The following is a 72,089-nucleotide window of genomic DNA, read 5'->3' as shown; positions in this document are numbered from 1 at the left end:
TGTACGATATGAGTATCAAATGAAAGGTGCTAATGAGTATTTTAAAAGGGAGTGGGGCTTAGATCTATAGGTGGATGCCCTTTCGAGATATCGCCATAAAGGTGGGCTAGGGGTGACTCTAGAATTTTTGTGTACGATATGGGTATCAAATGAAAGGTGTTAATGAGTATTTTAAAAGGGTGTGGGCCTTAGTTCTATAGGTGGACGCCTTTTCGAGATATTGCCATAAAGGTGGACCAGGGGTGACTCTAGAATTTGTTTGTACGATATGAGTATCAAATGAAAGGTGTTAATGAGTATTTTAAAAGGGCGTGGGCCTTAGTTCTATAGGTGGACGCCTTTTCGATATATCGACATAAAGGTGGACCAGGGGTGACTCTAGAATTTGTTTGTACGATATGGGTATCAAATGAAAGGTGTTAATGAGTATTTTAAAAGGGAGTGGGCCTTAGTTCTATAGGTGGACGCCTTTTCGAGATATCGCCATAAAGGTGGGCCAGGGGTGACTCTAGAATGTTTTTGTACGATATGGGTATCAAATGAAAGGTGTTAATGAGTATTTTAAAAAGGCGTGGGCCTTAGTTCTATAGGTGGACGCCTTTTCGAGATATCGATATGAATGTGGACCAGGGGTGACTCTAGAATTTGTTTGTACGATATGGGTATCAAATGAAAGGTGTTAATGAGTATTTTAAAAAGGAGTGGGCCTTAGTTCTATATGTGGACGCCTTTTCGAGATATCGCCATAAACGTGGACCAGGGGTGAATCTAGAATGTGTTTGTACGATATGGGTATCAAATTAAAGGTATTAATGAGGGTTTTAAAAGGGAGTGGCCCTTAGTTGTATATGTGAAGGCGTTTTCGAGATATCTACCTAAATGTGGACCAGGGTGATCCAGAATATCATCTGTCGGGTACCGCTAATTTATTTATATATGTAATACCACGTACAGTATTCCTTCCAAGATTCCAAGGGCTTTTGATTTCGCCCTGCAAAACTTTTTCATTTTCTTCTACTTTACATGGTAGGTGTCACACCCATTTTACCAAGTTTTTTTCTAAAGTTATATTTTGCGTCAATAGACCAATAAAATTAACATGTTTCATTGCTTTTTTATACTCAGTTGAGCAGAGCTCACAGAGTATATTAAGTTTGATTGGATAACGGTTGGTTGTACATATATAAAGGAATCGAGATAGATATAGACTTCCATATATCAAAATAATCAGGATCCAAAAAAAATTTGATTGAGCCATGTCCGTCCGTCCGTCCGTCCGTCCGTCCGTTAACACGATAACTTGAGTAAATTTTGAGGTATCTTGATGAAATTTGGTATGTAGGTTCCTGAGCACTCATCTCAGATCGCTATTTAAAATGAACGATATCGGACTATAACCACGCCCACTTTTTCGATATCGAAAATTTCGAAAAACCGAAAAAATGCGATAATTCATTGCCAAATGCGGTTAAAGCGATGAAACTTGGTAGATGGGTTGACGTTATGACGCAGAATAGAAAATTAGTAAGATTTTGGACAATGGGCGTGGCACCGCCCACTTTTACAAGAAGGTAATTTAAAAGTTTTGCAAGCTGTAATTTGGCAGTCGTTTAAGATATCATAATGAAATTTGGCAGGAACGTTACTACTATTACTATATATGTGCTAAATAAAAATTAGCAAAATTGGATGAAGAACACGCCCACTTTTTAAAAACAAATTTTTTTTAAATTCAAATTTTAACAAAAAATTTAATATCTTTACTGTATATAAGTAAATTAAGTCAAAATTCAACTCCAGTAATGATATGATGCAACAAAATACAAAAATAAAAGAAAATTTCAAAATGGGCGTGGCTCCGCCCATTTTCATTTAGTGTGTCTAGAATTTTTTAATGCCATAAGTCGAACAAAAATTTACCAATCCTTTTGAAATTTGGTAGGAGCATAGATTCTATGACGTTAACTGTTCTCTGTGAAAATGGTCGAAATCGGTGGAAGCCACGCCCAGTTTTTATACACAGTCCACCGTCTGTCCTTCCGCTCGGCCGTTAACACAATAACTTGAGCAAAAACCGATATATCTTTACTAAACTTAGCCCACGTACTTATCTGAACTCACTTTATCTTGGTATAAAAAATGGCCGAAATCCGACCATAACCACGCCCACTTTATCGATATCGAAAATTACGAAAAATTAAAAAAATGCCATAATTCTATACCAAATACGAAAAAAGGGATGAAACATGGTAACTGGATTGGTTTATTGACGCAAAATATAACTTTGGAAAAAACTTTGTAAAATGGGTGTGACACCTACCATATTAAGTAGAAGAAAATGAAAAAGTTCTACAAGGCGAAATCAACAGGCCTTGGAATCTTGGCAGTAATACTGTTAGTGTTATTGAATATATAAATAAATTAGCAGTACCCGACAGATGATTTTCTGGATCACCTGATCCACATTTGGTCGATATCGCGAGAACGCCTTCACATATACACCTAAGGGCCACTCGCTTTTAAAACCCTCATTAATACCTTTAATTTGATATCCATATCGTACAAACACATTCTAGAGTCAACCCTGGCCCACCCTAATGGCGATATCTCGAAAAGGCGTGCACCTATAGACCTAATGCCCACTCCCTCTTAAAATGCTCAGTAACACCTTTCGTTTGATACCCATATCGTAAAAACATTCTAGAGTCACCCCTGGCCCACCCTAATGGCGATATCTCGAAAAGGCGTCCACCTATAGACCTAATGTCCACTCCCTCTTAAAATGCTCAGTAACACCTTTCCTTTGATACCCATATCGTACAAACATTCTAGAGTCACCCCTGGCCCACCCTAATGGCGATATCTCGAAAAGGCGTCCACCTATAGACCTAATGCCCACTCCCTCTTAAAATGCTCAGTAACACCTTTCGTTTGATACCCATATCGTACAAACATTCTAGAGTCACCCCTGGCCCACCCTAATGGCGATATATCGAAAAGGCGTCCACCTATAGACCTAATGCCCATTCCCTCTTAAAATGCTCAGTAACACCTTTCGTTTGATACCCATATCGTACAAACATTCTAGAGTCACCCTTGGTCAACCTTTATGGCGATATCTCGAAAAGGCGTCCACCTATAGAACTGAGGATTACTCCCTTTTAAAATACTCATTACCACCTTTCATTTGATACCCATATCGTACAAACACATTCTAGAGTCACCCTGGCCCACCCTAATGGCGATATCTCGAAAAGGCGCCCACCTATAGACCTAGTGCCCACTCCCTCTTAAAATGCTCAGTAACACCTTTCGTTTGATACCCATATCGTACAAACATTCTAGAGTCACCCTTGGTCCACCTTTATGGCGATATCTCGAAAAGGCGTCCACCTATAGAACTAAGGATTACTCCCTTTTAAAATACTCATTACCACCTTTCATTTGATACCCATATCGTACAAACACATTCCAGAGTCACCCCTGGCCCACCCTAATGGCGATATCTCGAAAAGGCGTCCACCTATGGACCTATTGCCCACTCCCTCTTAAAATGCTCAGTAACACCTTTCGTTTGATACCCATATCGTACAAACACATTCTAGAGTCACCCCTGGCCCACCGTAATGGCGACATTTCGAAAAGGCGTCCACCTATAGACCTAATGCCCACTCCCTCTTAAAACGCTCAGTAACACCTTTCATTTGATTCCCATATCGTACAACTAGAGACACCCCTGGTGCACCTTTATGGCGATATCTCGAAACGGCGTCCACCTAGGGAACTAAGGATCACTCCTTTTCAAAATACTCATTAACAGCTTTCATTTGATACCCATATCGTACAAACATATTCTAGAGTCACCCCTGGTCCACCTTTATGGGGATTTCTCGAAAAGGCGTTCACCTATAGAACTAAAGCCCATTCCCTTTTAAAATACTCATTATCACCTTTTCATTTGATACCCATATCGTACAAACACATTCTAGAGTCAGCCCTGGTCCACCTTTATGGCGATATCCCTAAATGGCGTCCATCCATAGAACTATGGCCTACTCTCTCTCTTAAAATACTCTTTAATACCTTCCATTTGATACACATGTCATACAACCCACATTCCAGGGTTACCCTAGGTTCATTTTCCTACATGGTGATTTTCCGTATTTTGTCTCCATAGCTCTCAACTGAGTATGTAATGTTCGGTTACACCCGAACTTAGCCTTCCTTACTTGTTTTATTTGGTATATAATTATGGCATTTTTTTCATTTTTCGTAATTTTCGATATCGAAAAAGTGGGCGTGGTCATAGTTGGATTTCGGCCATTTTTTACACGAATACAAAGGTGAGTTCAGATAAGTACGTGAACTGAGTTTAGTAAAGATATATCGATTTTTGCTCAAGTTATCGTGTTAACGGCCGAGCGGAAGGACAGACGATCGGCTGTGTATAAAAAACTGGGTGTGGCTTCAACCGATTTCGCCCTTTTTTCACAGAAAACAGTTAAGGTCCTAGGAGCTAAGCCTCTACCAAATTTCACAAGGATTGGTTAATTTTTGTTCGACTTATGGCATTAAAAGCATCCTAGACAAATTAAATGAAAAAGGGCGGAGCCACGCCCATTTTGAAATTTTCTTTTATTTTTGTAATTTTGTTGCAGCACATCATTACTGGAGTTGAATGTTGGCATAATTTACTTATATGCTGTAAAGATATTAACTCTTCTTTTAAAATTTGAATTTAAAAAAAAAAATTTTTTAAAAAGTGGGCGTGGTCGTTCTTCGATTTTGCTAATTTTTATTAAGCAGACATAAAGTAATAAGAGTAACGTTCCTGCAAAATTTCATTATGATATCTTCAACGACTGCCAAATTACAGCTTGAAAATACTTCTAAATTACCTTCATTTAAAAGTGGGCGGTGCCACGCCCATTGTCCAAAGTTTTACTAGTTTTATATTCTGCGTTATAAGCTCAACTCACCTACCAAGTTTCATCGCTTAATGCGTATTTGGTAATGAATTATCGCATTTTTTCGATATCGAAAATTTCGAAAAATCGATTTTTCGAAATTTTCGATATCGAAAAAGTGGGCGTGGTTATTGTCCGATATCGTCCATTTTAAATAGCGATCTGAGATGAGTACCCAGGAACCTACATACCAAATTTCATCAAGATACCTCAAAATTTACTCAAGTTATCGTGTTAACGGACAGACGGACGGACGGACATGGCTCAATCGAATTTTTTTTCGATACTGATGATTTTGATATATGGAAGTCTATATCTATCTCGATTCCTTTATACCTGTACAACCAACCGTTATGCAATCAAAGTTAATATACTCTGTGAGCTCTGCTCAACTGAGTATAAAAAGTTAGGACGGACGGATGGAAAGGCGGACCTCTTACCTTTCGTGAATGGAGCTGAACAATAATTTGATGAATATGAATATATGCTTTATACATATATAAGTATTTTGTGAAATTTCCAGCTGCGAGTAGTAAAAAATGAGGAACAAAAACCTCTCATCTGAACAAACAGCTGTATGGGAGATAGGTAAAGTGGTCCGATTCAGTCGGTTCCGACAACTAATCAGTCGAGCACCCAAATTAACCCGCTCATCGAATTCCATAAAGATATTTCACAAATGGAGGGTTAAGGACCTACAGTTTACGAAATTCAGACCAAATTTAAAATTTAATTTCATTTTCATCAAAGGTATAAAAAACAATTTATCAAAAGTAAAAGTTCTGTTATCCCTGGTCCGATATGAAAAAAAAAAACTACCTCAAAGCTGAGTTGAATTTCAAGAAGTTAAAATCGGGAAAAAATAAAAATTACTTTCTGCGTGAAATAAAATTCTCGAAAAACAAGTCATATCTTCTGTGAATAACAAAATAATCTGAAAAAAATAATTATTATTTTCTAACCAAAATATAAAACTTGAAAAATTAAATAAAAATCTCATAAACACTCGTTTTTGGAAGGCGAAATTAATATCCCGGAAAGTAACAGTTATGTATTTTCTAAGCGAAATAAAAAATTCGAAGATAATTGTTATTTTCTGACCGTTTTGAAAAACTTAAAAAAAACACTGTTATTTCTGTGTGAAAAATTAAAGTCAACAAATAACTATTAAAAATTGCGTTCAACGTTAATGATTACCCCGCAAGCAAAAATAGCGCTTAACGGTAAAAACTACACCGACACACAAAAAAAATTTGTTGGATCTGATAATGCGACACCAGTATTCCGATACGTCTTAATGCGTTTAATCCGAATACGCTATTAGAATTTGCCTATCGATCCCGGTTCAATCCTAGGCCCAAAACAACTAATGTGCATTTTTTTTTGAAAAAAATTAAAAACTCATTTTTCAATTAACATTACTTAGTGGTTTACAAAAGTAAACCATCCAGTAGTAGTTGAAAAATACAAAATTAAATCTCTATTAATTAAATCTCTATTTTTAACAATATCTTGCGTGTTTTTCTCAAAACATCAAATATACACATTCGTGACTTTGGCATTGGACCGACGATATAGCACCGAAAAATCGCTATAAGCCATTAATACTGCAATAAATTGCTGGTTGAACCAAGAATCTCACCATAGAAGAGAAATCGTAGCGCTAGACCTGATCAAAGCTTTTGAAACTGTCAATAACATAGAAGGAGCTATCCCTTACCCTAGTCTCAAAATGTGGACGACAAGTTACAATGTCATCATTCCAGCTAAAGTCGAACAGCTAAAATGGCAGCCCCCGTCAAAGAAAGAGTTTGACACAATTGCCATATGCGTAAATGTTTTGTTTTTTGTGTGATGGGGTTTCTCTCTGATGGAGTTGTTCTCTTCTACAACTTTGTTATTTTCGTTGCCACTTTTTGTCACACTTACGTAAGTGACGCCCTGTTACCAAATTTCAAAGATCTTTCAAATTTCACCAGCGGCAGATTTACATAAGGGCACTTGGGGCACGTGCCCAGGGGCTCCCACAATGTAGGGGCCCGACAGAACAGTGGCGGATTAAAACTGCGTGAGGTCCGAGACTGAAATTCAGAAGGGGCCCTGCCGGGATCAGACAGGCGGGGGAGAAATACTAATAAATTATAATAAATAAATCCTTACTTTTAACCCTTAAACCTGTAACAGGCGCGGAGAAATTTGAAATACTATTAAATTATAATAAAAAAACAATACTTCAACAAATAAAAGATGGAGAAATATTTTAAAATTATTAAAACCAAAACATAGTATTTCTCTCTCACTCTTTCGTGGTTTAACAAATTATTTTTTTATAATTGTATAGTATTTCTTCGCCGCCTGTTCGTTATTTAACAAAGTATAATTTAGAGAGTGCCAGGTCACAGGAGGCCCCCTGCAGACGGTGGGCCTCGAACCTATACCACCATCATGTAGCGCCCTCATAATATGCCACTGCCAGTATAAAATCATAAATCAAGGTGCTTTTATCCATCCTATGAATCGTAATTAAATTAAATATGTCATACATAATTAAATATTTCAAAAACTTAATTATTAGAGAGTGCTTAAAAGTTACTTAGTATTTACAAGAATGGTCTTCACTCTAATTTAGAAATGTAATTTCTTTTATTCCAAAAATTTTGTTCTGAATTGCTTGAATTCGAACCTGAAGCTGGGTTCAGCATAGAACAAGCGATGTACTCCTTGATAATTGAAAAAGGAGTCCGAGAAACTTTCCCGAATACTGAAATGGTTTTGAGAATTTATTTAACTTTATTGGTAAGTAACTGTACTGGAGAGAGGTCTTTTTCCAAATTAAATCTAGTCAATGATTCCTTGAGAGTATCGATGACTCCAAAAATATTGAATCATTTAACTATTATAAGCATTGAGCGTGACATTGCACGGGATATTAACATTGACGATATAATAAAATGTTTCGCTGAAAAAAGGCACGGAAACGCTTCCTATGATTACAGGTAATGAGCCGTTTATTTTGAAAGTGGCATCAGTAATTTCCAACTCATGGTCTTAAATGCATTGTTATTTTTGAACAAATGCATATATAGATGGTTCTACAATTATAAAATAATAATAAGAATTGCATCTTTTGGATATTGGACTCTAACAAACTGGAGGCGAGGAGAGATACAAACAAACTATCACTGAACCTAAACGACATGAAATGACTTATGCCACTTTCAAAATAAACGGCTCAAATAATACTAGTATCGCCGGTGGTCGAAATTCGACCAACTCTTATTTTTTTCAACTCAGTCTATGCATCCAGTGTTGGGGTAGTGAAATAATGCGTTAATAGTTAAGCAGTGAGCGGAAATATAGCAAACTGGTCTAACTTACTTAAATTTTTCATTAAAACATTGTAATTTTTATTGTATTTTCTTAAATTTTCTACAAAATTTTTAAATGTAATTATAACCTTTTGGTATGGAGCTCCTTAAACAAAAATATAAAAAATATGTAAAATCAAAAGAAATTGACATAGAATTAAGGTGAAATTACTTGACATTAAATTGAAAAATAGGTTTTTCCACACCACCCGGGAGGTCCCCGTTGGGGCGCTACCGAAGTTAGTTTTGTGTGCTCGGTTCCCCAGTAGGCCTATATCTTCCATATACATATATCGCCCATTTACTTCAATAGTGTCATAATTCAAAAACACGAACTTTTAGTTAAAAACGAAGAAATGTGCTTAAGGAATTTAGCTTATTTCACGCCACCCGTTAGGTATGCAATTGGCGCTTTACCGAGTTTAATTTTGTATAAATACATACATATGTAGTATGTACATAAGTGTGGCACAAAATGAAAATTTCGAATAGAATAGAGGATACCTTCACAAAAAATAAAAATATAAAAAATTATGTAATGAGAAGGCAGAGTTTATTAAAAAAATTTAAATGAAAAAAAAATAAATAAATAAAGTACTTAAAGTGCGAAAAAATTAAGTGATGTGAATAAACAGTTCCATACGCAATAAGTGCACTTGGACCTTTTTCCGGGTTTTAATGTTATCATTGTGGAAATATGAAGATTCTAATATTCGGATATTTAATGTTGGGATTCCCATTGAGATCTATGTACGTAATTAATTTGTATTACATTTGTAAACATGCATATTCATGAAATGGAGCTGAATATATATGACCATATCTACCATAAAATATCGTCTGTGAACCATATAATACTAAGATATAGCAAAGCAGAATAAATTAGAAAAAAAAAGAAACAAAAACATTGAAATTATTCACGCAAACATAATTACTAAAATAAAATTAATTTCATAATTTTAAGCGACATAAACAAATTAGGATTATGGGATCTAAGTATCCGATTAATGGGCATATAATCAAACAAAGTTAGCCTAATAATAAATATAGTGGGTAATATACTGCCCATACAATATTTCGACCTAAAATCGAACACTTTTTTGGGTCGTTTTTTTTTCGTTTAATATACAACGTGAAATTTTCCGATTCAATCAAGTTGCATTTAAATAATAATAAACTAAGTTGAAAAAAAAGATAATATAATAAAATAAAATAAGAAATATCAAAATAAATTAGCATAAAAAACAATATACAAATTTTAATGTAATATCTTTGTAGCAAATTTATTTATTTTTTGTTCACTATAAGACGTGCTATATCTAAAATGAGCATAAAATCTGGAAATGCAAAAAACATTTGGGTCAAATTTGCGATTAATTGTTATAAATAAATAAATTTAGTGAGTTTGAACAAAAGTTGACTCATTATTTCTGATTTCATTTTTTTTAAAGCACCTAAAATGAAAAACAAAGAATCTGTTAAATAAAGACCTATGCTTTTACGTGTAAGTAAAATTTGTCCAAAAAATAGGCCGGTTAAGTTAATACTTCTCTTTAAAAATTTTTTTGTGCGCTAACAATTATTTTAGAACAATTTTTTAAGGGTTTTGGTACAAACCAATATAGGTAATTGGAAACAATGGGAAACAATATTTTATTTCAACAGAAAATGAGCGAAGCAGTACTTCTCTCTTTGCCGTGTAGAAATATATACATATGTAGAGATGAAACATGTGAGCAACGCAACAATTGAGAATTTGGAGCTATTTACTCAGATGGGTTTGTGAACATAATGCGTCCTACAGATGGCAATTTCGATAGTTGCACAGATTTTCGAATTTACAATAAACTTTTTCTATTAATTATGAACAAATAGAGTAATATTTGTTAACAAAAATAGGTATATGCATTGCGGCTGATCAATACGAATCGATTCATATAACTTTTATATGATTTTACGTATGCTAAGTACGCGAAACAGCCTGTCAATTGATTGTATGGAAATTTTGTTAACGTATTAATATATAGATAATAAACCTAACTACCTACACGTCTTTTTTATTTATTTCTCTTTTAAATCTCTTACAAGGGGGCCTCCACATCATTGGTGCCCAGGGGCCCCACTAAACTTAAATCCGCCGCTGAATTTCACTATCAATCTATATCAATATCGAATTGACGTCTAAAAAGTTAACTTTAATAACACTTCCTGGAATATTTCATAATGCGGCCTACCTTGCCAGTGTGAGCAAAATCAAAATAAAATTATTTTTTAAATATATGATCATGTCATATGTTTCCTCAACGAGAGGAAGTAGTTACTTTTGGTGAACTGGTGTAGCTTGAAAAAAAAGCAGCGGCTGGAACATATAATCCAAATTAGAAGAAAATTTACATAGCAATCCTTTTATACATCCTATAAATATAGCGATGAATTATGCTAATTTTTCAGGTGGAAATATAACAGCTGCCACGAAATTTCCTCTCTTTTATTAAAATTACCCTTTCAACGAGTGTAATGTGATAACGAAATAAGAAAGCTACACTTTTACTTACAACATCCTTAATTTCATTTAATAAATCTAAATATTCATGCCCATGAACGCAGGTGTACCATGATTATATAATCTAAATCAATATTTTTCTTATTTTTCACATTCTTTTATCTACCATTCAATTTGGTATCCATTTAATTGCTTTAAAGATACTCACACATGTAAACGAATATAATATATAATTTTCGAAAATACTTGGGACAATTAACACTTTTCATTCCTTTTTTTTAACTTCAGCAGCAGCGCCAGCTTGAAAAAGAACAACAAAAGTTCCCACGCAAAAGAAGAAATAAATTTTGTAAACTTGAAATATATTTATTCTTCCTTATATATCGGATACGCATCGTATAAGAATGTATCTAACTATTCATATATGTAATCGCCTCATTCAATATCCACAAATTATACAGAAGCGCTAGTTTCTCATTCGAACGGCGCGATCTTGTACCGCCCAATAATATTATATCTACCGTAGTTCGCGTTGGTGGCCAGTTTAAATATGAGCCGCAAGCCTTAATAAAAACGCCATCAATTTAAGTTTCAAAGTATTGAATACCTAATAACTAATCGAGGTATTTGCCCCAAAACATGCACACAAATATTTGTGTGATTAGCCCTTTTGTGACCTTATCAACAATGTTCGGTCCGTGGGCACGCAGTTAAATGAAAATGAAAAAAACCAAAAAAAGAAAAAAAAGAGAAACAAAAACTACTTTTAAGCTGCCGACACAGCAGCCAGCAAGTGGCGAAAGCGGTATCTTTTGATTATGTAAGTACATTCAAAAAAATATTCCTAAAACAAGCAAAATAGCTATTAAAATAAGGTAAAAGCTGTATAATATTTCGAGACCTGCCTTTTCCAACTAAATGGATGTTTTCCCCCATTCCTCTGCTTTGTTGTTGTTGTTGTTGTACCGACAAAGACACTCCCCAAAGGGTTTGGGTAGTGGTATCGATGTTGTTGGTCCTTTGACGGATACAGATCTCCTACGTTCCGCTAACAAGTACCATTAAGATATAAAAGCCCGACCATCTCTGGATATCGATGTTGTTGGTCCTTTGCCGGATACAAATCCCCTACGTTCCGCTAACAAGTACCATTAAGATATAAAAGCCCGACCATTTCGGGATATCGATGTTGTTGGTCCTAATAATAGACCACATTGAACTTTCTAGGTCATCCCCCACCCCATCGTTCCTTGTATTATGCTTTCACACTGCAGTGTAGACTGAAATATTTGCTTGGACGGAGCATCTAGGTCCATCCGCATAAAATGGCCTAGCCAGCAAAGCCTTGGGGTTTTATTTGCTACACTAACTTCATACCTGCGTAAAGCTCATACAGTTCATCACCATAAATCCTTCGGCATCACTGACATGACTATAATTCTTCCGAAGAACCTTTCTCTAGAAAACTCCAAGAGCCAACTAATTTTTTGCTCGATACCGTTCTTTTTCCAAACCATACATCAGAACAAATATGATGAGCGACTTGTAGAGCATGATTTTTATTCGTCGAGAGAGGACTTTACTTTTCAAGCTCAGTCCAAAGTAACACTTGTTGGCAAGAGTTATTTTGTGATTGTGTTCTAAGTTTACATTATTTGTCTCGATTTTATATCCGTCAACAGTGACGTGTCTCTCAAATTGTGAGTGCGCCAATTCTTTCCTGCAAAGAGTTCGTCTTGTCCTCATTTATCGAAATACCCACTTTTTCTTTGCCTCGTTATATAATCCAGAGGAGGCAGAACTCACGGAGCGTTTGTTTAAACCAATCCAGCATCATTTTAGAAAGCTCTCACGAAAGGGAGTCGGCTTGTCTGATGCTTCATTTGGTTTCGAATGGCCTGTAGAGGTCGTTCCAATTCTTTGCGAAGCTGCTGATTTTGCTCAATATCATTTGGCAGAGCCTTATAAACTTTACAGGGAACTTCAATTGAGACATAGCAGCATACCAGCTCTCATATTTTGCTTTGAAATCTACAAAAAAGATGGTGTGTGGCGATTCTCTTTTCGTGAGTCTTCTCTAGGATCTGGCACATTGTGAAGAGCTGGTCGATATAGCATTTAAACTGTCTGACGCTGCACTGATAAGGTTCAATATGTTCGTTGACTATGGGCTTAGTCTTTCGCACAATGCGCTATATCGAACTAATACGCGATATTAAGCATGCTGATTCCACGGTGATTGGCACGGTTTGCGGCATCACATTTCTTGTGGATTGGGCAGAGCACATTTAGATTCAAATCTGGAGACATGCGCTCATCCGACCATATTCTGCATAGGAGTTGATGCATGGCTCTTTACCAACTCTTCTTTTACGCGTTTGAACCGCTCTACGGGTACTCCATCATTAACTGGCGCTTGGCGATTTTTTAGCCGGGATATTGTCTTTGTCACTTCGTCAAAATCGTGTGCTGGAACGTATTTCCCATCAGCGATGAGGGTATTGGGTTCGTCTTCTGCCTCGCTTGGTAGCAATGAAGAGAAGTGTTCCCTTCCCAATTTAAACACACTCATTACGTCAGTTACCAGGTCGCCTTTCTCATTTCTTTAAGAGTATGTCCCGGTCTTCAAACCTTCCGTCAGTTTCCGCACTTTTTGTTTTAATTTTTGGGCATTACTCTTATCAGTCCACATCTGAAGCTCTTCGCACTTACGCCGTTCTGCCTCCTGTTTTTTACGTCTAAATAGGCGTCTATCTTCCTTTTTCGACTCCCGATAACGCAGCCGTACTCAGCCTCGATTTTCTATTTTTCCGTGGCAGTGCAAAATTCCTCATCGTACAATTTCATTTTTCGGGCTAGCTGGAAACCTGTTATCAGCAACGGCTGTTCGTTGTGAGAGAGAAATAATGCTCCCACTGGCTCGTCCTCTTCGTCAGGTCGAAGATTTCTCTCAGTGAGCAGGTGCGAAGGCCGAGTGGAGTAATTATCAGCATCATCATTTTCCCTTAAATTAATGAAAAAATATTCCTCTTAAATTGAAATTTTCGCAATTTGAAAACAAATTTGTAGTAAATACCTTCTTCATTTTAGGTAAGTTTTTTTCTGAGTGTACGTACACATGAATGCTGTTAGCAAACGCCACCAACGCTGCCACATTTCTATATAACAATTTTACTGCCATTTATATTTATTTTGTTTGGTAATTTCTCACTGGACCTTTTGTCTGTGCGCCTTTTGACTACTTCCCATGATCTCAATTAGTCCTGCGCTGTTCGGTGTTGCCTGTTCTTAGTTGCCTTCCCAGCAGTTTGCTCGATTTTCTCTGCAGGATGTTAGGGGTCAGGTGTGTTTGACAGGAGCATTAGATGATGTGCCGAGTTGGTACTTGAGATATAATTGTTTTACAGACAACTTGACGCGGTTCGTTTCGTTTTAATTGTGTAAAATAAAAAATTCATTATTAATGAGTTTTTAATGAAATCAAAGAAAGTAAAAAATATAATTTTCTCTTTTCCTGCAATGTTATCAATTAAATTCGCTATGCCAAATATTTTTCAATACATAAAAAAATATTAAAAAGAATGAATCCCTTACATAATGATTCTAATCAGATTTATAGTAGAGGTTGTTCTAGCCCGTAGCCCAAATTACTATTAACAAAGCCGCCTGATAAAACAGAAATCGTCAAAACCGACTGAAGGGGGTATCTGCGGGGTTTACCGCGTGCGTTGTTCTAAAAGCGTTTACCGATTCTACGTGGATGTGGCTAAGGCTCTTCTCACGCTGTTCCCGCAACCCTCTTCGATGCTGGGTTAGATCAAGCAGTTGTTTGCTATGGTGTCCTGGTTTGTGACAATTTAGCAAAAGTACCTGCTCAGCTTTTCGTTGTGCTCTTTAATGTTGATCTCTTTGGCCTCGCTGCATAGGTGATGTGGGGTCATAAGGAGACAGTTCTGAGTGCAGTATTTTGACAAGCCTGCTGCCTTTTTTAGTGTGTGTTTTTTAGACCAGGCGACCAAACGGACGCGTACAATGGGTTTGTTCGTGGTTAGAAACGCTTCTTCATCTTTTCCCCAAGCGCTGGCGGCAAGCGACTTGAAGATTTTATTGCGGCTTTGCACTTTAGATACAATTTAGGCGGCATGCGCCTTGAAGGTGAGAGTATTATCGAAAGCTAACCTTAAGGTCTTTGCGTGACTATCAGTCCGTAGCGTAACACCATTGACGTGAACGTCTAATATTTGCATCAACTGTTCCTTCCACATCGTGAGCAGAGTGGCCGTGGACTTTGTCGGTGATGTGAGTGTTTATGGCGTTTAGCGCGGTGGTAGCACTATGCATTTGGCGGAAGCCATGTTGCTGGTTGGCTAGGTTGGCTAGATTCGCAGTGAAATGAGGGAGCAGGACGACTTACAATGTCTTCGCTACTAGCGAAAGGAGTGATATCGGTCATTATGACTCAGCTGATTTCCCATGCTTTAGTAGTGGAATTATCTTTGTCATTTTCTATTGTTCGGGGATGACAAAGGACTTCAACGAGAGGTTAAAAACACCAAAGCTCATGAGTTCCAGTTCCGAAAAAAGTAACATAAAATAAAATTACAATGAGTTGCTCCCCGGCAGTGTTTTGCAAACAATCCGAGTGTATTTCTGCCATCAAAAGCCTCTCAGCGAAAATGCATCTGACTTCCGTGATCATATCTTCAAAACACTTTTCTAAAGTATTAATTTTCATATTTTCTCATAGGTGTACATATGTACATATAATAATACATATACATATGTACATATGCACAAACTATACACATACAAATTCACATGCAGTCTTTGGAGACATTTTTCCACACTAGCTGAAAGAAGTTATCTAATTAGCTACTGAAACACCACAAGTCTTTTTTCGAATATTTTTCCGAATTCAACCACAAGGTGGGAAAGTCATTAAAAATCTGCATACGGCAATTAACTGAAAATGCTTCACGAATTATTTCACCAAAGGAATGAGTTGACGTCCAACTCACAGAACAAACTAACAAAGGCAATGAAATAATCATTTGTGCTTATGTATGTACATTAGAGGGGCTCGTTTTAAAATCAAAAAAAAAAAAAAAAAACAAATAAGGGCGGGACTGTCTTTGGCTGTGCCGAAGACTTCATGCCTTTCTTGAATGGGGCTGAACAATAATCTTATCAAGTTCTTAATCTCCAAATAATCGGATGTATAAGATAAGAAATATATAGTGAACAGATGTACATACCTAAACGATTTTTAAGACAAATATAAAATAAAAAATGGCAAAAAACCCCCTTATCTGAACGATCGGTTGTATGGGATATATATTATATATAGCTCCGATCGAAATGATTTTTATAGGAAATCTTCTATAATATATTAAAATATATATCACCAAGTTTTACGTTTTTACATTGGAAACTAAGGGAGAAATGGCCAAAAATCTTTCTATCTGAACGATCGGTTGTATGGTATATATATTATATATAGCTCAGATTAAAATGATTTTTTCACGAAATCTTCTATGATATATTAAAATATATATCACCGAGTTACACGTTTATACTTTCTAAATTAAGGGAGAAATGGCCAAAAGTCTTTCTATCTGAACGATCGGTTGTATGGGATATAACTATATATAACACCGATCAAAGTGATTTTTTCAGGATATCTTCTATGATATATTGGAATATATATCACCGAGTTTCACGTTTATACTTCCTAAACTGCGGCAGGAATGATCAAAATCGTCTTATCTGAACGATCGGTTGTATGGGAGATATATGTTATAGTGGTCCGATCCCACTGGATCCGACAAATGTCTAATATAATACAAAAATACATCCTTGTGCCAAATTTCATTGAGATATCTCAAAATTTGAGGGACTAGTTTGCGTTCAAACAGACAGACGGACGGACATGGCTTTATCAACTCAGTTCGTCGCCCTGATCAATTCGGTATACTTAATGGTGAGTCTATCTTCTATATTTCTGAACGTTACAAACATCGGACCAAAGTTAATATACCATTTCATGTTCATGAAAGGTATAAAAAGTGTATGTACGAATAACCTAAACAAAAATTATACTAATAAAACTATTTATTCTACTGTTACTGAAAGTGAACCCCGATATTGAGAGCTAAGAAGCTGCATTTGAAATTAAATAATAGTATCTGAGCTTTTCGGTGCTTAAATCGATTAACTCCACCAACCACATAAATATTTTAGCCAATCTTTTTTAACTGACTATCATTACGGAATCATGTCGGAACCATTTCGGAACGGCTTTCCGTGCTTTTCAAGCATCAATTTGGGGTTGCTTTCATCAAAATTGCGGAACCATTTCATGGTTGTTTTAAAGATCATATTGTGACTATTTTTCGATAGCTCCGAAAAAGTTTTAGAGATCATTGTAAAACCGTTTCTGGACTGTTGCGGTTTCAATGCTGGATTATTTTAATAAAGTTTTCGGGACTAATTTCAGATCTATTTCGGTATAATTTCGAGACTGATTCGGAACTGTTGAAGGGTTACTTGCTGACTACCTCGAGATCAATTCGGGGCTATTTCTGTATCATTTCGGGCTTCATAGTAATTTTTCAAAAATTCCGAAATCATTGATTTGTGCAGAAGTTTGGAGCTCAAAAAGACATTATAAGAAATTATAGGGCTTTTGTGAAGGTGCTGGGTTGAAGTCCTGGCAAAGCAACATCAGAATTTTTTTTTTCAAGCAGAAATTAAGTTTTTCTAAGCGGGGTCTACGTTCGGCAGTAGTTTGACAAATACTCCGACCAAGCAGGAAAGGCGTGGGAATGCAATGTGTCGAAGATCATTTGCAGGTCTTACAACCTGAGACTAACAAAATTACTCTTATCATTGAAGGGAGAGAATTGTAGAATCATGATGAGTACTCTAGCTGGAAAGTACGCACTGTCATCCCATACTTTTATATTAGGCCTTGTCAGAAAGTGGAAAGTGCGGGTTGGAGGAGTAAACGAACAAGTATGTTTCGCGCCTGGCGCTCGCAAGGATAACACTTCAGTTTTTAGAAGTTACACAGTTATCAGATCTAGAAGTAGCAAGTAGCATAGGTCCTAAAATGTTTCCAGTATCAGTAGGTCTTAGTTTCTGACAGAGTTTTGCAGTTTCGTCGTTGAGCAAACTTCTGGTGACCCCATCTGAGGTCCACACAAACCGGCCAGTTCAACCAAACCTAACTATGACCGAAGCACTTGTATATCTGAAAAAATTAGTACAAATTTATTTTTAGTTAGTTTTTAAAACTTCTTCTTCTTTAAAAACTTGTAAAAAATTTTTTATTCATATTGCCATTTGCGGTACAAATGTAATAAAATCTAAAAAAAAAAAACTAAAACAATTTTGAATTTGTTTTAATCCAACAAAAAAATTTAAACAACAATTTGAGCGCCACGCTGTGCATATTAGCATAAGGCTGACCAGATTTTTAAGGTTCCAACTGAGAATTAACAAAACGGAACTTAAAAATACTGTCACGCCACTTAAAGTTTGTAACACCATTTAAGCTCAATATTCGTCGCTTAGCTGCTGACTTGCTAACTGCATAGGCCAGCGAGACGCCGAAACTATGTAGATATGTATGTATGTAACAGCGTTGGTTGGTCTCAGGAGTCGCATGCATTGCTCTTTGTATGTATGATTGGTTGGTTGTTAACCGAATGCCTCGTATCTGCACATAGAATATAAGTTGTGGACAATACTTTTTTTCTTTAGTGCTTTTTAAAACTTTTTTTTTTGTGTTCAGTAACTTTACGCTCGTTGCATTTTATGCGAAACGACAAAAGCTTTTTGAACTCACCGAATTCTGGCAACCTAAGTAGTAAATAGCGATGGGCGTGATAAATTTTGGTTTGCAATTTCATAATAATAACAATAAATATTCATATGAATCTGAACTGTATGAGATTTATTTCGAGGAACTCTGAGAACTAGCTTGATCTCTTGTTTCCTGTATATATGTACATTATACATATTTCCGTATGTATGTATACGAGATAATGATATACATTGAAAAAGTTCGTTATCGCATTTCCCCTGGCAGTATCTCTTAGTAGTAGTGTTATTAAAGTTCAGGTTGCGGTTCCGGCAAAATTTTTTCTCAGAACCCTATAAGTCTCACTTGGCAAGCACCATTTTTTTGTCGATTTTAAAGCAGCTTTTGTGAGCGGGAAAGAAATTGTTTTGATGCTGCAATTCTTGAAATGAAGATGCCTGCAAACCAGGTCCGTACCTACATACGTATTGAAAAGGGCTCCTTCAAGCCATTACAAACCAATCTCTTTATTCTGTTGATATGCTGATTTCGAAAAAAAGCAGTGCATAAAGTTTCCCGTTTTAATAACGACCAGTAAGGCAGGCTAAGTTCGGGTATAACCGAACATTACATACTCAGTTGAGAGCTTTGGAGACAAAATAAGCGAAAATCACCATGTAGGAAAATGAACCTAGGGTAACCCTGGAATGTGTTTGTATGACATGGGTAACAAATCTAAGGTATTAAAGAGTAGTTTAAAAGAGAGTGGGCCTTAGCTCTATAGGTGGAGGCCTTTTCGAGATATCGCCATAAAGGTGGACCACGGGTGACTCTAGAATGTGTTTGTATGATACGGGTATCAAATTAAAGGTATTAATGAGGGTTTTAAAAAGTAATGGCCCTTAGTGGTATATGTGAAAGCGTTTTCGAGATATCGACCAAAATGTGGACCAGGGTGACCCAGAACACCATCTGTCGGGTACCGCTAATTTATTATATACATATGTAATACCACGAACAGTATTCCTGCCATGATTCCAAGGGCTTTTGATTTCGCCCTGCAGTACTTTTTCATTTTCTTCTATTTAATATGGTAGGTGTCACACCCATTTTACAAAGTGTTTTTCTAAAGTTATATTTTGCGTCAAAAAACCAATCCAATCGCAATGTTTCATACCTTTTTTCGTAATTGGTATAGAATTATGGCATTTTTTGAAATTTTCGATATCGAAGAAGTGGGCGTGGTCATAGCCGGATTTCGCCCATTTTTAATACCAAGATAAAGTGAGTTCAGATAAGTACGTGAACTAAGTTTGGTAAAGATATATAGAGATTTTTGTTCAAGTTATTGTGATAACTGCCGAGCGGAAGGACAGACGGGCAACTGTGTATAACAACTGGGCTTGGCTTCAAGCGATTTCATCCATTTTCACAGAAAACAGTTATCGTCATAGAAGCTATGTCCTTACCAAATTTTACAATGATTTGTGAATTTTTGTTATGACATTAAAAGTATTCTAGACAAATTAGATGAAAAAGTGAAGAGCCACGCCCATTTTAATATATTCTTTTATTTTTGTATTTTGTTGCAACATATCATTACTGGAGTTTAACCTTGACATAATTAACTGATATACTGTAAAGATATAAAATTATTTGTTAAATTTTTGACTTTTAAAATTTTTTTTTTTTAAATTGGGCGTGTTCGTCATCCGATTTTGCTAATTTTTATTTAGAACACATATAGTAATAGGAGGATCGATCCTGCCAAATTTCATCATGATATCTTGAACGACTGCCTAATTACAGCTTGCAAAACTTGTTAATTACCTCCTATTAAAAGTGGGCGTTGCCACGCCCGTTTTCCTAAATTTTACTAATTTTCTATTCTGCGTCATAAGGTCAACTCACCTGCCAAGTTTCATCGCTTTGTCTGTCTTTGATAATGAATTATCGAACTTTTTCGGTTTTTCGAAATTTTCGATATCGAAAAAGTGGGCGGGGTTATAGCCCGATATCGTTCATTTTAAATACTGATCTGAGATGAGTGCCCAGGAACTTGCATACCAAATTTCATTAAGATACCTCAAAATTTACTCAAGTTAGCGTGTTCACGGACAGACAGACGGACGGACGGACATGGCTCAATGAATTTCTTTTTTCGCCCAGATCATTTGGATATATAGAAGTCTATATCTATCTCGATTAGTTTATGCCGTTACGGGGTACCGTTATGCGAACAAAATTAATATACTCTGTGAGCTCTGCTCAGCGGAGTATAAAATAGAGGAGAAATGAGGAATATCATCTTATCAAAACAATTAATTGCTTTATTATTCTTGTGGCAGTGTTTCAGCACATCCAACAGGTGCAATCACTCACAAATTGTCACGGATATCGGCTAACAGAGTTCCAAGGAAACTTGCAGTTTCAATAGGGTTGAAACAAAAAAACGTGAATGTTAGAGGCGTTCTTTCCACATTGCAATTGAAAAAATTGTGGATGTGATGTGGAACGACATTACATTCAGGAAGTAGGAGTTTACCCTATCGAAATTATTCCAGAGACGCGCGTCTGCCTATCGAAATTGGTTTTCATTAAGTGTGAGTTTCGGGTGTTGGATTCTTAGGACGAGATTCGCAGGGCGTTTGTCGACAAAAGCCTTTATCATCTCATTGTGGATGAGGATGAATGCCTGTTTGTGCTCATCAACTTGAAACGGCTGAGTTCTTATGCGCCGGATTTCTTCATAATGCTTGCAGCGAAAATGACTCCTTATGACCCTGGAAGGATAGCCCTTTTCAGTCAGATATCATAGTTTCTGGGTATTTAAAAGAAACTATTCGTTCAGCACTTAATTTCCCTCTTTTATGGCAAGTGTCCTCGCCTCACTGTATAGACGATTTTCTGGCGACATAAGAATACATCCAGTCATATCTCTGAGCGCGCTGTATTAAGAGGCCTGCAGCTTTATCTAGTGTATTACTTTTAAATTTGGCTCGGCTTAATTATCTGAAATATACATGTTTTTACAATATTGATTGCTTTATGGAAACATTCCAAAATTTGAGATACCAGTTTACAAAGCTTCGCATGCTTTTCTAAAACTTAGTGTCGTAAACTTTTTATCAATTCTTTTGGAAATTTTCACACATAGTTTTATGGAGCCAAAGGGTTTCGACATTAAGCCTCATAGGGCCACACACAAGTGTGAGTTTTGCCTTATAACTTTATAATAAAATTGGTACTTTTTAGAAGTGTTGCCGTGTATTAGAGCCGGCTTACTCGACATTGAGGTTACCTTCAACGATATTTAAACTGAAGCCATCGGAAGGGCACTTGTACGACATGGTAAACAAAGCTCCATAGTTGCATGGATTGATTCTATCGTCAGGAGTAGGGTCGTAAATACAACATTAGGCGCTGACTCAGTATGAGAAATTGCGGTCAGAGGCACCCTTCAGGGATGGATATTGTTAGTTAGGCAAACTCTGGAAATCCTCATAGCAGAAGGAAAGAGGGTAGTCGCATATGCCGAGCAGCACATCTCTGGAAGTAATTGGCCCCGAAAGGGTCTCTAAGACTAAGAGAATATAACATGTGGAAATCAACCGAATGCGGCCACGCAACTATATAAGATGGCAAGAGAATGAGACGACTAAATGCGATCATAACTGACCTAACGTCCAACCCCGACAATATCACGGCAATTTTCACTTGTGGATACAGAACATAAGATATCCTTCGATAAAGGAATGTAAGGAAGACCTAGACAGTGGCAACGGCATTACAGCCTAAACAGATGGCTGGAAATGGAAAAGTGAAAAGGAGTTGGATTATATTCAAAGCATACGCAGGTAAATCAGTCGTACCGATATTGCGATCTTTGCGTACAGCCAGTCCACCTTAAAATCATTAGAATTAAACTTGATAAAGTCGGGTATCGAGCCTCGCTGGTGTCCATAGGGTCCCTGGGCACAGCATACGAGATGACCAGGAAAGGTTATGAGGTGGGTTTGGTCGAAGGCTGAGGTATCCTCAAGTCAATCCAGAGTCGGATGGAGGTCCCACTTGCCCCACCTAAATAAATACACAGTAAATTAGTGTTTTGATTTCGAACACACACACACACGCGGCTCTAAGGCTAAAATATTCACAACTTTGAATCCATGAGGGAGAGAGAGAGAGAGAGAGATGTTCACTAGGTAGCGTCGCTGACAATATAGTGTAACCCAAGGACGACGGCTCTCCACAGAGAGAGAGGAAGATAGAGTGCTAGCTAAGCGGTTGAGATGGTGAAGACGACGGTGGCTCTCGCTAAGGGGTGATAACGGCGGTAGTTAGGATCACGCCCGAAGGGAGAGTACTGAGTTACGGTGGCTCTCACCAAATACCTATGACGACGGTGGTGGCTAGACTTCGGGATGGGATGTCCAAGGATCGGGATGGCGATGATGTTGTACCTACAGCGAAGTGTCGATATTAGTATGAGGCTATTCTAACTAACTACAATATATTGGCTCGGGTATTCGGCTAGGGTAGTAGGGGAGGTTGTCCCGCCGCAGGCGTTGGGAAGTGTTCCCCTCTTACCTGAGCTATATCCGTGCATTACCCTTCCTCTGAGTAATAGGTGGGGTGAGCCCCGTCTTACTCAGAGGAGATGATAACAAAATATTAGGGTTGCCCAATAGGCCGGGAGGGGAAGTACCATCGGCAGAACCGATCTTGTAACTTTACCCCTCTCGACCCAAAGGGAGTCCCTGGAATATGGGTAAGGCTGCCCAATAGGCCTGGGGGAAGTACCATCGGCAGAACCGACCTTGCAACGCACCCTCCTAACCCAAAGGGCACCCCTTGTCGACTGCCAATGTCGGTCGACACGCACTTCACTTACCTACGGCGAAGTGTGCCTGGTGTATTCCGGCCAATCATTTTATTCATATGTAACTATGAACACATTGAGAATTATGCTCGCATTGTCGCGCACAGCGCGCCACGAACGAAAATTCCCAAGCATTGTGCGTTCACCATCGCTGGATTGCCTAGTGCTTGCGCGATGGTTGTTTGGCCAGTATGTATGTATATGTATGTCGGTACATACAATACTAGGAGTGGGCAGTAAATGGAAAATATAACGTTAGGGGTGGGCGCAAAAAGGGAAATGATATTGTGGCGTAGCATTTGCTACGTTATAAGGTTCAAAAATTAATACAAGTGAGGCGGGCTGCTCCATACGACCACAATTGGGTTATATCTTGAAGAAACTCAAGGATTTTAATATTAGGGCAACGGACTTGCTGTGAACCAACCGTGATGATTGCAACTCCTAACTTCGTTTAAAAAAAAAAAAAAAAAAAACAGCGAGAGTACTTACGACATTATCACAGGTCCTTGCACCGATGCTCTGACGGTGAAACATACTAACAAGCTCCCTTTTGAGAAGCTGCTAGGATGAAGAGGAATCAGAGTCGACTCATCACTTTCAAAAACTGTAGACAAAACAACTCAGTTTTCAAGGTGCACAGTTTTTCGACAATCTGGCAGAGGTTGGGAAGGTGTATCTTTCGTTCCCTTTTAAGTTCATCGGAAAACGCAAGTGGTTAAAGGACCATGTCGCCACCAGGTACCCAATGAGAGTCACTAACCGAGCAACTTCCAATGTACATAGTCTAACCATGACTAAAAATAAAAAAAGGTAACAAAATTTCAATATTGACGGAAAAAAATAATAAAAAAACTCAAAAAAAAAATAATCGTTCGAAAAAAAATTTTAGCTTTTTTCGTCAAAATTGAAAATTTCTTACTTTTTTGTTTTTTACCTATGGTTAGACTACATTTATCGAATGTGCAAGTTGTTTGGTTAGTGACTTTCATTGACGTAGGTTATAGTCAACATGTGGTTGGCGTCAAACAACAAAACCGGCAGGATTGGTTTGGCTCGTTGTAGGGTTTTTTTTGAAGGTAAAAAGAACATTTACCATTAGGCGGCGGGGGAGGGGGGGGGGGGTGTTCACAATATTTTCGATCCAGCGACTTATTTCAAAAAAACACCAAAAGCACCTTATTGTTGCAAATTTAAATTCATTTGACAAAAAGGAGTTTTTTAGTTTTTTTTTGTCAAGATAACTAACTAAATCCCTCGAAACCTTCCCCTTAACTTACTGTGCAATCATTGGTTGTTGAGATATCGATAATTGATGATAAAAGGACGTTTTTACGACCGAGACCAAAAAAAAATTTTAATACATAAAATTTACAAGGGCAATCCCCGCTTAATTCATAAAGATTGACAACATTGGTTAACATACAAAGTATGTACTGTGCAAAAGAATAAAATATGCAAGGAAGCAACTATTAAGGATAAAGTATACAAAAACGAAGGCATGACGTGGCTGAATGCATTTGTAACACTTCAACCATTGTAGCAGTGCGGGTTCAAATCCCACTCCCGGCAGAAAAGGCTTTGAAGAGATTTACAAGGTGTAATGTAAAAAGCTGTCGCCTTGGCCGTCATTATGTAACGTTCTATACATTTTTCCCAAATTATTAAATAAATTAAATTAAAAAATTGCTTCAAATAAATGTTTTCATACATTTAAAAGCAATTAGGGTTATTTATTTATTTATTTAATAGTTGACAAATTGAGCAATTTAAACAGACTAAATAGCAAATAGCAGTACATTTACAAATAGTATGTCTTATACAAAACGAATGTGCAGTGTAAAACATTAAGTAAACGATCTTAAGAGTTAAAGTATGTAACTATATGATATTAAGAGGTGACATGTATAATTATATGCGCGATAATTTAAATAAATAACTTAACTTTACAAGAGGGTATGAGTTTTGTATACGTTTGCCCAGTAAGGGGCAGACGAAGGTGCTCAGAAAGGAGATGACGCGAACCGCTCAGAAAGAGCTGCTATATTATATATACATAAAATGGAGTAACAGTAAGTTATAGTTAGTTATTTGAAATATGTATACATATATACTAATTTAACTCAAATAAAATACACCTCTTTATTCTGAAAAGTGAGTTCGACGTATCAAAATTATTATAATGCTTGTTAAAATCCAGGCACAAACAACGAAGAGTTTCGTGCATTTCAAACCTCGACCTACATGTGCTCAAAAAAGCGAATGGAAATGCCTTGATAGCCTCATGGGAACATTAAATTGGATCTCGGTAAATTAAAACGGGCTATTCACCGTGCCACTCAATAATTTCACCATAAACAACACACCAAGCATTTCCCTGCGACTCTCGAGAGAAGGGAGGTTTATAAGCTTTAAGCGACTGTTGCAAAAGGGAAGATTTCTTGATGGATCCCACGCCAAATGAGTCAAAGCAAAAAGTAGGAATTGTTTTTGAACCGATTCAAGCTTATCACGATAGATTTGATACCGCGGGTTCCAAACGATTGATGCATACTACAATATAGGTCTCACTAAAGCAGTAAAGAGAGATTTTGTAACGTAGGTGTCATTAAATTCCTTAGACCATCGTTTAACAAAAGCAAGAACTCCTTTCGATCGGGTCACGCAAGTTTCAATATGAAATTTAAAGTCAAGTTTTGGGTCTCCGCTTAATTCATAGAAATACAATTTTTTTGTTTCTGGTTTTTCCAAGACTAATCAAAAACCGCAGAGTCTACAAAAGTTCCAACCTAAAAACTAGACAATTTGAGCTACAATTCCCTTTGTGAATTCTCTCGATGTTACATCCTGTTTAAAATTTCCCAAAAATTTCGAAGTTTTCTTTGGCCATTAGCATAGCTGCTCCTACAGCTAAGAACAAAACTTTTTTATTTGTTTATTATTGCTGCTTTTTAAGCCTGAAACTTAAAATATTACCACTAATAAATATATTTTTATAATAGAACAAGTAAGGAAGTCTAAGTTCGGGTGAAACCGAAAATTACATACCCAGCTGTACACTTGAAATGCTGTTGTTGTTTGTTTTGTGTGCTTAATAGTGTTACAAGGCTGCGCAGTAATACATATTCATACATATTAGGCCGGGTCGATTTGTGGGGAGGCAAAAAAATCGCCCATTGCTCTGTGAAAATCATATTCTAGGGATCAAAATAAGAAACTTTGCCGAAGAAACCATACCTCTGAAACGAATTCTGATGTCCCCCACTTTGGGTCGTTGGGGCAAATTTTGAAAAATCCCACTTTGAAATGCCTATGTTTTTCCTTTTTGGAGTTTATTTTTCTCTTTAGAAATTTATTTAGTCAGAACATATGTAAATGAAAAAATTAATTTAACTTAGTAATAGAAAAGAAATTAAAAAAAAAGTTATTAGAAATTAGCATTTTTACAACCCCTTTTTAAAACCAAGGCATCACTGTGATGCATTTGCATGTCGTAAACATAGTTGTGTGGGTTTTTTATTCAATCGTTTTAAAAAATGAAGATACCACTGTGACACAATTGCAGATCGTAAAATTGCTTGTGTTGTTTTTTTTAAGCCACCACAAGACACAGCAAGTAGAATTGAAATTGCCACTACCCGAAAGTTCGACCCAAAGGGGGGTAGGGGGGGGGGGAGGACATCAGAATTCGTTATAGAGGTATGGTTCCTTCGGCAAAGTTTCTTATTTTGATCCATAGAATAAGATTTTCACAGAGCAATGAGCGATTTTTAATCGACCCGACCTAATACATATAGTTCTATTCTGAACTAATTTTCGTTTAAAAGAATCAAAAAGGGATACAGAGGTTAACACCAATGACTTTGAGCGGGTAATAATGCAGTTTCCCTTCAGATATGGGGATTTCCCTACTGTTTACAAGTAAGTATCTACAAAAAAAGTATAAAAAGGGCAGGGTTATTAAGGAAATTTTCCAACTTCTACGTACTTTTGCAAAATCTTTTATATAAAAGACGACGATTTAACCAATTTAGTCCATTTTTACTGAAAATATTTCCTGTTAAAAGGCATACAAGTGCATCAAATTTTTAGCCGAGTTATGGCTTCAGAAACGTTGGGAAATGCATTGTAAGAAAGGGGCAGTGCCACCCGCATTTTTCTAGATTTGAACTTTTTCCGATTTCTTGTTATAATGGCACAAAATACGATTGGTACAAAACTATTTTTCGCTAAGATTTAACTTATTATTTTTGCCTACGACCCTTTTTAAAGTAATTTATATAAAAGTGGGCATGGTCCTCAACCAATCTTATCCATTTTTACTAGAAATATTTCCTGCTATAAGGAAAATATGTGTACCCAATTTTATTACGATCCGTTAATTTTTCTTCGAGTTATGGCGCCCGAAACAGAAAATTGCTTCGTCATAAAAGGGGCCCATTTTTTTAAATTTGACGTTTTTCCTATTTATTGTTATAAATCCACTTGGGAAATGAAATACCATTAATATAAAGCTCTTTTTTTGCAAAAATGTTACTTATTTTATTCGTCCACGACCCTTTTAAAAATCTTTTACATAAAAGTGGGCATGGTCCTTAACCGATTTCGTTAGATTTTCTTCAAAGCATTCCTTATAGTAATGGCAACCTCTCTGTCGAATTTTGTTACGATAGGTTTAACGATTTTTGATTTATGATTAATAATATTTGTAAAATCGATTTTAACACAAGTGTGCGATGACACGCCCATTTTAAAGAATGTTTTCAAATTTTTATCAAGAGTCTCAATATCAGTCCACACACCAAATTTCCACATTCTAGGTGTATTATTTAATAAATAATCAGGTTTTTTGTGTTTTCCAAAATGTTATATATATAAAAAGTGGGCGTGGTTATCATCCGATTTCGCTCATTTTCAATACCAATCTATTCTGCATCCAGATAAGCTCGTGTACCAAATTTGGTGAAGATGTCTCAATATTTATTTAAATTATCGTGTTAACGGACAGACGGACGGACGGACGGACATGGTTCAATCAAATTTTTTTTCTATCGCGATTCCTTTGTACCTGTACAACCAACCGTTATCCAATCAAAGTTATAATACCCTGTGTACAAGTACAGCTGGGTATATTTACACAAATTTGGGCTGTCGAAATACGGTAGCTTCCGATAAACAGATCAACATCTTTCGATACAGATTCAAAACCGAATCGAAAATATTTGTGAAAACTAGAACAGGCTAGTATATTAAGGCCCACTTGCAGGTCGGCAAGTTGTTTCATAGCTCAGAGGTAATTTTGAAAATTTGTCAAAAATGTATGAGTTTAAACTCTTGTGCCCGTCAACCCTTAGTTAAAAAGTTAACTTGCCGTTCTGCAAGTGAGTTCCTAAAGCTCTCTATTGGCCATTTTGATGTTTATAATTCCACACAGTAAAATTATATACTATCAAAGTTCTGATAGGGAAAAGGCTGTATTAAAAAATCGGAGAAGCATGAAATGTACATTTGTTTGTATATCCCAAATTTACAAAAACTTTACCCGCCATCTGAACTTTTAAAAATGTTGTTTTGATTTGCAATCAGCGACTTCGAAATTTCTAAAATTTAATTAAAATGGCTTACTTAAATTTTGAAGTACATATGTACTGATTCTTACAAGTTAAAAAATTAAGATTTTGCAATAAATATCTATGTCTAAATTAAAGTAGACAATATATCAACATTTGAGTTGATTGGTTGGTTGCTGTGCTGCCCGGCTATGGAGCCGGGCCCAAGAAGCGCTCTAGGCGCCATTTTGATGTACTTCCTCCTAAAACCAATTACGTTTTGGATTGATGTACCCCGCGTAAAGTTTTACTCAAACCACTTGATTAGATCAATAAAGCTACTGATGTCCTTGATTCCTTAAGTCCGGAAACACATAACTGCCTAGAGTTCGGGACCGAAAATTCGCGAGGGCTGGGCACTCGCAGAGAAAGTGACTAACTGATTCCTCGGCACCCTCTTGTCTACAGCTCCTACACCTATCATTGTAGGGGATACACATTCTATTCGCTTGTGTGCCAAACGGCCAGTGCCCTGTAATAGTGGCCGTGATTTTGTAAATTTCCTTTCTAGACCTATTTAGTAGGTCATCGGTTCTTTTCTGGTTGTAGTCTGGCCATATTAATTTGGTGATTCTACAGGTGGCCGTAAAGTACCAATCGCGGATTGCTATTTTCCTCAGATAGGTGAGAATGTCTCTTTGAACTGATGTGAGTGGTCGATGCACCGCGACTGCTTACGTGGTGTCTAACGATGATCCTTCTTTTGCTATTTCATCCGCTTTTTCGTTGCCGTCAATGTTCCTGTAGCCGGGTACCCAGCTAAGAGTTACAGCTGCCTGGTTGGCTGCTTCACGTAGCACCCTCTTACAGTTATCGACGGCTTTAGAGGATGTGTACGGTGATTCTAAACATTTGAGTAATCTTAACGTGTTTTAAATTGGATAAAAAATCAGAAATTAAGTTTAACTCAAATCAATCACAATGTTCATGTTTACCCATAAAAGCATTGGACAGCTGCGTTGGTGTGCTGGCTTCACTTAATAAATCCTCATCTCATCATTAATAACAAGCGCACAATTATTCTAGACGCTATAAACAGACTCATTAGAGGGTACAATTACTTGAGCGTAAATGAGCACCCTTAGTTACATTAAACACGTTTACGCAAATTTTTTTATTGTACTTAATAAACATTCACTTACTCGCTTACACCTCAGTGATTTTCGAATGTAATTTACAAACATTTCATTCCAAACGCTTCACACTCAGCTTAACTTGAGCTTCTTGATGTACGCCATAGCTGCGATGTAAACACACGAGCCGCCATTGCTCGTTTTTACTTCAATGGCCATTGGCTGGACTAACACAGCAACGCCCATTGCATACGTGAGTGTACGCTCTCTTGCAGCCATGCTGTAGCGGTAAAAGTGTAAGCATGACAGCATGATTGCTTATGCTGTTAAGCGGCGAATGCGGACGCATTGTATGTGCTGCTCTTACGTTAGTAAATGGTTTGGGTGCTCAGTTTTTGTATGCTTTTACGGGGCATACTACTCTCATGCAAAAAAATATTTGTTGTTTGTTTTTGTTCAAAGTTTTTTTGTTTTGTGTTTACGAGGAAAAAAACTTGTTTGGTTGGTTTCGGGAGAGTGTTTGCAGCCTTTTAGCCTACGGGTAAACGGGGTGCTGCCGCAACCATTGATGTTGAGCTCATGTGGTCGTTAGCGGGATCTCTACTCACTCATTTGCTTAGTTAAGATTTGATTGCCGAGTTTAACTGTCGACAAACAAGACACGACAACACGAATGGCAGGCGCTTTTTATTTATACATACATATAGTTACATACATTACTACTTGTTTGTATATATTTATGTGCAAAAGAGCGCTTGTTATTTAAGGATGAGTGAATGTGTTTATTGTTGCTTGTGGAGAGAGAAAGTAAAAAGAAATTCGTAAAGAGTAAGAAACCAATTGAAATACTGGCACGCTCGAAATCACCACTACTACTAAAACGAAAATATATTTACACATGTGTGTATGTTTTTAGGTTTAACAACGTTTGCGCTTGCTTGATTTTTGAGTAAAGTAGGGAGCGTCTCAGTAAAAAAAAACTTGAAAATCAACTTGTCTAGTTAGCAAACTTCAATCTAGTTTCGAACAGTTGACTGCGAAACATTGAGTGGAAAGGTTGGACTGATTGGATGTTAGTGCGCCGCAGTGTCGGGCGTCAAAGAGTCAGTCGTACATACATTAAAATTAATCGGTAACAAGCAAATTAGAAAACAGCCAACGTAGAGCGTATATATGTATGATGTGAAGTGAGCAGTGAAGAATGAAGGCGCATATATGAAAACATATATACATCATTAGACTAAAGTGTTCGAAAGAAAAAAATCAACAGTAAATAAATGAAGTAGTTCAATCAAGAGAATTTCAAAGAGATTCATTTATTAGTAGAGGTTTGGCAGCGTAGCACTGGTTGATGCGAACGACTAACTGATTTGTGATTTGATTGATTTCAATTTTAGTGTCGGATATGAGCTGTCAGTTCTCAGCTAACAGCAAACGTGTTTAGATGTACAACGTACTGGCATTAACAACGTGCGCGCATTAAACAATTGAGAAAATACATTTTATTGGAATTGAAAAATTATTTTATTTTTCTTTTTAATAAATAATAAGCAAATATATGCACATAACTAGAACAAAATATAAGCATGCAATAAATAAAGCAAAGATTGTGTAGAAACGAAACTTGTTTTGTGAGCAAATTTGAACGAAAGTGCGCTGTTTTTGAATAATTAATGTGAAGAGTAAAAGAAATTAATAAAAAGAATTTAATTAAAGAAAAATAATAATAAAAAATTTAAATTATTTTAAAAAGAAATAAACAAAAGCAGAAATTCCCTACAGCTAACGTGCATATTTCACCGACGGCAAAAGTCAACGTATTAATTTACGCTAGGAAAACAAAAATTTCACACCTCTTGCGTTCAACATAACATGCTTTGTCCGCTTACCATGCGTCCTGCAAGCCCCGCTGAATCAGAAATTTCCGTAGGTGGTGCTCCAAGCCCACTTCCGCAACACAACCAGAGTCATCATCATCATCATCAACCACATGCTGCACATTCAACGCATCATCGTAACACCATCGATTTGTTGCAACATCAACATATGCTAATGCAACAACATGCCGCCGCTGCTGCTGCTGCCGCAGCCGCTGCTGGATTGACACGTTCCGGTAGCGATGAATATTTTCATCCATTAAAACGCCTACGAATGTCTAATGAAATGGAGGAATCTTCGACAGCGAATCGCACACCAAGTCCAGTCCAAACTACGACAAGAATACCGTCCACGACAACTGCAAATACAACCGCCAGCAATACTGCAGCGAATGCGGGTAACACTGCAGTTAAGTCTCAAATTGAAGGTGTTAAAAGTTTTTCCATAGCTGACATTTTGGGTCATGAAAAACGTGCCACATCTACATCGCCATCACCAGTACCAACGCCGACGGCAACACAACGAGAACATATAGCGGGTACACCAATACGCCCACTACTTAATACCAGCGGGTTGTTGCAACCACGCACTGAACCACTCGATATGGTAAGCGCTGCTGCAGCAGCTGCTGCTGGTATGCAGCATCATATGCTCTTACCTGGTGCTACGCAAATTGTACGTCCTTGGGATCATTTGTTGGGTCCAATGCCTGTGAGACCCTTCATTCCGTCAGCATTGTTACACTATGAACAACGTTTGGCATTGGATTATCATCGTCAACTGCAGGAGCATTTTAATGCACAGGCACAACTGTTGCGTCACATTGGTATGGATATAATACCGTCTGAAAGTGGTTCGGAACGTTCAAGCTCGGCGGCAAGTGATTGTTGTTCACCGGAAATAGCGCGTTCCTCAGGCGAACCAACAACGGGCGGAGCGTCGTCTGGTCATGGTAGTGGTGATCGCGATCGCGAACGTATTTCTCATACCTCAACTTCATCAAATGGCGCTAGCGGCAATAATTTAGGTGGAAGTAGTGGCGCTGGTGGTAGTGGGTCTCACAATGACAGTACAAATTCCTCGAAGACCAAACCGAATGGTACGCCATTGGATGCGCTTTTTCAGATGACCACGAAAGACTTTGATGAGTCGCAAGGTATGTTGGAAGCAGACTTTTATTTTAGTTTAAGTTATTTATAGCGCAATCGTTCAGATTTTTCGCAGGCAATGATTCTATTGTAAAACTTTGTCTACATCCCTCTCTTTTAAATGATAGGCGTAACTTTGTTAGCCTAAAGTTGTTAAACCTACTCGTGATCTTCGACCCTTCACATTTGCATTTACTAACTACAAACAAAATCTGTTTCGAAATTTTTGTGCTGCAAATATTTTGACAGTACATTCAAAGTCTAGCTCACTCTGCTTGTCTCTTTCTGAGCTCAGAAGGTCTAAATTAGTGCGTCGCACTTCCCCCATACATGAAAGTAGTCGATTTTGAATGAACTTAATTTGGGGGAACGATCTTTCACTTGTGCAGTTTATTGTCATCATTGACAAGTATAAACGTGAAACAGTCTCTAAGTTGACAAATGCAGATTGCAAATTGTTTTCTTCGATGTTGCGATACAAAAAAAAATTTAGTTGATTCCTTTTTTCCTTCTGTGTGTAGATTTGCAAAATATTTTAGTTGGATCAACTGGTTTCCCAAAGTGTCGTCCCAATTGCCTGGATATGTTTCCACAAGCTGGTTAGCCTTCACTTTGATTTCTCCTGGTGACAGGATAATCAGTTCAACAATGAATTTGAATCTCTCAAAAACTAGCTTCTAAAAGGCAATTATGTATCCCAGTGCAACTATTAATTTATTAATTACACGAAGAAAAGCACCCTCTTCTCTAGCTGAATGTCGCACTGCCGATGCTTGAGAGCCAAGCGAACATTTGCTGATCAAACTGGTGGAGGCTCATAGTCGCTGGATTCTGAAAACTTCTTAGCCGCATCTTCGATTGTATCGAACGCATCTATTTTTGGTTTTACAAACGTTACCAAAGAAGCCATAGTTTTAACAGCAGTTCTCAGGCTGATCATAGGACTTTGAAGAAATTTAATGTTTGAATGTTGGGTACCCATCCATTTTTCCCAGCTTTTTTAGCATCAGCACTACATAAACAGCGAGTATCACTCAAAGAACTGTAAGATACTTTGAGTAATGACAAGTTGCTCATTAATATCTCGTATCTCAAAAAATTCTTTAAGAAAATTGAAACAAAAGCCCTACATGGGAGCATGCGTTGGCTACTGCATGACCCGTTAGATTTGTAGAATGTGCCATGCACTGAATATAATCCATATTATCACTCACTTATATAAAGATTCTTGCCTACATTCCTTTGTACTGGCTGCTCATATTGGGTCCAATATCTTACGACTAACCACGGCAGTCTTAGATATCGATGCTTTGTTTTTGTAAAAACAAGCTTTGTAAAAAGCATCTGCCATGTTTTCGCCCATGTGGCCACAAGTTGGGATGGAAGTCTGAAACTTTTTGCGTGTATTGGGGCTTTCATATATATGAAAGTTACAGATAAGCATTTTATCGGGCGATGAATCAACAGAAACAGAATTTAATAGTGTTTGGTTATGTTGGCCCTACTAATTATTTCTTACTATAAGTTCTCTTTCTTTTAAGCATACAGTTCTATTATTTTTTAGATAACTTACCGCACTCCGATTCCGGAGCACCTCATGCTCCAATATCAGAACCTGAAATGTTGGTAGTCGCATAACAAAATAAGCCAGTTATTCCTTTTAGAATTTAAGTAACCCCACTTATTTCTCAAAAACACTTTGTTGTGGTGCGGAACACTCATCTGTTATAGTATTTTTCAACTGAGAATTTAAAGTTCTTCGGCTGCTGAGTGCAATATCGCCCAATATTGTTGTTTAACCTATTACCGTATGCGTGACGCGAGTCTCCCAGGGGAGATTGTCTTCCGCAAATGCGAGTTTAGGGTATTTATTCTAAGAAGGGGGTTCATCGGGCAATACCTGTCATAGTGGTCCGATGCCTTTTTATCAGTGTTTCTGAGCATCTTGTAATACTCTGCTTTTTCAAACAGCTGAGCTCGTAAGTGCCGGATTTTTTTATAGTGGTTACGGAGATGACTTATTAAGTTCCTGCAAGGTGTGGCCTCTCCAATCAAATGTCTATTGGTGTGCTCAGATTTCCAAGCTTTAAAAGCGAGTCTACCCTAGCCTTTTTCCATTTTTCAGGGACGCCGAAAGTGAACAGAGACAGGTTGAAGACGAGCGCTAGGTACTTTAATCCTGAATGGCCCAGGTTTCTTAAAATCGGCGTGGCAATCCTGTGATAGTGGATATTCCACGCAGCGGTCGCCTAAAAATTTAAAATTCATTGTGGTTTTGTCTAATTTTATTTGTGACAACGTGTTAAAGTTATTAAATATTGTACATTACTCGGTTTAATGGGTCATTTGTCCTAATTTGACAAATGCTTTCTTAGTAAACTCAAGATAGCTATAGCCAAGTACGTTCTCGTTTCTAGCAGACAAATTGTCTGGGCAATTTATAACAAACAAAACCACTTAAACCATAAATATACATAACATTAATTAACTTGTCGAACAATAAGCAAATGTACACAGAGTAGTTCCCTTGAAAGTCACACAAATTTCATTGGAACTTATCAATCTACCAAAACGTATTTAATACATGAACTGACTATCTGAAATATGGTCAAGAATTTGTAAACCACGCCATAGACGATAATATATTTTGTATGAGCGTTGTAAATATAGCAACTTGCTTTCATAATTTTCAACGCTCACTGCGTCCTTTAAGTATCCAATATCATTTTCCCCAAACTCAACAATTTGCGGCGATTAAGGACAGTGCATGTACTGTGGCATGTTTCTGCTATTCCAGGGTGCATAATTTGTTAGTGTAAACAAGTCATATGACGTTTTCTACCCAAACAAACCAGCCTACAATATTAGAAATTGATTTAGGTTCGGAGGCACAAATATTTACTTACATACATACATTCCCCTAATACTAAAATGTTATCAGTAAATTAGAAACCAATCGGCTCCAAAACGTGCGTAGAAGTTTGAATGTGTGTGTTGATATGCAAGCGTGTGACAACAAAAAAACAAAAAATTACTACGAATAATATCCAGCCATATGTCGCATCGAATATTAAAAAAAATGTGTGTAATGGTTTTACTAAAGATAACTATACATTTGCTTAATGATGATTAAGTATTGCACTCGATACTTAAGGCCTTGTAATACTTGTCTGTATAACTCAAGTGGTTAATGGTGCTCAAATTACATTTAAACGATTTCTGGATAAAACGCATTCAACGCATACCCAAAATATTATAATAAATATTTCACAAACATAATTGTGACATTTGGTAAATGCGAAAACGTGACATACATATTAAGAACATTTATACATTAGACGGGTTGAGAAAGTTTAAATCTTCACTCACACACAATATCAATAACAAAAAAAAAATTATAGAAAACAATATCAGCTTGTTTCGCTAATAAAACGCATGTAAATAGTATTGATATAACAGTGAACAGCGAAAGCATTGCCAATAATGCACTGCACAGAGAATACAATGTGATTAATCAAGTTCCTTTGAACGAGCTTAAAAATATTCCACACAATTTGTATTAAAAAGCATATAGTGTACATTAGACTGGTTCGAAAAAAAGTTCCTAATGTCCTCACCTAAATTTAAAGATTATGTTGAGAGGGTTTCGGAAAAATTTTTTTAAATTTTATTTGATCTTTCGAATACAGCTGAAAAGGTTTTTTCGTTGTAACCTTGTTATTTGACGTCCGATTTTTAAAAGTTTTAATGTCCTTTTAAGCTATGAAGTTGTTTTCACATGATTAGGTCAGCTAACAAAATGTTGTTTTGTATTTATAATAATAACACTATGCAACAAAATCAACATTTTTTCTGGGTCTTGGACAAAACCCACTTTTTCGTAGAGATTGAGGCTTAAGTAAACAAAGTACTATCTCCGTTTTTTGAACTTATCCTCCAAAAAACAGAAATTCGAAGTTCGAAATTCTCCAGAAATCGTTTAAATGTAATTTTTTGTATGGGGACCAACCCAGTCTAGTGTACATATGTATATGGATAGTTGGGTTTTAGCAACAAAAAGACAATACTTAGAGCAAATTACAAATCGTGCAGCGGGGTATTCATACGACTGAGGGAATAGAGGCATCTGTGTTAACACCAGTATGAATTATGAATGTTGGACATTTCGAGTTCAAATCTCAGCTCCCGAAAACCTAGCTGATGGAGAAGTGAAATTCAGAAACATGTTCTAGAAAATTTTATAATTTTTGTCTACTACTAATAATAAAAAAAAACACTTTTGAATTATAGCATTCCCTACGTTAAAAAAATGTTAAATAGCGGCAGTAAAGAACTTTTCAACAAAAAAAAAAAAGCTTAAGTAACTAAGGAACAAAGCAGTACTTAACCCATTAAATTTTCATACACAGTCTATCCTAACGGTTAATATACATGGATTTTTTTCTGCAATCTTCATCAAATTAAGCTTCAGGTAAACTATTTTACCTATTTTTGATATAAAAATCATCTATAGTATATACTAAGATCAATGCAGCTAAAAATAAAAACTTTACTCGAAATTCAAGAAATTTGGACGAATTTATATACAAATTTTAAACTTTTCACTACAAGTGCTTAAAATTTCTTTGAGTTTCCTTGTTGTTTGTAGCTCAATGACTTCCTGATTTTTGGCGATTTTTCTATCAGCGGAATTGAGCATTTTCTCGCAGAAAAATAATTTTCGTTTCGAACTGAAGATCCCGGTAGTATGTATGCCTTTAAAATTTCAGATTTTTTACTTAGCTGTGCCAGCTACTGAATTCCAAGGCTCCACGATCCGCCCTTTTTCTAAAATAGGAAAAACGTTTACTAAAAAAATGTTCTTGAAATTGAGGAAAATTTCAATTTAATGAGTCCGTTTCCAATTTTTGGCTTTGTGTCAACACTTAAGTAACATTCTACTCAGTGGAAATGTGAGGTGTATGAATTTGCTACGGGGAACAAAAATTTCCGGTTTAGCTGTGCCAAATAAAATTTAAGATTTTGACAGCTGATAAATAAGCGGAAAAGCATATTTTTTGAATTTCCGTTTATGTTTCAAAAAAAGTCAATACAAAATAATACTTCGAAAGTGCACTATAATGCTGGCTCCATACTCTTGGAAATTAAAGTAAATGCGATGTTGTGCCTTTTCATGAAAATTTCAACTTCAATTGTAGAAGAGGATGCCACAGAGCAAGTGCCGAAGTGCCTTGTGTTGTGGGGTGAGCGGGTTGGCAGCACATGCAACAAATGCACCCATCGAGAGAGTACCGTTCCTGAGTGCTGAACAATTAGAGAATCATATTTGAGTTTGTGGTCTAATATCACTCATGCCTAAATTTTTATTTGGTTAAGTCATAAGAAAGACTTGACAAAAAGAATAAATCTAATTTTTACGTGGTCGACCTAATGTGTATACTACATATTGAGATAAATATGTATGTACGTATGCACATAGGCATGGTAATCAGATAAGTTTGATATGATTTCTTCGGGGCAGTTAAAATATATTAATTGACAAGTGTATAATATACATGAATGTGAATTAGAAAATAAAAAACAGATAATAAGTCATAAATTGTAGATATATAGTACTCAAGTGACCATTGTATGTCATCTGTAATTAACGATTCATTAAGTTAATCTTTAACGTTCCTCTCCATTACTAAAATAAAAATTTGTATAAGGAAAACTTACCCAACAAACAACGCACAAAACTGTTTCGAAGCTTTGAAGCAATCCACGGAACATCAAACGCTATTCTCCAACTGTTCTCAAGCCTTGCAGATATTTTAAGTTCACAACTAGATATTTAAAGTAGGTAGTTCCTTAGAAAGGAAATATTTCATTAACATGAGAATAGTCAAGAACGCCATACAAAAAATTTGTCTATTTTGTTGAGAAGGTTACGACTTTTTGCTTAGGTTACATCTTTCAGTTAAGTCTCAAGCCTAAAATGTGCATTGGGTATTTACGAGCTCACAGTTTTATACGAACTTATATATATAGATACCTATACAACCAATTTGTTATTTATTTTTTTACAATACTTTAATTTCTTGTTATTGTCCGTTTTCTATTGTTATTTTGTTATAAATAAAGCGGTGTGCGGGTAGTTAAACAAACGGTAGCCGAATTTATTTTGAAGGTAGTCATAAATATTCTTTGAAATGAGCCGCAGCTTCTTGAAAAACATCAGCAACAACGAAGAAATTCACATACATATACATACATATACAGATAAAAACCGGTAACATCTTCAAATGGTTGAAAACAATATCAGTTAGCAGTTAACATGATTTTGAACATAATGGAATGAATAGGCTAACTTAATTAAGGTTACTACATACATACATAAAAGATTAGGGTGCCCCTTATTGGCAATTTTTTTTAATAAAATATCATTTCATGTTTTAAACTATTGATTTCGTCGATATATTAAAATCTGAAAAAATGACTTCAGTGGTTTTTGCTTCTTTTGATATGTGTCGACTAATAAGCTCTGATATTCAATTCAATTCAATTCAATTCACTTTATTAAGTCTATGATTACATAAATCTTACAGACTAGCAATTCTAAATTATTGTTTACAAAGAAATATATTTCAATATATGTATGAAGATTAAGTATAATATAATTCAACTTTAGCGCCAAAACATGACCTCGGGAGTGCGAAGTCTAGATCAAGAGTAGAGAAAATCTTGTTAAACTCCGCGAGAGCCCTTGAAATAAGGTCATAATTAAAATCGTTGGCTCTGAATACTTTGACGTGAAATGGATATTGCGTACGAAGCGTTCTGCACGGAACATTGAAGGCAATTTTCCCCAGAATTTCCGGGCAATCAATCAAACCATAAACTAAATCATAAATAAACATGAGGGATTGGCTAGACCGTCTAGACACAAGTGACTTCATGTTTATGAGGGCGCATCGGGCACTATACGAAGGTCTAGGATCAGAAAACTTAAGGGGTTGAAGAGCAAATCGAACGAATCTCTTCTGTATTCTTTCCAGTCTTAGTGAATGAACAGAATAAATTGGATTCCAAATAATAGAGGCATATTCCAGTTTTGAACGTACCAATGAATTATATAATGTTTTTCTTGTGTATGGATCTGTAAAATCTTTGCCATAGCGCCGTATGAAGGCCAGATTCGAATATGCCTTGGGCAAGATGTAGCTGATGTGATTAGCAAAAGTAAAGCCCGAATCGAACATTACACCAAGATCAACAGATTCGCTTACGGTAGAAAGGCTATCACCAAAAAGGGTGTACGTGGACTCAATTGTATAAAGGTTTTTCGAAAGTGTCATATGAAAGCACTTCTTTATATTCAGTCGTAGGTTGTTTTTAATGCTCCAAATAGTTAGATTATTGAGACCATTTTGTAAAAGAATTACATCAGACACACTCGCAATGGTTTTGAAAACTTTCAAATCATCTGCGTAAAGCAGATACTGTGAGTTTCTGAAACAGGTACCTATATCATTAATAAAAAAAAAAAAGAGAATCGGTCCAAGAATATTTCCTTGTGGAACGCCAGAAGTGGCTTCAAAGGAATAAGACTTGATATTCTCAATTTCTACAAAAGAAATTCTATTAGAGAGATATGATCTAATCCAGCACAGAAATTTAGAACGGAAACCCATCAATTCTAGCTTACGCAATAATATATTATGAGAAACAGTGTCAAACGCTTTTGCGAAATCGGTGTAAACAACGTCTACTTGATTACCAATCTTAAATGCACTGACGCAAAATTAGGAGAATGAGGCAACGTTCGTAACAGTGGAGCGCCCACTGAGAAAACCATGTTGGTGTTCATCAATGGTGCCCTTTATTGCAAAGGCAAGTTTTTCTTTGACTGACTTTCTCAAAGAGTTTCGAGCAAGTAGACAGTTTAGAGATGGGTCTATAGTTTGTCACATCATTTTTATTGCCTGACTTAAATATTGAGGAAATGGAAGCTATTTTCCATTTGTCAATAAACTCACCACTTGATACGGAAATATTGAAAATATAGTTTAATGGAATACAGAGAGACGAACTGCATTTCTTTAAAATAAATGAAGACAGACCATCAATGCCACTTTTTGAAGAAGATTGTAGAGCGGTGATGCCTTTAATTACGTCTAATTCAGTAATGAGCAAAGATCCAAAGTCGACCGTTTGGGCAATATCAGCGTAATTATAGCTACACGTGGAGCTAGTGTCAGTTAAAAAATTTCATTTGAAGTAATCAGCGAAAAGGTTAAGAGAATCCAATAAGCAATCCGAGGCTTTATCAAGAAACGACATACAAGTAGGAATATTTGAGCAACCTTTTTTGGAGCGTATATAAGTCCAAAAAGCTTTTGGGTTTACTTTCAACTCATCTTCATATCGAGCAATATACTTCTTATATAAAAATTTATCTAGCGTATTGAAGTTTGTCATATAATAAGTATATTTACCTTTATGAAAGCTATCTTTGGACGCCTTATACAATTTAAAATGTTTATTCCTAAGATTTTTTAGCCCTTTTAAATTTTTTGTATACCAAGGGAGTTTATGTATACGCGCTGGAAATAAAAAAAGGTTATGAGAAAATATATCATGCGTGATATATAGAAAGGCATCATAGCAGCCACCAACACTTTTTGAGCTAAAAATTGACTCCCAATCCAACTTGGAAAATTGCGAGTTTATGGAGTCAAAGTCAGCTTCGCGAAAATTAAAACTCACATTGGAGCTATCACTTGCACCAGGAATAAAATCAAGCAATTTTAGGGAAAGAGAAAGCGGGACATGGTGTTTATCAGACTTTGAGATCGGGAAGTGGATTCCGATATTTGAAATATTAAATTTTCGTCAACGAAAACAAGATCTAAAATATTATACTCACAAAATTTTGCAGTATAATACTCAGCAAAGTGTAACACCAGCTTAACTTGCATCCTATTCACGAAACCATCAAATGCTTAGTAATTGGCTTAGCATTTTCCTGTCGTCAAATTAAAGACTCGTTCTAAATCATATTTTTAGCGTTATGGTAAGCGATTCTTCCTATATGCCAAAAACTTCACACATATGAAGACTATAACACTAACGAGTTGTCAAAATATCACTTTGTTAATTACATTCCAATTCGCCTTTCAAAGCAATCGTTCATTAATCAAAGCTCATTTAAAGTTTTCTTCAATGCTGTCGGCGCAAGTATGAAAGCAAATAAGTGAAACAGCGTGGTTCACTACTGACATGTGCTTAATTATATGTTAACGTATGTATGTGAACAATATCTACATTAGAGTGGCGCTCTGCACGAAGGAGAAGTATAAATATTGTAGCAAATCTTAAGAAATCACGATTATTATGTGCCATCTGCAATCGTTCGAGTCACTGAACTGTCGAATAAACAACTAAATCTGCAGCACGTACAAATGTTATTTATTTACAGCACTACTATGGTAGTAGAACTTCGTAATTGAAATTATTCGCGTACTTCACTTGCAACGTGGTTAAATCAAAAATTACTGACTACTTCCCAGACTGCGCTACTTATATACTAACAGTTGCCTCCTGCCTCTATTTCTCCCAGGGTCTACGCTTTTCGCGAACAGCCTTCTCGATTAGTTGCTTATTTACTTTTCTCATATTTCTGCATTTGATATTCGATATTGTCCTCTATGATTATGTGTAAGAATGTCGCCTGCGCTCTTTGTTGTTGTGTATATGTGTGTGTAATGTCGTTTACGGTCTTAGCTGCTGTGTACATGTGAGCGCAGCTTTTTTTGTCGCATCTAATACAACCGGCGGCGGCCACCGTTGTGTGATGGTAGCGTGCTCCGCCTACCACACTGTATGCCCTGGGTTCACACCCCGGGCAAAGCAACATCAAAATTTAAGAAATAAGGTTTTTCAATTAGAAGAAAATTTTTTCTAAGCGGGGTCGCCCCTCGGCAGTGTTTGGCGAGCTCTCCGGGTGTATTTCTGCCATGAAAAGCTCTCAGTGAAAACTCATCTGCCTTGCAGATGCCGTTCGGAGTCGGCATAAAACATTTAGGTCCCGTCCGGCCGATTTGTAGGGAAAATCAATAGCAACACGACGCAAATTGGAAGAGAAGCGCGGCCTTAGATCTCTACGGAGGTTATCGCGCCTTACATTTATTTATTTATTAATACAACCGGCATAGTGATGTATCGGAATCGCTAATATTCGCTACAATATGTTCACTGCAGCGTATCTGTGATGATGTATGGAGAAAACAAAGTCGTTTTGTTTCAGTAGGAAGTTAGCATTCAGTTTTTTCTAATTCAAAAATGAAGACTCACGGCCAACTAAATAAACATTGATTTTTAAGAATGATCTTTGATTTTTAAGATGTATTGAGTTGAAACTACTAGACAAGTGTGCGAGATTTCCATAGACATGTCACCTTAGCGTAAGTACAGTTGCTTGATTTCGAAGAACTAATTAAAATTGTGGGTGACTTATTTGTCAATTTTCGTAAAACATTTTAATAAGTTAAAACTGATCTTGACCATTGATCACAAAGGCCTATAGAAGGTAACTCTGGGCAGTTTGGAAATTTTTTAACCCTTTGTTTTTGATCCCTTTTATTCGCAATTTTGTAAATAGATGACCCAACATCAGTGTGCTACTTCAAAAATATTAGAATGAGCTTTTTGTGTATACGATCCGGTCTGATGTAAGGGTGCGTATTTGCTGAACAAGTAGAGATTAAAACTTGACAATTCTTCAACATACACGGATGGCTTGCAAAATGAAGGTTATTTCTACCAATTTGTAACCGAAACAGACTTATCCAGCTCTGAGATACATATATATTGTTTTTAAGTCGATATCCAAGATAAATCTCCATTTAGAGAAATTTATAGTTGCCAAATCTGTATTCAACACACATCTTCAGTTAATATCACGCATTTGATATAGGGTTTACGTAGATTAGAAAAATAAATATTCTCTAAGGTAGTAACACCTGTTTATTGTGCAGAAGTAAAGAAGTGATCCTAGGCCTTAGAGCACAATTTCTAACCGTGTGTTTTCCTTTCTGCGACTTTATAATTGAGAAATTTCATGATTTAATAGATAGCTTGAAAGCTATTTATTTTAACGCTATCCTTTACTTCGTATATTTTTAGCTGATTGCCTATTGATAGTCAATTTAACATGGAAAACTGTTGTAAAAAATCATAAAGAAATTTTGTTTGATCTTTCAGAGGAAGGTAGTATACATAATATGCAATAAAAAATTGTGATAGCAATTGCATTTCCAAATTTCAATTGAAAATTAAAAACTCCAGAGCCAAAGTAAATGATCGTACGTACTTTCACCACTGCGGGGGCGAAGCCTCCCACAACCGTGATCGCTAATACTAAGCGACCACTTGAATGCTACTTTAGAAGTGTAAAATTATTGAATTTAGCAAAATAGATTTATAATCGGTAGATAAAATTAATAACTTTAATCAAATTTAAATAAAAATACCCATAGTGCAAACTTACCATTTGATATGGGTGCAACACACCGAGTAATTAAACATGATATGGTCACTTTGTAGCGCTGGTAGCTCATATCCGCATATCGCCAACTCAATTGCACACAAACCAGTTCCTATTACTTAATAATTTATTAACAACTTGCAATATGCTAGCATTGATCACATTGGAAGCTATAATTTACTGTTCAACAGCAAATTGATAAATTGGTATTCGGACATTGTGACACATCAATCAATTGCTAGACATAACAAATTATGCAAAATAAAAGAGTTTATAGCATAAAATTTCAATTAATTTATATTTATACCAATACACAAAACCCCAAGTGGTTACCGTGCAATTGGCAATTATTGTTTTCCAATTAACTATTTAGTTTATAACAAACTACATATGTATGTATATTGTTTCGATATTTACTTGTTCACACTTTGTACTAAATAAGACTAGCAATTAAAAACTAACTAAGAATAGAGGTGCATAAAGTGTAGATAGGGGCAACCATCTTAAATATTGTAGTTGTTGTAATGTATTTAAAATATGGGTTTTCATTACTGCAAAATGCTTGCAGTTCATTTTTATTAACTTTAATGAACTCTAACCTGTTTAGAATATATTTAAGAGGCAGAGTTTTTGTAACTGAATGGGATAGTTATGAAACTCTGCCTCTTAAATATATTATAAATAGGTTAGAGTTCTTTAAAGTTAATAAAAATTAACTGCAAGTGAAAGAGGAGCACAACTTCTATGAAGAGGAGTTCATTTATATATGCTCACGACTATGCTACCCAATGGGCTAGATAGTGCAATATCGTGCAGTTGATACCCGAGACTCAGGGCTGCACTTACCACTAGGCTGACTAGGCTGTAGCCTAGGGTGGCAAAGTTTTGGGGGTGCCATTTAGGGGGCGAACAATTTTTAGAACCTAACGACAGAATAATTTATGATTTGGAAATCAAATGTATAAGGAAAAAAATTATATTGGATAATCATTCAAGGTTCGAATCGAGCTCAAGGCCAGAACAATAATTTCTTTCTAATGATAATTATTGTTATTTTTTTAATTTTTCTAAATTTGAAGAATTGTATTTTGTTTTTGGAATAGTAAGTAGAAAAATTTTCAGACAACCTGCTAAGCCTTCATCATCAGTACGCTTTAGGCATGCCGCGCTAACCATTTAGCTATACAGCGGTGGTTTGTTTGACTGGCAAATTTGCTACTTCTATTCCTTTTTACCAACGATATTTATTCAGTGTTGCGCCATCTGGTGCAAATCACTGATAATGCTGGATTTTTGTTTATTGTCAATTACTTTGTTTGACATTCCCAAGTGCTCATGGTTTATTAACAATTCTTTTTGTTTTTATCGGCCTTTTTCTACTTACTATTCCAAAAACAAAATACAATTTTTCAAATTTAGAATAATTAAAAAAATAACAATAATTATCATTAGACAAAAATTATTGTTCTGGCCTTGAGCTCGATTCGAACCTTGAATGATTTATCAATAGGCCGATAAAAACAAAAACAATTATTGGATAATCATTTATATCTCAAATAAAGGAAAATAATATGAAAAATATGTATCTACCTATATCAATAATTTAATATAAGGAAGTTGTTCATTCATTTCATGGATCATCAGTCGTAAGCATTCAGATAAACGCGCGAAAATTTTTAAAGTGTGTGCAACAGAGCGTTTAACATGTCGTCTGCTACTCTGTGCAACAACGTATCACGTGACCTTGTTTATCATTTCAGCGTTTGTTACTAGAATTTCCCAGTTCGAATCGTTCGAACAACAACTAAAAAATTCCTGTATCGCTATGTCTTCACGCCGACTGGGATGGGGCGCAGAAAAATAAACAGCCTAGGGCGGCAAATACCTCAAGTCCGGCCCTGCCGAGACTTGTTATCTTACAACGGTGGTCATCGAAATTGAAACTGTGGCTGTGCTGTTCAGAGTAAAATCTTCGTACTGAGAGGGCTTTAGTCGCTGATTCACGAGCAATTAAGCATGTTTGTTAACATTCAAAAAAACTCTTCGCAAATGTGCTATAAAAATAGTATTTCATTGCTTGAGTTCAACCAAAAATTAAAACAAAAAAAAATACTAAAAGAAATCAATTAAAACTATCTGTACATGAGCGTTTGTTGGCAAAGTGTGTTTCTTGAAGTGCGCAACTAAACAATAGCGTGTTAGTTGTTGCTATTCTGCTTGTTCAGTGATTTGTTTTATTTTTTTTTTTTTTGTGTTTCGTGGAAGGAGTAAATGTTTTATGCACTGACCGGTATATTTAAGCCTCACTGCGAGACTCTCCGAGTGTAGGAATCCCTTCTTCCATGAAGGGCTACCCACTAAAATCTAACCCCCCATGGCCCGCGCAAATCCCAGTACCTGGGACCGCGATTAGCATTACCTCGGGCACGGGTGCGAGCTACGGGAGCTCTGTGGCTATTCTCACGCTAATGTGCTAGGCATCCGTCTTCTCGTTTACTGATAAGTATATGCCTCGCATATGTGCTGACCGTATCCCATCTGTCTCTTCGGCAGGTCATGTTATTCATGACACTGCCCGGGGATAGGTCACCAAGAAATTCTTCTAGCCTCCTTCGCTGATCGGAGAAGTGCCCGCATTCGATGAAGGTGTGGCGTCTATTTTCCCACATTACAACAGGCAGCTCGGGTTATTAACCATGCCAATTCTGTGTGGATATTTGCAGAAATAACCGTGTCCGGCGATTACAGAACGAAAAAGTATTATAATATGTGTGAAGTGAACGCGAAAAATTATTCACTAGCTAACGACCTTCGCCTTACAGCACTTTTCAGCTAATAATCTCTAAGCCCTCTATTAGAGGTAAGTGGACTCATCTAAATCTGACAGTAAGTTCTTCCAAATCATGTGAACTTGCTGTAATTTTAAGAACGACTTGTTTGGGTGAGAAAAGAAGATACCGGTCCCGAGCTCAGTCCCCCTTTTTATAACAACACATTTGAGAAACATCGGCTGGCAAGTGTCGAGATTTTCTCTCCGCCATTATTGCATAAAGTTTCGATATAAAGAAATTCGAACCGTTGCTGCAAACCTAAGACAAATTCTGTCTGAATCAGCCGAGCATTACGTGCTAGACAAGATCTCTCTCTAAACTTTAAAATATAGAGATAATTATCTCAGCCAAAAACCTCAACACGTACAGTGGTACACAGGGCGCAAGCTGATCCCTGATAACAAATGCTGTAAACTTCTCGCTATAAGGAACTTCTATGCGCATAGATCTGGGTTTCTTCTAGAAATATTTTACAGATGAATCAAGGCTGTGGGGAAAAGTAAGCAAAACGATTCATTTCAATAATTTTCAAATGGAAGTTGCGGTCTTTAAAAATCTATAGGTGGTATGCTCTACAGTCATTTTTCAGTTTGAAGATGGGTCTATTCGGAAGAGGTTTTTAGTCATATTTTTTTACAAAAGCAGTAATGCACGAGTTCAAGGTGTTAAAGGGGTTACAAAACAACGCCTAAAAATATTTATGGGTACAGATATATTTAAAATTTAAGCTAGTAATTTAGAATTTCTATACAACAACCAAAAGGGGGAAATTAATGACAAAGCACAACGTAGTGGCTCAGGTCGAAAAGAGTAGAGGTACTAGATTGCGAATTCATATCGCGCTCCACAAAATTAGTCCGATATTGAAGATCTAAAACTGGCAGAGTGCTTCGCCTATCACAACGAACGTCCTTGGTCCAAGTTCAGGGCAAAAAAAACATCAAAAATTTAGAAAACAGTTAAAAAACAGCGTTTCAAAGCGGCAGTGGTTTGGAAAACAGTCCGATTGTTAATTTACAGTGAAAATCTTCTTAGTGAAAACTCATCTGCCTTGCAGCTGCCCGCCAATATGTACAGACTAAAGAGGAATACAACACTAATTGGAAGAGAAGCTCGGCAGAAATCTCATCGGAGATCAAATGTACCAAGTATATATTTCTAACTTTTATTTATATCCAAAGACATCTAGGTTAGGTTAGGTGGTAGCTGCCCTGATAAGGATAGCTCACTTGGACAACACGAAAGTCCGTTGTGATACCACATACACCAAAAATAACGGTGCCTTAGATCTAGCTACTTAGAGAATCGTTGAGTAGCAACGATAAAGCTCCGAATGATACCGATCTCATCTTTGGATAAATCCTCGGGAGATCCAAGTGAGTCGCGACCGAAGTACTTTCGCCTAGTTCTGGCAAAAGCTGGGCAATCAAGCATAAAGTGATTTGGTGATTCCACCTCATCATCCTCCATACAGCTACAGCAGGAAGGAGTTTCCAGTATATTGAAATGTACCACATGGATACCCATCGGACAGTGCCCTGTCAAAACCCCAATGACCATTGATAGGTGAGCCTCCACTTATTTCAGCAGACCTCCTGCCATCCACTTTCGGCCAGAAAGATCTTGCTGCCCTGCAATACGTGGTATCCACCCAACGTTTGCTGAGCTGACTCGAGGCCCAGCTATGGAGGAGCAATCCAGCGGAATCCCGAAATCCCTACAGCCATCTTCACCCGGTTCAGTTGTACCGATGCGGGCTAAGAGATCCGCTTGACAGTTACTCGGGATAGTTGAGCTCAAGGCTTTGATAGCCGCTTGGCTATCAGAGTAGATGTTAAATTCCCTAACCGTAGTAGCACTGGATAGCATTCCATCCACCGCATCCTTAATCGCGGCAACTTCCGCTTGGAATACGCTGCAGTGATCAGCCAACTTAAACTTGCGGCTTACATTTAGCTTTTGACAAAAGACCCCCGCCAATCTTTCCGTCCAACTTCGACCCATCCGTGAAAAAGTTAACCGGTCCCATACCCCAGGTAATTCCTCTTTCCTACTCCTCCCTCGGGGGGAAAGACTGGGGTGAAGGTTGCATAGGGAGCGGTCATCGGCATACAATAGTCCGTCCTGTCCGGGATAAAGTCGAAACTAGTAAGAAGGCTAGAGTGTCCGAAGTCAGAAAGCCCATAACCCATATCACGAAGCCTGACCAACGACAGGGCCGCGGCTGCCTTTCCCGCAATATCTACTGGGTGTACATTCAGCATGATATTCAGTGCCAAGGTAGGTGTTGTCCTCAGATCGCCACTGATATCAATCAGCGCCGTCCGTTTCACTGACACTAATATTTTGGAGGTGCTCGCCGTGTCGAGTGCTTTCCACCAGACCATCACCCCATATAGAAGAATCTCATCTCATAAAGCCAGTGTAGTACTCCTGGCGAGAGTCCCCATCTCTTTCCGATAGCCCCTATGCAGCAGTACAAGGCAACGGTGGCCTTCCTGGCCCGATCTTCTACATTGGGTCTCCAGGACAGTTCCTTGTCCAAAACAATCCCCATATATTTAACCCTAACAGAAAGTACCAACGGTACCCCTCCAATCGAGGGAGTTCTCAAATCGGGCACCATATATCTCCTTGTAAAAAGAACCAATTCCGTTTTTCCCGGGTTTACCGTCAATCCACATGATTCAGCCCACCTAGCCACAGTATCCAGGTAGCTCTGCAGAACATCGCGCAGGGTGCCTAGAAATTTGCCTCTGACTAGGATAGCGAAGTCATCTGCATAGGCAACCACCCGACAACCATTGGTCTCCAGCTCCACAAGAAGCTCGTTGACTACCACAACCCAGAGAAGAGGACATAGGATACCCCCTGTGACGTGCCCCTGCACACCTTCCTCTTAATTATGGCCCCTCCCAACTCCGCTGCGAGAAGTTTGCCGCATAGAAGTTTGCTAATAAATTCAACCAGAGCCGCGTGGACTCCTCAACCCACCAGAGCTCTTTCGATTGCCCCCGGTAAGACATTGTTAAAAGCCCCTCGATGTCTAGAAAGGCACCCAGGGCATACTCTTTGTGTTCTAGGGACCCCTCTATTTGCTTTACAATCGAATGGAGAGCCGTTTCCATCGATCTGCCCTTGCAGTACGCATGCTGTGAAGCTCCAAAGACATCTGCTTCGATTCAGTTTTGGGTCTATTGGTATACCATTCCCGAGATGCGTTCAGAATACTTTTTAAAATTTTTATTATTGGTTAGATACTTCCACTGTTGATATACTTGTAATAAATAGATAAGTTATGTACATATATGTTACTTATGTATGTATATAATATGTGATTTTTGAAAAAATTCTATTATTAACTTATACCATTTCGTTCCCTTTCTTTGCAGAGAAATCACATATCGATCTCTTTTCAAATCGCCCACAACCAAAAAAGAAGCGTAAATCTCGCACAGCCTTCACAAATCATCAAATATTTGAATTGGAAAAACGTTTTCTCTATCAAAAGTACCTTTCACCAGCCGATCGTGACGAGATTGCTGCCGCTTTAGGTCTATCGAATGCTCAGGTGATAACTTGGTTCCAGAATCGTCGAGCCAAACAAAAGCGTGATATTGAAGAGCTAAAAAAGGATTTCGATAGCGTTAAAGTATTCTCAGCGCACAAATCATTTTTAGAAAACGTAAATGATCTCAGCATTTTGAAAAAGAAACCAATGCATGATGCAGATGCAATGGTGGGACTAGCTGCAGCTGCAGCCGTTGCAGCACAGGCCGCATTAAACTCACAAAAATGAGGCAACGGGCGCATATTGCGCCAATAAATATATAAAATTTTACACAAACAACGGCGAAAAAGGAGTATTAAGAAGAGAACGAGACAAATAGAGTAACTTGCAATGTTATGTGGAAACTGAACTGCACTAAGGGTGTGTAAAGAACGAGTTAGGATATGAGTGATGGAAAAAAAATTGAATAGCGCGCAGCCCACCTAAGGCGGTTAGTACCTCGGATAAAGTGCAGAATCTGCAAAGCATTTAATTGTTCCACAACGCCAGTTAACTCAATCCACGCAAACGGTACCAACACTGAGCGCTGGATTCAGCTGTTCGTCACTCCCGGCCTTATTAAACTTCTCGTTCTTGAACTTCGATCCACATAACTGCATGACAACTAAACATATTTATACTCTTATGTTGAACATTTCGCCGTAATGTACTCGTAATGAAACTCGCTTAAGTACTCGATGAAGTCACATACGCGTCATACGCCGACTTCGCTGTATTGTCGATGATCTCGCCGTCTCATATTGAGCATGTGGAGAGCCATGCATGGTTCTGTTTAGAGCCTGGCTAAAATGTTGGCAGCAAGCTGAAATGAAAAATCTCACAAGCAAATTTTGTATTATGCTTTCTAGAAAATTTTACCGCAATTTAAGTAACAAAAGAAATGGAAACAAAAGAAAAGTCGTTTAATAAAATTGAGATTTGTAAACACTTTATTGATGAAAGTTTTTTTTTTCAGTGCATTAATTTTTTTGGTAAGGTCAACATCAAGTGCTTTTCCGCAAAAATACCGATTTTCAAGTTGAGTTTTAAACTTAATCACACGTTTCTTATTCCAAACCTTTACAACTTCCTATATCTTCTATGAAAATAGATCAAAAACTCGTAACCTAATTTAGTTTGAGCTTGACTCGCAGTGCTATAAACGCTTCTCGTTTTTCTTGTAGCAATAAGGAGAGACCCCCGCCCAAGATTTAGAGAAGTTTAATTTATGTTGATGGTCCTTTACCGGATGTTGATTCATTACCTTTCGGAAAATAGCACCATTAAGGTACTAGCCCGGCCATCTGAAACGATTTGAAATGACTAGTTGAACCGCCAGGGTTGAGGAACTTCGGATCGTCAGGAAACCGCCTGCTAAATAAACAGGACTCACGACGGACAGGTTAGAAAACACCTGGATTGGGGAAGTAAAAAAGTGCGCGCCCACGGCTTTTATAGCCTGCGCGACACAATCTCTTGAATCCTCCCTATGTAAGCTAATATGAATAAACGCATAAGATCAAACTAGAAACCTGTATCTAATATTCAGGGACTTTTGATCCATTACGTAATTTAATCCCAAAGATTACCGATCGATACTACATTTCTTCTGGCCGCAAATTCAAACTTTCAAATGAGTAATCTGAAAATATTTACATTGGCCCCATACTGACGCGACCGTCAGTACACAAATCCATCGCAAGAAGATTCAATGATGTAATTAAATAAACAATAGTAATAAATAGATAAAAAATACCGAAATACGAAGCAGTTTATGGTAAAATTTTCAATTTATCTTTTAAAAACTATTGGAATCTACTACCCTTCAAAAAAAGCGAGTACTCCATAAATAGTGTAAGGAATACTCCTTTAGGAGTATAGGAGTGCTCCAAAATTAATCTGTATTCATATAAAAAATGTGCTCCAATTAACATTGCGATGTCCTAGGAGAAGAGTAGGTGATCCCACTTTCGCTTTGTTTGTGAGTATTCCATAGAGTACATACGTGCGAGTACTTTCCAAAGTACTTTGACTGTAGTACTCCATGGAGCACCCATAGAGGATCATATGCCAAAGTACTAAAGAGGAATTGTGTCGGAAAGAATTATCGGAGTGAATTTAATTTAAAATGAAAGTAAATGAAGAGGGGCAATACCACTTTTATATTTTATACTACGAATATTCTTATGTTACTTAGCATTTGCGTGAATAAAGAAACTAATATTTCTCTATACTATAGTATGTGTACATAAAACTAGTGCTCGGTTGCACTTTATCAGAGTTGCCATAGTAAAATTTTATTATCAGTTATTTGTATGCAATATTTTACTTTTGGCAACTCTGTTCGATCGTCATCGTGTCGTGATCACGGTCGTTAAAAAACGAGCAATGATCGGCTGATGGTGGTCCGCAAACGCATTGCAAAGGAGTATTGTTAGAGTACTCCAACATGAAGAAAATGAAACACGTAATCCAACAATTTTTGCAGGGTATTTATATCTCTGATACAGCACTAAAATTATGGATATGGATTTCTTGTAGTAAAGAATGTCAAAAGCGTGTAACATAAGATTGTCTTACATAAATTGCATCATTTCATCTAGACGATTTCATATTTTCCGTAGCAAAGAACGACAGTTTTTTCTGCTTTGCTACAACTGACGACGTTTGGGAGCAAAAATGGAAGTCAAGTCTTACTGATTACGCACAGGCCTGTGGCCTAAACACTTACACAACTTTTTTTCCTTCTTACAGTCAAGGTCTCACTCATCCTTTTACAAACTCAAGTGACGATAGGAATACAAACAATTTTTCGGCACCGTCCATTTTACATTACACAACCAGTCTTGGGCTCGTTGAGAGAAATTTCAAGTAAATTTGCCGCCAAGAGTGTTTCTACGTATGATTTCTAGTATGTCGAACCAGAAGCATACCCTAAACCAGAAACTCGAAACCGAGACCGAAACTGCAAAGGAACCCGAAATCGGTCACGGAGCCAAACCCGAAACCGGAACCGATCTCAGAAACGTAACTGAACCCAAAACCGAAACTGGACAGCGTGTTATCAATTTGTTATTGAATTGTTAACGGTTTGTTATCCCTGAAATATCTGCTTTATATAGGTGTGTATAGACGAGTTATCGGTTTGGTATCGAAGTGTTATAAATTGGCTATCGATAACAGAAGTTATGAACAAGTTACTGGCTCTACAGCGACGGATCATCGATTTGTAATTAGGTAATAAGTTATCGGTTATACATGGAAATGTTATCTATGTATATGTTACCAAAAAGTTATCTACAAATTATCGATTTGTTATCACAAAGTTATTCATAGATATGTTATCGAAGAGTTATTAATTAATGTAAGGCGCGATAACTTCCGAAAAGATTTTAGGCCGAGCTTCTCATCCAATTTGCATCGTGCTCCTTTTTAATTTTTCCTACAAATTGGCGGGACGGGACCTACTTGTTTCATGGCGACTCCGAACGGCATCTGCAAGGTAGACGAGTTTTCACTGAGAGCTTTTCATGGTAGAAATACACTCGGAGTGCATGCCAAACACTGCCGAGGGGCGACCCCGCTTAGAAAAATTTTCTTCTAATTGAAAAACCTCTTTCTAAAATTTTGATGTTGATTTGCCAGGGGCGTGAACCCAGGATCTTCGGTGTAGATGGCGGAACACGCTACCACCAGTTATCAATTTACTATCGAAAAATTAACGATAATTTATCAAAAATTTATCGTTTTTATATATAAAAGTTATCGATTATCTTCTATTTGCTATCGCTTCTTCTCAAAAAACCCGAAAATATTTGTTTCTGGTAAAGTTCACGCTTTTGTGGTTTAACTTCAACTCCTCTCGCCTTAAATCTCCCTGGAGGTCCAAAATATTTTTAGTGTTATATTTTCTGGGAATGTATGTGTGTGTATGTATATTTACGAGTTGAAAACAGGTAGCAATAAATTCAAACATGCTTATGTAGATTAGAGCTGAGATGCCACATATCCGCCTTTAAAAAATAAATTGACCAAATTAGAAGTCGGCGAGATATATAGTAAGCGATGGATTTGTAAATTATAACGATTTGGACTGCTTGTTTACTGTTCTTTTTTCATTTGAATAAGTACGTATGAATTTGGATGTTTTTTATGAATTTTAATGTTTCGATATACATACATACATATATGTACAAATGTCTGTTTGTCGGTGTCATAGACAGTCTTCAGCGCATTTTCACTCATACCACTTTACCCATAAAATATTGTTGAGATAAAATTTTTTATTAATGATAATTTACTATTCATAAATTTAAGTTAATTAATTGTTCATTTAAATACTTTGGCCATTTGCATATATTTAAGAAAACAAATGAGTAAAAAAGCCGATTTAACAAAAACAAAAGCATTGAATACCGGCAAAATTATTATCACCGTATTCAATTCATTAAACTTGGCAATCTTTAAATCTTTAAATGTGAACAAAAATCCCATATATAGATTAAAGATTTAATAGACTAACTAACTCGCACGGAACGGCTTTCATTGTCTAAGATTAAATTAAAACAAGTAAAGGTATATAAGTTCGGGTGTAACCGAACATTACATACTCAGCGTGAGCTTCAATTGTACATTTAATTTCTGATAAATTACTTTTCTACATAAGACCCTTATAGTAAAGGCAACCTCTCTGCCAAATCTTTTTACGATAGGTTTAACGATTTTTGATATATGATTAATAATATTTTTAAAATTGATTTTATCACAAGTGGGCGGTGCCAGGCCCATTTAAAATTTTTTTTTCAAATTTTTATCAAGAGTCTCAATGTCAGTCCACGCGTCAAATTTCAACATTCTAGGTGTATTATTTACTAAATAATCAGGTATTTTGTGTTTTCCAAAATGTTATATATATAAAAAGAGGGCGTGGTTATCATCCGATTTCACGCATTTTCAATACCAATCTATTCTGGGCCCAGATAAGCTCGTGTACCAAATTTGGTGAAGATATCTCAATATTTACTCAAGTTATCGTGTTAACGGGTAGACGGACGGACGGACGAACGGACGGACGGACATGGCTCAATCAAATTTTTTTTCGATGCTAATGATTTTGATATATGGAAGTCTATATCTATGTCGATTCCTTTATACCTGTACAATCACCCGTTACCCAATCAAAGTTAATATACTCTGTGTGCAAAGCACTCTGAGTATAAAAAGGTGAGATCGTTTGATCAGCAATCTATACGTTTTTTAATTATATTAAATGCGCATGTATGTATGTCTACCTTCATTTGGATGAATATGTGTGTGTGGGCTATTGTGATAATTTGTGCAGGGGCGCTAATTTGCATAACTAAATTTGGTAAAAACAAACCCAAAACGCGTCAATAAGACATGGATAAGCCACCAATAATAAACCGATAATTCATAGATAACAAACCGTTAATGTGGTTTCGGTTTCCCTTCCGCTTCGTTTTTGATTTCGGTTTCTTTGCGCAAATCTTTGGTTTCACTAATATTCTTCTTTATAATCACAGCTTATTTTTCACAACCAGCCCGAAATATTCAAAAACTCGATACCAATACCTTTAAGTTACTTTCAAAGAGATATATGCCGTCTTTCAGTGGGTTTTACAGCTCCGGCTCACGCTCAATTCTCACGGGAATGCCCTGGATCATTGAGAGACTTGAGAAGCAGATGTCGCCACTGTTTTTCATTTAACTCATACGGCGAAAGGCTAAGCAGCGACATCTATTTTTGAAAAAGTAGGTATATTAAAGGCCGCATTGCCAACCTAAAAAGAAGTAATTAACAAATTATCTGGCTCACAAATTATCTGGCTCAAATCGTTGTTGTTGCATTTACATGCAAAATTATTTATCTGGCTCTGGATTTTGCCACCGGATGATAGCTATAATTTCATTAACATACATAATTCCCGTCGCGACAGCTGTTTATATCGGTTTCTAGTCCGACATTGGGTTCCAAATGTCAGTACTGGCTAACAATATGCTAATATGTGAGAATCACAACTGACAGTTGACTCCCTTTGAGTCTATCATACTTGCTAAACCTAATGTAAGGTTTGGATGATTGGTAGCCAATTGAACACAGGAAGGTCCGTGATGATACCACACAAGATAATGGTAAATGTAAACTATAGCTATGTAAAGGACCGTTGCGTGGCAACGTTGTAATTTCGAATAAGAATGATCTCGACAGTACCCTTCCGAGATCCTAGTGAGCCGAGGCCGAAATACTGACGCCTAGTTCTGGGAAGAGCTCATGATGATTCTACCGTGTCATAGCAGCTGCAGCAAGAGGAGTTTTCCAATATATTGCGACGTACCGCATGGACTCGTATTGGACCGAACCACAGGTGAAATAGTCGCTTGGCTATCGAAGTAGACATTGAATTCTTTAATCGTAGTAAAACTGTACAGCAACCAAGCCACTACATCCATAAGTGTGGAAATCTCCGCTTGCTCAGATAACTTAACCTTGTGGCTTATATCGAGTTTCTAACAAAAGACTCCTCCTCCAACCTTCCCGTCCAGCTTTCATCCATCTCTAAACCATTTAACCAGTACACTCCCCCATACTAATTCCTTACCGTACTCGCTCTAGAGTTTCGAATTTTCTGAACCATTATAACTAGGTTCCGGTCTTATGTGCCAAGCATATCGGTTAATAGATATATGTGACCCGGTCTAGAAAAGGTGGCTTATGACTCAAAAAAGAAATTGCGAGAAACAGCTGTTAAAGATAAACAATGCATTTCTTCAGTTTCTTAGTAGTTTTTCTTTTGCATTATGAACAGTCATGCCTAAAAGGCAAAGCACAATCCAGTTTCTGACCGATATTTTGGCTCCATTGCCATCGAAAAAATCTGAGGATGCTTCATCAGCCACCAAAGTGACATCGAAGGAACCAAAGGCTTTCATTTGTGCTCTTCTTTCTCTACATTTTTAGTACACTTCTAAGCAAGTGAGGACTTTCTAGTTTTCACCACGTGAAAGAGCGTCTCAAAAACTATCGAAACCAGAAAAAAGATGGAAACATTTTTTTGAGTCATAAGCCACCTTTTCATAGACCGGGTCACATATATAGGTAAGTAGTAAAAAATCAAGCCAGCGAAACAAATATCAAGCGCGGTGGTTTCCATCAGCTACGTTTTATGCATATCAGCTGATCGATGGTGGCAAGAGTTATAAAAGAAAATGATCATTGATTTAGGCCTACAAGCGTTTATTGCGGTACACTTCAAAACGTTTGCTTATGGTACTTGTATTAAAAAAAAATGTATACATATACATATATTTCTGTGCGTATGCCGGAAACTTGTATGTATGTATTTGAAGCAACGACCAAGGGCAATTACTGTCTACATTTAAGACGGAATTTGCGCCTGCGCAATCATCCACTTGTACGCACAGTCTTGAGAAAAGAGAACACTTACCACACATTCATATGTACATACATATGTATATCTACTAAAATTTCTTTCTTGGCTACTCTTATATGCATATTGACTATCAGGCGTTGATCGGCGATCGATTTATTTGTTGTCTTTAGTATTTCCAACTGCAGCTATCTTTTGCCACTTTTATTTCAGTCGCTTTACTCGTTCGCTGCTCTAAGCGTTTATTTAAATAATCAAGTCATCAATTTAACCGCTAATGATACCCGAAACAAACGCGTGCGATACGCGATGACTTTGTTGTGTAGCGATCGTCGTTCGCTGATCAATGGAGTGATCAACTATCGTTAGACAGTAGCTAGTAGCCAAAAGCTACGATGGAGATAAGTTGCCACTAGCACCAATATTGGCTGCCCTATATTTGCTTCAGTTTTTAATAGACTTAATAAAGAGCTCCGCTGAACTCATTTAAGTACTTTAGTGTGTGTTTTTATGTGGGAACAGATTTGTGCCGCAAAAGTCTTTAAAATAATTCAATTGATATTTTATTAGTAGATACTTAATTTAATAGCTTTTTTTCTTTCTTTTTTACCTTTCCTTTACCTCTGAAATTTTTAATTTTTATATGCATATTTGACAAAAGCCGAATTGGTCTAGATAAATATGTTTGTAATATTTAAACATATGTTAATAGCTCATATTAATATAATTACAATAATAATAAAAAAAAATAAATATTCTTTGTGGAGATGCTTAGTCGTCGCAGCACAGTTTGATTGCTGAGCTGGTTGCAGGCATGGTGGTCGCCCCAAAACGCTACCGGTAGTTATTAATCTGTTTTACTTACCACCTTCCTTTTACCCAACAAAAAAGTACGCAGCTAGGCTTATTTGCTTTATCACATTTTCTTTTGATATACTGATGAAATATTCACATAAAAAGCTCCTTTATAATTTTTTTTATTGTGATGTACTGCTGGTATCTCCGCGGGATGCCATAAGGTCAACGGCCATAACGTCAATTCACCTTATGACCAGTTCAAAACTGTCACAACATTCCATATTAAATGGGCACAACGTCAAAATTTAAATGATAACAATGTCAACGATATTGAAATTAGCAGGATATGATCATCATAAGTCAACTCTTTTTTTTATCATTTATGTTGTTTCTCGTCTTCACTTATTTCAATGTAAATAATAGTTTAATTATAGTTATGCTTTATTGTTTTCTCTATATTTTTATTCATTCGAAAGAAAGGAGAAATATTTTACTTATTTCAAATATTCGGACACGGCGCTCCCTTTCCATATATTGTTTCCATCATTATAGTGAAAAGCCGGATAAAAACTGGCCCAATGTAGTCCTCACTGAGATATGAAGAACTTAAATAAAAAATAAATGTAAGACGCGATAACCTCCGAAGAGATCTAAGGCCGAGCTTCTCTTCCAATTTGCGTCGTGCTCCTCTTAATTTTCCCTACAAATTGGCCGGGGCCGGGACCTACATGTTTTATGCCGACTCCGAACGGCATCTGCAAGGCAGATATACACTCAGAGCGCTTGCCAGTCACTGCCGAGGGGCGACCCCGCTTAGAAAAATTTTCTTCTAATTGAAAAACCTTATTTCTAAAATTTTGATGTTGTTTTGCCCGGGAGTTGAACCCAGGGCATACGGTGTGATAGGCGGGGCACGCTACCATCACACCACGGTGGCCGCCATGAAGAACTTATTAAACTAAAATTAAGAGAAAATTTGAAATAAAAAATCGCATGATATTTTATTCCAAATCGGCTGTGGCGCTTCTTTTTTTGTATATCCTGCGGAAGTTTTTTGTTGTTGTGATGATCCAAAATTGCTGTAAATAGTTATGGTCTTGTTTTCGAGCTCCAAACAAAATATCCTCAATGGCCATTAAGTCAAATTAAAAAAAATCATAAATTCAATTAACCATTTGAAGTGGCCATTAATTGATCTTACAGCTATTTCAAGTGATCATAACGCCAATTGAGCTTATGCCACCCATCGAAATCTCATATTGTGCAGACCGCTCTCTTCATTTAGTATGCTGGTGTTATTTTTATACATACATCTCAGTTTTGTTTTGTTTCTTTATTTCTTATTATAGCTCACAACATTTTTTGCGGGTTTGATTGACGTCTGTGTGTACGAGTTTTCTTGGTTTTCTTTTAATGCTAAGAGCAATTAAAATCGCCTAAACCATCAATGCGCGATTACTGCGGCTTCTACTTAGTTACATCTACCGTTGTCATGTTCAATCTTGCACAGTGGGGTATTTTAAAGGAACTTGTAAAAAAATGAACCATAGTACCTACGACAAATATGCGTAGCTTCAACTAAATAAAAACTTGGATTATCCTCACAAAAATTGTCCTATGATGTACTAAGAATAGACTCAGTAAATTTTGTTATTGTAGGATAGATTAACCTCGAAAAAAAGGGACCCAAATATGAACGGGTTGCAATAATGCAGGGTCTCGAAATTTCGCTTATTTTCTTGAGGTTATTTGCGATAAGCATTTAGCTCAACATATTGTCGCGAATATTAGCAGTTTCGACTTGTCACTATGCCACTAGTAATAAATGCTGTACAACAACAACAGCAATGTAAGCAGATGAATAGAAAACAACCGTGACCTAAACCTCATACAACAAGAAATACAGAAACGAGAAAAGTCCAGAGCCTGGAAGAAACAGGCGAACGAGGCAGCCAAGTGAATAAATCACTGCGAGCGAAGACCTATTCAATTATTTGATTTTAAAACGTTGTGAGTGAAGTCAGCGAGTAGTTAAATTGTACTACTACCATAGTAGTGTTACAAATAGAGAACATTTCGTTATATTTAATATTTGAATTACTTATTCGATAGTTTAGCGATTCGAACGATAACAGAAGCTGCAGAATAATCAAGAATTTCTTAAGATTACAATATTTTTAATTAAGAACAAGTAAGGACGGGACTGTCTTCGGCTGTACCGAAGACTTCATACTTTTCATGAATGGGGCTGAAAAATAATCTTATCCCGTTCGTAAACTCCAAATAATCGGATGTATAAAATAAGAAATATATAATGAACAGATGTACATATCTAAACGATTTTTAAGATAAATATAAAATAAAAAATGGCAAAAAAACCCCTTATCTGAACGATCGGTTGTATGGGATATATATTATATATAGCTGCGATCGAAATGATTTTTACAGGAAATCTTTTATGATATATTAGAATAAATATCACCAAGTTTAACGTTTTAGATTGGAAATTAAGGGAGAAATGGCTAAAAAAAATGTCTATATGAACGATCGGTTGTATGGTATATATATTATATATAGCTCCGACCGAATTGATTTTTTGATGAAATCTTCTATGATATATTAAAATAAATATCACCAAGTTTAACGTTTATACTTTCTAAATTAAGGGCGAAATTCCCAAAAATCTTTCTATCTGAATGATCGGTTGTATGGGACATATACTATATATAGCTCCGATCAAAGTGATTTTTTCAGAAAATCTTCTATGATATATTAAAATATATCACCGAGTTTCACGTTTATACTTTCTAAATTAAGGGAGAAATGGCCAAAAATCTTTCTATCTGAACGATCGGTTGTATGGGATATAGCTATATATAGCTCTGATCAAAGTGATTTGTTCAGAATATTTTCTATGATATATTAGAATATATATCACCGTGTTTCACGTTTATACTTTCTAAATTACGGCAGGGATGACCAAAATCGTCTTATCTGAAGGATCGGTTGTATGGGAGATATATGTTATAGTGCTCCGATCCTACCGGATCCGACAAGTGTCTAATATAATACAAAAATACATCCTTGTGCCAAATTTTATTGAGATATCTCAAAATTTGAGGTACTAGTTTGCGTTCAAACATACAGACAGACGGACGGACTTACGGACATGGCTATATCAACTCAGTTCGTCGCCCTGATCAATTCGGTATACTTAATGGTGAGTCTATCTTCTATATTTCTGAACCTTACAAACATCGGACCAAAGTTAATATACCATTTCATGTTCATGTAAGGTATAAAAAAGTTCGCTGTTAGGACTGCGAAAAAATTGTTCTCTATATTTTAATCAAGTTATTCAATTTGGAAAATAATTTCAAAGTACGATGGAAAATTTGGCCTAATAAAACTGCATTGTTATGAGGTTCCTTATTTCCTAAGTTGCTTAATTTCTTCAAGTTAATGTTTCCAATAATTTATTTTCTTATTTCACTAGTAGTTATATTAGCTAAAATATGAACTTTTAAATGGTTTTTTATTTATTGCTTTAGCTTTATACCTTCTCGAATCTTTGTGAGTAGTTCCGTCAAAACATTCCACTGTGCGGCACAATAAATTATAAAATATTCATTCAGCATTTCCATACATCTTCGTTTGAAAATTTCTGAAACCTTTATTGAACATGTTACACTTAATTATAGGGTTTAACATTTTTTATTAAACTGTTTGTCTTTTTCGATTTTCGGCAGCTTACACTTATTAATAAACAGTACTTAGCATATTCATATATACACATGTAGGGTATTTGTGACTATGTGAACTGTGGTTCCCACAAACTAGTTGTATGTTTTTAATCACTTGTTTCTCGTTCAAATATTCCATGCACGCAAGCTTTTGATCTTTTTCGCGTGATATTCTCGAATTAGGTGTGAAATATTTTGATTGAAAGGGCCGACGACGCTTAACGATTGAAAGTAGACAAACAAGAGACTAAAAAACCGTTGGGATCTGATTATCTTTATATGTAGGTATAAATGGCCGTACTTGGGTCAAAGGAAATATACAAAGTAATTGAAATAAATGGGTGCTTTTGATTTCTATAAAATTTCATAGGCCCACTTCGTCATAATGGCTTATCGATTACTCTGTCTTTCCTTAAATCTATATGTCGTTGCCTAGTTTAAAAGTTTGCTGTTTTCGAAAAATCTATACATTTTTTTACTTTCAACTTGTTTTGACCGTAAGCAAATTTAATTTCCTTTTCAGCGGACCTATTTTGAAAAAAGCTTAGTCATGGTACGATTGGCTTAAAACTTGGTACCAGTCTACCTCTTTGACTCGGTTAGTATTTGAGATACATGTCTTCGGGGAGGCAGACCAGAAACCAACCTTTTGTAAGAAGTCGTATTTATATAGAAAGAAAAGATAAGGAAAGATGGAAGAGAGACAAGGAAAGGCAGAAGGAGAGGTAGGGAAAGATAAAGGGGTTGATAGTGAGAGAGGCGCTTAGGGAGAAGAAGATAGAGAGGAGGGTGCTATGAAGAAGCAGAGGGATAGGCAGAGGAACGCATCGGGTAATTGCTAGTTTATTATAAGTGAAGTAACCGTATTTTTATGTTTTATGAATCACTACTAAATGGTGCCAATTGCATAGGTAATACTAATTTTAGAAAAGTACGCCAGCAATCCTTTGTTAATATCTACATATATGGGGATTTAGTCTATCACACAATACTCTAGGTTCTATACCTTAAATACGGCACTAAGCCGTCTGATTCCGAAGTATATTACGATGCCTCCTGGAGCGTTATGCTCTATAAACACTAAATTTGTTCACAAAAATATTTTTACCTAAGATGTTAGATATGTTTTCTCAACTCATAACTCACCTTAAATTATATAATTCTATGATTGGTTCTTAAAATTTTGATCGTCTGAAATTATTCCTGTTGCACTATGCATTAGACAGGGTCGATTTATAACCGATATCGCGCCGTCGATTTTTCGGTAGGATTTGGGCTCAGGAAAAAGTTGCACTACGCATACCCAAAAAAATAATTTTCGAGCCTGCGAAATATCATTTTTTTGACTTTTCTTCGAGTTTGCATTTTAAGGTTTTTTCATGACCTGCTAAAAAATTTTCATTTGATTTTAAAATGTTCATGTATACTCTGTCCGACCCAAAAATGTCCGCTCAAAACGTTGTCGATAACAGTATACATAGGACAGAGTATACATATGAAATTTTTTTTAGTAGGTCATGAAAAAAACCTTAAAAATCGGAGTCGAAAAAAAGTCAAAAAATGAAATTTCGCAGGCTCGAAAATTATTCTTTTGGGTATGCGTAGTGGAACCTTTTCCTGAGCCCAAATCCTATCGAAAAATCGATGGCGCGATATCGTTTAACTTTCGTCCATACAAATCGACCCACCCTAGTATGCAGTATGCATATGTTTCTGCAGACCTAATTGTCAAAAACATCGCGTTAGCAACTGCAACAAGGCATAAGGCCTCGGGGCAGCTATGGCCCTAGTATAGCACCATCTTATATCGGGAAAACGGAGTATATGGTCCCATACCATCGAAACAGATATTGGAAACACAATTCAGTCGGAGGGTTGGTTACAAGGCGCAGATATGGCAGAACATACTATACACGTGTATACGGATGGTTCCAAATTAATGGAAGGGGTCGGGTCTGCTGTTTACTTACTTACCTACTTACTTACTTACTTAATTGGCGCTTAACCGTCTAAACGGTTATGGCCGTCCAACAAGGCGCGCCAGTCGCTCCTTCGCTCCGCCAACCGGCGCCAATTGGCCACACCAAGGGAGTTTAAATCGTTTTCCACCTGGTCCTTCCAACGGAGTGGGGGCCGCCCTCTACCTCTGCTTCCATAGGAGGGTTCCGATAGAAACACTTTCTTGGCCGGAGCATCATCTTTCATTCGCATAACATGGCCTAGCCAGCGCAGCCGCTGCGTTTTAATTCGCTGGACTATGTTGATGTCTGCGTATAGCTCGTACAGCTCATCATTAAATCTTCTTCGGTACTCGCCATCGCCAACGCGTAGAGGTCCATAAATCTTTCGAAGAACTTTTCTCTCGAACACTCCCAAAGCCGCTTCATCTGCTGTTGTCATGGTCCATGCTTCTGCCCCATATAGCAGGACGGGTACGATAAGTGACTTGTAGAGTATGATTTTCGTTCACCGAGAGAGGACTTTACTTTTCAATTGCCTACCTAGTCCAAAGTAGCATTTATTGGCAAGATTGATTCTTCGCTGGATTTCAGTGCTGATGTTGTTGCTAGTATTGATGCTGGTTCCCAAATAAACGAAGTCTTTTACTATTTCGAAATTATGGCTGCCAACAGTAGCGTGGTTGCCAAGGCGCGTATGCGCTGACTCTTTGCTCGATGACAGCAGGTACTTCGTTTTGTCCTCATTCACCATCAAACCCATCTTTACCGCTTCTTTTTCCAGCTTGGAGTAAGCAGAACTAACAGCGCGGGTGTTTAGGCCGATGATATCAATGTCATCAGCACATGCCAGTAATTGCACGCTTTTATAGTATATTGTTTCAGTGCGGTTAAGTTCTGCAGCTAGTATAATTTTCTCCAGCATCAAATTAAAGAAATCGCACGATAGGGGGTCACCCTGTCTGAAACCTCGTTTAGTTTCGAACGGCTCGGAGAGGTCCTTCCCAATTCTGACTGAGCTGATGGTGTTGCTCAACGTCATTTTGCACAGCCGTATAAGTTTTGCGGGGAAACCAAATTCAGACATAGCGGCATATAGGCAGCTCCTTTTCGTGCTGTCGAAGGCGGCTTTAAAGTCGACGAAGAGGTGATGTGTGTCGATTCTCTTTTCACGGGTTTTTCCAAGATTTGGCGCATTGTGAAAATCTGGTCGATGGTAGATTTACCAGGTCTGAAGCCGCACTGATAAGGTCCAATCAGCCGGTTCACGGTGGGCTTCAATCTTTCGCACAATACACTTGAAAGGACCTTATATGCGATATTAAGAAGGCTGATTCCACGATAGTTGGTGCATTTTGCAGTATCCCCCTTCTTGTGGACTGGGCAAAGAACACTTAGATTCCAACCGTCGGGCATGCATTTTTCCGCCCATATTTTGCTAAGAAGCTGCTGCAGGCATCTTACCAACTCCTCGCCGCCGTACTTTAATAGCTCCGCAGGCAATCCATCAGCGCCCACGGCCTTGTTGTTTTTCAATCTGGTTATTGCTATTCTAACTTCGTCATAATCGGGCGGGGGGACATATATTCCATCATCATCGATTGCGGGATCGGGTTCTTCATCTCTGCGCGGTGAATTGCTGCCTCCATTTAGGAGAGCAGAGAAGTGTTCCCTCCATAATCTAAGCACTCTCTGGACATCAGTTACAAGGTCGCCGTTTTCATTCCTACAGGAGTTTGCCCCGGTCTTAAAACCTTCCGTCTGTCGCCGTATTTTTTGGTAGAATTTTCGGGCGTTATTCCTGGTGGCTAGCAGCTCAAGCTCCTCGGACTCACGCCTTTCTGCTTCTGCTTTTTTCTTCCTGAAAAGGCGTCTCGCTTCCCTTTTCAACTCACGATAGCGTTCACACACTCCTCTTGTCGCGCTCGCTTTTAACGTAGCCCTGTAGGCAGCGTCTTTTCTTTCGGTTGCAACGCGGCATTCTTCATCATACCAGTTGTTTTTTCGTGGCCGCCGGTAACCAGTTTTTTCCTCGGCGGTAGTATGAAGTGCTTTGGAGATATGCTCCCACTGCTCCTGTATTCCTTCAGGATGAGTTGTGCCCTCAGAGAGCAGGTGTGAGAGTCGAGTTGCGAAATCATTGGCAGTCTGTTGTGATTGAAGCTTTTCGACGTCTAGCTTTCCTTGTGTTTTTTGTTCCTTGTTTTTAGCCGCGTTGAGGCGGGCGCGTATTTTGGCTGCAACGAGATAATGGTCCGAATCGATGTTAGGTCCTCGGATCGTTCGCACATCTAAAACACTGGAGGCATGCCGTCCGTCTATCACAACGTGATCGATCTGATTGCGAGTATTTCGATCAGGAGACAGCCATATAGCTTGATGTATCTTTTTATGCATGAACCTCGTGCTTGATATGACCATGTTTCGAGCACCGGCAAAGTCAATCAGCCTCAGTCCGTTAGGAGAAGTTTCATTGTGTAGGCTGAACTTTCCGACTGTATGGCCAAAAACACCTTCTTTGCCCACCCTGGCGTTAAAGTCGCCAAGCACGACTTTTATATCATGACGGGGGCAGCGCTCGTATGTGCGTTCTAATTGTTCATAAAAAGTGTCTTTCACCTCATCGTCTTTCTCCTCTGTCGGCGCATGGGCGCAGATGAATGATATATTAAAAAATTTTGCTTTTATTCGAATAGCGGCGAGACGCTCGTCCACAGGCGTGAACGCCAGCACTTGGCGACAAAGTCTCTCTCCCACCACGAATCCGACGCCGAAACTGCGCTTATTCGCATGGCCACTCCAATATATGTCACAATTTTTGATCTTCTTTCTTCCTTGCTTCGTCCAACGCATTTCTTGGATGGCGGTGATGTCAGATTTTGCTTTGACGAGGACATCAACCAGCCGGGCATCTGCACCAATCCCATTCAGGGAGCGGACGTTCCAGGTGCATGCCCTCAATTCATTGTCCTTCAAACGTTTGCCATGGTCGTCATCAATAGAGAGTGTATTTATCCGAGGCTTGTTGTTATATTTCATTGGAGTATGGTTTTACGTGGCGGGTCCCAAGCCCAGCGCACAACCCGCTCAGCGGGGGTGAAAATATTACTTGGCACGTTTATATAGCGAGCCGCTTGCTCCAAGACAGACGCCCGCTTGCAGCCGCACCTAGAGGTGTACAGACGCTGCCGATGAAATCTCCCCCGGCTAGCCCTTAAACCGATTATGTCAGAGTGGCCTAGCCAGGTTGTCGCCTTCTCACATTAGCTCACCGCTAAACGGGTGTTTAGCGGCTACCCAGAGGATACTTGGCCGCAAGCGACCGGCAGTAGTGAGCTGCTTGAACCGCATGCAAAAGAATCGCTCTGGCCATTCCCAGGTGAATGGCGGTCAGAAGCTTTCCCCACTTTCGTGGACTTCTACACATGGCCCCGGGTCTGCTGTTTACTTATTTGAATTTTCTAAGATCATGGACAAAGCCTACGATAAATGACTCACAAAGTGGAACATATCTCTGAAGAAAGAAGCCTTAAGTCTCACGATGAGCATACTATTTAGACTTTGCCTTTTGGCGTCACATGCTTATAAGTTAAGTCTCGTCAGTAACAGCAAGTGTAGTACGAGCTGCAGGAAGAAACGGTTGAGCATGTTCTGTGTTCGTGTCCTGTGCTCGCAGGGTCAAGGCTCCAGTTGTTAAGAGCGGCAGAGTTGCGAGATCTCGCGACAGAAATTATGCTGGGTCCTCGAAAACTTCTAGTATTTGCCAAGAGGACGGTGTTATCCTATAACATAAGTCCTCGTACCTGATTGGGGTTCTTCCGTTTGGTCGTCAAACAATTTCTGCTAACACTATGGACACATTCAGGCTACGTGAGGTCTTTATTGACCGGCCAGTTCAACATAACAATTCATAAGTATGCATATATTCCTTTCAATTTTGTAATTCTTTTGTTACATTTAACTTGAAATTGTTGTTTTGATTGATGTACACATTCTTACTTGTACAAATAAGTTTAAATAAAAAATCCTTGAATTTTATTAATAAAACTGACCTAACCTGGTTTAGTTATTTAATTTATTTATTTTAATTTCTAGTTTATCATTATGTAGCAGTTATTCACGTTGCACACCTCCTTCGTTGGTGATTAGTTGCTACTAATTGGCTGCTCTAGTGGATGTCGCGAGGTCCGTTTTTTAAACGGTTTTATTTAGCTTGACTTGAGAGGCTGGCCGCACGGCTGCATGCACGGCCGTTGTGAACGAATTTTGTAATTGAAATTTAAGCAACTTCCCGATAAGCTACAAGCTTGAAACTTGGAATCTAGTTCAGAACCGTCCTAGGTAATAATCATCACACTCCTCATCAGTCTAGGGCGTTGATCAGACAATTAAATAAAAGCGTTGGACGCGTCAAATTTCTATTGATAGTCATACATAAGACCAACTGAACCTTAATCGGGTTATGATACGCCTCACATTTTTAGAAATTTCACGCGCCCAACGCTTTTATTTAATTGTCTGATCAGCGCCCTAGACTGATGAGGAGTGTGGTGATTAGTACTTAGGACCTACCTAATTATTTTCTAGCTTTTCGTATTATTATTATTTCATGTAAGTATTGTTTTCAATAAACCGTTTAACTTAAACATTTTTTTTAAATTATTTTACTTATGATCTGGCCATCAATCGCATTTCGCTTAACACATCTGCGGTACTTTCCTAGAGGCTTGATTTGCTTTGGTTTTTACATGGCGGATTCTACAAGATCTTGCTCACAACCCGACTGAAGGATGTACAAAACAGAAAAATATTCCCCAATAATTATTTCTTTATTTAAATGCAATTATCACAACAGCGTCATGTTTCCTTACACTTCCTTGGCAAATATTTATGCCGGCTGCAATTATTAAATAGAAATTATCACAGGTCATTAGTCATCCGTCGGTTAATGCAAGACATTCGTTAACTTATGTATATATGTACAAATGGACATACCTACCTAGCGCAAAATGCTGTGCAAGTGCATGGGAAACTCATTGACACTTCCGCAGATAATGACGCTGTCGGTTATATCAAGTATATGAATGTATGTAGGTAGATACTTATACGTAGAAGCTTTGGAATAGATGTGGCAAAGCATTGGCTTGGGTATGGGAGCTTTGAATTCTCAGTAGTTTACATATAAAGCAATGATTGCGTATAAAAAGCGAATATTTAGTAAATGCCAAGGCTTATTAATACTAATTCACTAAAAATGACTAATGACGTGATCAACTTTTAAACAAGGTTGCCATCTGTTCAAGAGGAGAGTTATTAATGTATCAATAGGTAAAAATAAGTACAGTATTTAAAGAATAACTTATGGAAAATTGAAGATTTGAATGAAAGTGTTAATTATTTTATATGAATTTGAGGATATGTCTGTGAATTGTATTTTAGTCGGTTTTTTGACGTACACCTGAATATTTTTACATCGAATATCACGAATATTCGGAATTCACGCTCATTTTGTTTGTATTTCGCCTTTTAATTTTTTGAATATTTTGATAGTTTTTCATATCACATATACATTTTGGTTACGCTAAAGCATTGTAAAGGTCTACAAGTAGGATATGTAGCAACACGCACATACACAGCCACGCTCACCTGATAAAATGCTTAGGTAAGGTTAGGTTGAACTGGCGATCCATGAGGACCTCACATAGACTGATTAAGTCCGTAGTGTTACCAGAAGTTTGTTTTAACGACCAAACTGAAAAACCCTATTAAAAACCAGGACCTATGGTATAAAATAACTCCGTCCTCTTGGCAAATACTAGAAGCTTCCTAGGACTTAAGCCACTTGCTGCTTCTAGATCTGACAGCTGTATCACTCTTAATAGCTGGAGTCTTAGCCTGGCAAGTGCAGGGCACGAGCGCATAATGTGCTCGATCGTTTCCTCCTCCAACCCGCACTTTCTACATCTGCTATTATTGACCAAGCCTAATTTAAAGGCATGTGACCCCAGAAGGCAGTGTCCAGTCAGAATACCAGTCATGAGTCTACAGCCCTCTCTCTTTAATGATAGATGATAAAATCCTTGTTATTGTTCGTTTTTCCTTTGTGGATGCTATTTGGCACTGTTGTACTTCTTAGGTCCAAGAAAAGTGTAGTAGCTGCTAACGAAAACTGCGTAAAATTTTTATTGTAAAATTACAAAGAAATATCTTTATTTACTTTCAAACGAGCACTTAAATACATCTCTCTTTAAAATCCACATGTTTTGGACAATCTTAATTAACGAATTGTGATACTTTATTACCGGGGCCGATTGCTACAACATGACCAAAACCGTTGGGGAAGTATTAATAGACGCGTTTTTGTCTCGCTTCCATTAGTTGGAATACTTTTTCGCCTTTGAACTATTGATAACAGGACAAAACGCGTCTTTTCAATTCTCTTTCCACATTTTTGGACGGGTTATTGCAGTCGACCTCGGTTTCAAACTGTTTTTCGCGGAGAACTTATGAAGGGTAGAAAAACTTCGCACCCGTGTTTGTATTCTTAATACTGGAATAACTACGCGTCCTCAGATACCCGAATTCAAGACTTTTGTATAATTTTCTGTAGGACCCATATAGGTGCACTACATTTTCATACTAAATTCGTTAAAAAAAATTTGACCATCACAGCAACCCATATCTGATATTCCGCTCCTTTTTTTGTTTCCCTGCGTCGCTTTCCACGACAGCAACCCCGGTAATACTGACACGTCGTTCAGTGTCAAACGCATGTTCCATGCAGGTTCCACTGAGTTCCACAATAGTTTGACACTGACCGAAGTGTCAAACTGCAGTGTGTTAGAAAGAGAAAGGAATTGTTTCCTTCTCATACATATCATAATTGTAAACATGTACTATGCGCTAAAGAATGGTTATGAGGTGTCACACAGTCATTAAAGTTCGGTTTTTATTATATTGAGTCTTCATAAGGCAATCTGCGCTTGGACCCAAGCATCACATGTGGTCCGCAATCAGAATTTCCTGGATAATTTGTATTTT

At 37.4% G+C, this 72,089-nt stretch overlaps 1 protein-coding gene across 1 annotated transcript; it reads left to right on the top strand.

Moving 5' to 3' along the window:
* Positions 1–31,920: 31,920 nt before the first annotated feature.
* Positions 31,921–51,957, top strand: LOC137243762 (homeobox protein B-H1-like). The gene is made up of 2 exons (XM_067771837.1): positions 31,921–33,240; positions 50,983–51,957. Exons 1-2 carry the CDS (start codon positions 32,079–32,081, stop codon positions 51,387–51,389), a joined length of 1,569 nt encoding a protein of 522 aa, XP_067627938.1. The 5' UTR covers positions 31,921–32,078; the 3' UTR covers positions 51,390–51,957.
* The last annotated feature ends 20,132 nt before the right edge of the window (positions 51,958–72,089 follow it).

Source organism: Eurosta solidaginis, chromosome 1, assembly GCF_040869045.1.
Source record: "Eurosta solidaginis isolate ZX-2024a chromosome 1, ASM4086904v1, whole genome shotgun sequence".
Taxonomy (NCBI): Eukaryota; Metazoa; Arthropoda; class Insecta; order Diptera; family Tephritidae; genus Eurosta; species Eurosta solidaginis.
The sequence above is the reverse complement of the archived record's forward strand: the minus strand, read 5'-3'. Positions and strand labels throughout refer to the sequence as shown.

Coding starts and splice junctions, on each gene's coding strand:
- LOC137243762 (XM_067771837.1), top strand. CDS start 32,079: ATGCTTTGTCCGCTTACCATGCGTCCTGCAAGCCCCGCTGAATCAGAA. Junction 33,241..50,982: donor AGACTTTGATGAGTCGCAAG/GTATGTTGGAAG, acceptor CTTTCTTTGCAG/AGAAATCACATATCGATCTC.